Source organism: Myxine glutinosa, chromosome 4 (genome assembly GCF_964187855.1).
Source record: "Myxine glutinosa chromosome 4, kmMyxGlut1.1, whole genome shotgun sequence".
Taxonomy (NCBI): Eukaryota; Metazoa; Chordata; class Myxini; order Myxiniformes; family Myxinidae; genus Myxine; species Myxine glutinosa.
In genome coordinates, this window is record NC_136264.1 from 97,940,102 (window position 1) to 98,012,190 (window position 72,089).

At 42.6% G+C, this 72,089-nt stretch overlaps 1 protein-coding gene across 1 annotated transcript; it reads right to left on the reverse strand.

The window, feature by feature from the left end:
* Window positions 1-15,412: 15,412 nt before the first annotated feature.
* On the reverse strand, window positions 15,413-56,430 carry LOC137425932 (voltage-gated potassium channel subunit beta-3-like). Its single transcript, XM_078775278.1, is given in 10 exon segments — window positions 15,413-15,502; window positions 15,696-15,784; window positions 16,055-16,175; window positions 52,199-52,293; window positions 52,487-52,607; window positions 52,795-52,860; window positions 55,391-55,578; window positions 55,740-55,778; window positions 56,001-56,103; window positions 56,362-56,430. Coding segments are annotated over 10 exon segments (981 nt in total).
* Window positions 56,431-72,089: the final 15,659 nt, after the last annotated feature.

Sequence of the window (72,089 nt, forward strand, 5' to 3'; positions counted from 1 at the left end):
ATATATATATATATATATATATATATATATATATATATGTACACATGTAAACTCAACATCAAAATAAACTTATCAAATCTTTAGAAGGACACTCATTGAAATCCTCCACGCAAAAATGAAAAATATTTGAACACAGAGGTAAGTTCAGCAATCTTTACGAAACACATGTCAATAAGCAAGAGGTTGCCTCAATCACAAAGAAGCAAAAAGCATGAACATCACAAGGGGTGGTGCAACAAAAGTCACAGCACTGCAACACAAAGGCACGCACCTGAATACAGTCAAAACAAAATGACAGAGGAATGGACCAACACTCCTAATAGGCAAGGACAGAATGACAGCAGTCCTCAATATCGTGTGTGTCCTCCCTGAGCTGTGATGCAGGCTGTACACCTCCGACGCATGATCTGTACCAGGCGTCTGATGCGGTCCTGGGGAAGTCTGTCCCACCAGTCCGCAATGTGAAATGTGACTACAAGTCGTCAACTCTCCCCACCCCACCCCCAACCCCCCCACTCCCAAACCTCAAGTCCTCACACTCCCACTCTCAACCATAAGGTGTCCATACCCTCCCCACTCCTAGCCTTCAACCCCCCTCTCACCTCTTCACCATTACTCCTCAACGCACCCCCCCTCCCCCCACTCTCCAACTCCCAAACCTCAAGTCCTCACACTCCCACTCTCAACGATAAGGTGTCAATACCCTCCCCACTCCAAGCCTTCAACCCCCCTCTCACCTCTTCACCATTACTCCTCAATCACCACCCCCCCCCCCCCCCACCACAACTGCAAAGCCTCGACCTCTCCCTCCCAACTCTGTCCTTTCTTCGCCCCCCCCCCCCTCCAACCTCAATACTGTCCTCCGCTCCTCACCCCACTCTTAAAAGCAAACGTGCATTCCCACATCGAAACAGTGGAATATTTAACGACCTCACCTCCACCCCCCACCCCTCCCCCTATTTCATGACATCACTGATGTCACAGAAAGCACGATTGGAATGGCTCATACGTGTTATGGCCCGTCACTGTCGCATGTCTAGTTCTCAATCCCACGAGAAGTGTGGAAACCTCATGGAATTGCAGCGGTCATGTGACAATGAGGCCCGAGACCAGTTATCTTCTTCGTGTTGCATACAGTCGTGGCCAAAAATATTGGCACACTTGCACTTTTTTTCAAATAACTCACAATTTTCTCTAAAAATAAGTTGAAATTGTCTAAAGTATTTGGTCTCCACAATTCTTTATTTCACTGTTAATATTACAGAACCTTTGTTTTTGATTCAGAACTAAATATATCCTTTTAATCAGAAAATAAATAGAAATGGCATTGACAAAATGATTGACACCGTGGACTTAATATTTGGTAGCACATCCTTTGGACAAAATAACTGCAGTCAAGCACTTCCTCTGGCCATGAATGAGCTTTCGACAGCTCTCTACTGGCAGTTTTGCCCTCTGTTCTTGTGCAAACTGCTCCAGTTCTCCCAGATTTGAAGGGAGCCTTCTCCCAACTGCTGTTTTCAGATCTCCCCACATGTGTTCAATGGGTTTAGATCTGGACTCATTTCTGGCCACTTCAGAACAGTCCAACGTTTTGACTTGAACCATTCCTGGGTGATTTTTGAAGTGTGTTTGGGGGTCATTGTCCTGCTGCAAGACTCATGACCTTCGACGGAGACCCAGATGTCTTACACTGGGTTGGTTGAACATTGCACTCCAAAATGCCTTGGTAATCTCCTGATTTCATGATGCCATGCACATATTCAAGGTACCCAGTGCCAGAGGCAGCACAGCAACTCCAAAACATCACTGAGCCTCCTCCATGTTTAACTGTAGGGAAGGTGTTCTTTTATTTGAAGGCTTCACTTTGTTTCCTGTAAACATAGAGATGATGTGCTTCACCAAAAAGCTCTAATTTGGTCTCATCTGTCCACAGGATATTCTCCCAGAAGGATTTTGGCTTGTTTAGGTGTGTTTTGGCAAACTCCAGTTTGGCTTTCTCAGCAGTGGGATCTTCCTGGGTCTCCTACTATAGAACCCCTTTCATTGAGTTGGCGACGGATAGTGTGAGTTGAAACTGTCGTACCTTGTGTCTGAAGGTCAGCTTGAATATGTTTGGCAGTTGATCGAGGTGCTTCCTCCAGCATTCGAACAATCCTTCGCTGCAATCTTCGATCAAGTTTTCTCTTGCGACCACGTCCAGCGAGGTTGGCTACAGTGCCATGGGCCTTAAACTTCCTGATAACATTGCATATGGTGGACACAGGAACATAAAGGTCTCTGGAGATGGACTTGTAGCCTTGCGATTATCCCTTCTTGGCTACAATCTTGTGTCTGACTTCCTCAGACAATTCTCTGGTTTTCTTTCTTTTCTCCATGCCCTTTGCGGTACACACAGTGACACAAAATAGCAGAATGACTCCTTTACTCCATTCAAACTGGTTGAATGAGTGATTTTTATTTTGCAGGCACCTGCAACTCAGCATATGTGTGTTCAATCCCAAAGTAAAGGAGAATCACCTGCTTGAAATCTAATTATTTTTAACAACCTCTAAAAGATGGCAATAATATTGTCCGGGCCATTTTAGGATTCCTGTGCGGAATAAGCTAAGATTTAGTAATTTTTTCAGCTTTTTTGTTTTGTTCCACTGCAAACAAAGAAATACATATGTGGAGACCAAATATTTTTTTATTTCAACAATTTTCTGGAAGAAATGGTGCATTATTTGAAAAAAGTGCAAGGGTGCCAATAGTTTTAGCCACAACTTTATGCTGTGTACACATCTTTCCAAATAAATAACGACGGGTGTTTTCTTTCAAATTGTCGCGATATTCCCAGAATTCGTCAACAAATACCTTTATAATGACATGGGTTTTATAAATACTGATTAAGAAAAAATAGTTGGAAATAATAGCTAGGACCTGCGTAACCTCCACGGTAAAATCTCTGCTTGAAAGAATGCCACATAATTATTTGGGCAGTGTATAAACAACATACTGCTGCATCGATCGATGAGGCCTATCTTCACAAGGCCTGTGATGGTTTCGTCATGTTGTACAGTGCATTTGCGTTGTGCATGAAAATCCATTCTGGTACACTCATGGTGCCAGTTGGGTGAATTTCAGCAATTTCACATAAAATAGAAATTAAAATATTTTCACATGAAACAAAAACAAGTGCAGTATCTTTTTCAGGAGCCTCATCTGTTTATTTTGTATGTAATGACTTATTTAATACAGGCTGTGCGGCGCGTACGCTGCAGCAAAAATACAGTGCTCATGTTGAGTCAACAAAATCTCACAATCAATCTCTTCAATGCATAAATAAGAGTATAAACCATGTGTACAATCTACGTAATTTGTTTTCTCAAACTCCCACTCAAACTATGTCCATGGAGTCATTTTATCCAAAAACAAACAAACGACAAACAAAACTCCCAAACATATTTTCTAACAGAAGAACTACAATAATTCCCCCATGTGCCTGAAAATAAAATAAATAATACAGGTAAAACAACACTGATCAGAAATTATCAGTTGATACTTCTTTTCTCAGATAATAGATTTTGGTCGAAATTGCCCAAGCAGCGGTGAGGTGCTCTCTGTCTGATACTGCTATTCACAGTTGTCAGGGTTTATTATCATACTTTACAAGTACCTAACAACTTATGGCTTTGTCTGACTACATTTCTGATTGTCATTCATCATTTAGTGAAAACACAGACTCACATTACCTGTTGCAACATTGTTACATGATGTGGTCACTTACAATGATCAATCAACAACCTTGTTATTTTCTTAAAGGGCCTTCAATCTCCTAATGAATTAAATACACAAAATTGAACAAAAAAACTTAGAACTTTTAAATTTATAAAAACCAAATCACCTCCTTCTATAAGCACGGAAGGCTTTTGGTAGTCCAGTATCAACTTTTACTCATGTGGTCAAAACCCTATCATTTGGAGGTTCCGCAGTTGGATTCCTGGGTGACAATAAACTATGGACCAATCGGCAGCAACTGTGGAAAATTCCTCTCTATGGCCACAGAGGCATAATAGTCCGGCAGAATAGGTAAAACCGTTGTGGGGTTTTTTAAAGTAGCAAATTTGACACAGTGGTTGACCACCGCATACTGATTAATTTTGGACATGGGGCCACTCAAAAAAATTCAAAATGGCAGCCATTTCCAAGATGGCAGCCATTGGTTTAAATTTCTGATATAGTGACATTATTTTGACAATGCAGCTTGCAGTTTTTCATTATATTTGCTTATTTACACATATTACACACAATTACGCAATTGGGGACATTTTGTAATATCAAAATAACCAATTAAACAAACCAACTTTATATAATTAGGCATGTTTGTTGACATGTAAAAGATATGATCAACAACTTGATTCTTCGAAGTTATTGATGACACTTTTTTATGATATAAATAACATTCCATTTTATCATCAAAATCCCCTGCAATGGTAAGACTGGCCATGAATATCATATGACAAAATGTGAATTTCTCTCAACACAGGTTAAACTCTTGTTATTTCCTTTGACTAACCTCTGTGAATTTTGCAAAAGATGATACAATTTAATTTGCAAAGAGTATAAATTTGTGATCATCTTTGGAGGACTCCATAATTCAAATAAATATGAATTAAGGATAAAGATAATAATAAAGATGAGTGGGTTCATCAAAAATGTAGTGGTCTGAGAGGGTCATTAACCAGTGTGGCAGCTACATTCAAATGTAAGGTGTGCACAGAGGGAGCTGCAGATGGAGGAAATGTTGAGTTGGATCTTGGAGACGGCGTGAAGCTGGAAGGTGTGAAAACATTTTGCTACCTTGGAGACATGCTGAATGGAGAAGGTGGATCAGACTCGGCAACGGTTGCTGGAGTGAGATGTGCATGGAAGAAGTTTCGGGAACTGAGTGGCGTGCTGACGAGGAGGGTAGTGTCGTTGAAGCTGAAGGGAAAGGTGTATGCTGCATGTGTGAGAAGTGTTATGATTTATGGGAGCGAGACATGAGTAATGAACGTAGAGCAGCAACGAAGGCTGGAAGGGGTGGAAATGTGAATGGTTCGGTGGATGTGCGGAGTATCGTTGAGAGAGAGGAAGACAAATGATGAATTGCAAAAGATGATGGGAATAGAGCCTGTGATTGATTATGTGAAGAGGAACAGGTTGAGATGGTTTGGTCATGTGTTGAGGAAGGATGAAAGTGACTGGTTGAGAAGAGTGATGGAAATGAATGTAGAAGGAAGTAGAGGATGGGGAAGACTGAAAAAGACTTGGCTAAAGATGGTGGAAGAAGAAATGCGGGCAAGGGGGTTAACAAGGGGAGATGCAGAAAATAGGGCAAAATGGAGAAGATTGTCATGGGGAACGCATGGCTAACCCCTGCTCTAGCAGGGAAAATGGCCTTAAATGCCTGTTGTAGAGGGGTCAATATATGGTTGAACCCCAAAGAAATTGATACAAAAGGTTTTTCAATGGATTCTGGTACCATTGGGCATGCTAAATAACATACTAAAAATCTAGTAACATCTGACCTCCGGAAAGGGGTCATTTTCAAGATGGCATCCAAGATGGCCGCCCGGAGCTTAAAATGGCCATATCTCAATTATTATTCAACCTACAAAGTTGGTTTTGGTGTCTAATCCTAGGTTTTAGGGCCCAAGGAATTCAATTGAATCAATAAAATTACCATCAGTTAATTATTTATTGACAAGTCCAAGATGGCATCCCAAGGTGACATCCTGATCCACTAAAATGGCTCTGTCGAATAGTAGTCAACCTAGAGAGATTTTTTCAGTGTGTATACCTAGGTTTAAGGCACCCAGGAAATCATCAAAATTACTTAAATAAGCACAAAATAATCAGGTAATCCAGTAAGCCAGGTTTACCAGCCCATTAGGTATTTGTTGTCTTATACAGTTAGTCGCTATTCATCGTCATCCTCCGACTCACCAGCTAATGAACCAAGTGTGTGTTTCAGATTGGAGATAAGAGTGTAATGTGTGGGGGGACTGAAAAATCTGACAAACAATTTATTTTCATCTCAAAAGGAATAAGTATATTATTTGGTACATGTATGCATAAACAAAATCCATATTTTTTAGACATTTCCAAAAGAAATGTACCCAACTTTTCCCAGCTATAGCCTGGGGGGGGGGGGGGGCACTCCATGTGTCCAGTGTAGTAGGACTGTGCCAGTGTGCCACCCAAAAGGGTGGCTTTTTGGCAATTTGAGTATATTCAAGGGTGTGGAAAATTCCATGTGTTGTATATTCAAATTTTGTCACAGTTAACTCTCAGTTAACTGTCAGTGGCATCTTCAGGAAACAAAAAGAATTTGGAAGTCAGAGTTTTGTACTAATTTTGGGGGGTTAGGTGGTTACTTTCCATATATTGACCATTCTAGAGGCTATTTGCATTTCGTTATGATTTTGTAAAGGCACTAATCATACGTGTATTAATTTCTTCTTTTTTTCTTCAAGGTACAAGATGAGTGCATCCTGCAGTGACCAGATCTGTCCCATTTGTCAAGGCAAATTGGAAGATGGAGGTGATGTAGGCAAGATTCGCCGAAAGGGTGCTGATGGGATCAATGAAGCTAGTGTTCGGAGAGGTGACACCATTGCTGTGACTGCTGGCTGTAAAGTGCGTTTGAACTGTCGCAAAATGTACACAAACAGTATTGAAATAGATCTTCATTTAAAGAGGAAACAGAGTGGTGAATCCAGTACCACAAAAAGGAGTACTAGGGTTTCTGAAGGTCCGTTCAATAGCAAAACTGATTGCCTTTTCTGCGGCACTAGTGTTCAGGAAGGAAGTGCAGACTATAGTTATGTGAAAACTGATATCTTTGCAAAGAAAATATTGCTATGCTGTGATAACCGGCAAGATGAGTGGTCTTTCAAGGTCAAAGGTAGAATTGAATACGATCATGGGGATCTACACGCTGCAGACTGCGTGTATCATCAAGATTGTAGCAGCCATTTCAGGTGTGGCCGTCATATACCCCTGCAATTTCAGACAGATCCTGATCCAAAGCGGAGGAAATCTGGAAGGCCAAAATATGAGGACCAAGAACAAGCCATGTTAAAGATGTGTGCATACCTTGCAGCGAATGATGAAGAACAGCTGACTGTTTCTGACCTTAGGTGTAAAATGAAAGAGTATTTGTCTAAGGCCGATTCCCTCCCCTATGGTAATCAATACCTAAAAAGACAGCTGAAGGAACGGTATGGGAACTGCATATATATTGCAGAAGGAGAAGGTTTAGATGACATAGTGACAATGAGAGAGAAAACGTCACACATCCTCAGATCATACTTCAACAGCACAAACCAAGAAGGTGATGAAGAGTCGCAGAAGAGAGCAATACTTGAGACAGCTGCAAGGCTCATAAACAAGTCATAGACAAGTCCAAAGCTGATGGCAGTTTTAAAGTGTATGACATCAACCGTCTAAAAGAAATCCTCGGACATGACATGTGTTCTCAGTTGATATTCATCCATGCCATGACTGGTTGTAACACGACTTCTCGGATTTTTGGTGTTGGCAAAAAGACTGCTTTCCAGAAGCTTGTAAAAGGAGACCCTGTCCTTCGGTCTTGTGCCAACACATTCACCATCCCAAACCAGACCACAGAGGTGATCGATGACCTTGGATGCCGAGTAATGGCTATCCTCTTTGGTGGCAAGTGCAAAGATTCCCTTGCAACAATGCGATATAACACCTTCAGCAAGAAGGTTGTCTCTGCTTCGTCTTTTGTAACACCCGAACGTCTGCCCCCAACTGAATCTGCTACCAAACTTCACTGTCGTATAGCGTACTACCAGATCATGGTGTGGATGGGAAAAGAAGAGGGTATGGATGCCATGAAATGGGGGTGGAGCCTGCAGGATAATCAGTTTGTCCCACTTATGTCAAGAATGAACGCTGCTCCAGACAGTCTCTTGAAGGTCATTCATTGTAACTGCTCCACTGCCTGCAAGACACTCCGCTGCTCTTGTAGACGATATGGACTACCATGAACTACTGCCTGTGGACCGTGCCAACTTGAAGAATGTGACAATCCACATAACAAGTTTCTTCCAGAGGAGTCAGAGGATGACAATGAATAGCGACTAACTGTATAAGACAACAAATGCCTAATGGGCTGGTAAACCTGGCTTACTGGATTACCTGATTACTTTGTGCTTATTTAAGTAATTTTGATGATTTCCTGGGTGCCTTAAATCTAGGTATACACACTGAAAAAATCTCACTAGGTTGACTACTATTCGACAGAGCCATTTTAGTGGATCAGGATGTCACCTTGGGATGTCATCTTGGACTTGTCAATAAATAAATAACTGATGGTAATTTTATTGATTCATTTGGATTCCTTGGGCCCTAAAACCTAGGGTTAGACACCAAAACCACCTTTCTAGGTTGAATAATAGCCGGCGAAGCCGGTGTTGTCAATAAACGCGTACGTATTATGTCGAAAACCAGATTATGCCTTGGCTTGAGAATTCCGAAGCTCAATGGAGGCCGCCATCTTGCGGATGCGGAAGTATGCATAACAAATTGAAAAACGTTCAAAAGGAGTTTCTTTCACCCGTCTTTGTTTGATTCACAATCTTATGCACCTCTAATTTATAATTAAAATACTTTAAGACCAACCTCGGCCCGCACGGGCCTGGTTATCTTCAACGAAAAGCGTCACCAAACACCGGAACCAATGAGATTCGAGCATTTGAAAAATATTTTTCAAAAGCTTATTACGCGTTTCGGACGCTGAAAACAGCGTCAAATATTCTAAAATTGACGAAGAATTATTTTTTAGAAATCTCGCGGCCGTAGGGGATAGTTTTTCACGGCCAGAAATACGGTACAAGCGGTTTACATGAAGAAAGAAAGCTCGGTTTGATTAATGACAGTCACACATTGCCGTTGAAACGGCACAATCGTCTGATCTGTCGGCACTGATCTTACTGCAAGCTAACTTCTTCTGGTTGAGGAAGCCGCTGTGCCCGGAGGGAACCAGCCCTGACAGACTGAAGTTGGAAGACTACACACATACTGTGAAAACGTATGTTAAGCCCAGTTAAAATTTCCTAAAATAGGCCCCAAGCTAGCACATCGTATCGTTACTTCCTTAAGCTTCTTGTGACATTTATTGTATGTAGGTATTGGGGAGGACTGTCTGCTCTTCTCTTTTACCAAGTCTTACCAGGTACGGTACCTACACCGACCTACTATCAACTACCTAACCTACTGATGCCATCGTGATGGGTAAAATAGTGGCAAGAGGCTTTGGCTTCGCCGGCTCATTGCGGCTTTGCAGTCGGGTACTAGTAGCCGGCGCATCCGGTGTTGTCAATAAACGCGTACGTTTTATGTCGAAAACCAGATTATGCTGTATCCCTTAGCTTGAGAATTCCGAAGCGTAATGGAGACCGCCATCTTGCAGATGCGGAAGTATGCATAACAAATTGAAAAACGTTCAATAGGAGTTTCTTTCACCCGTCTTTGTTTGATTCACAATCTTATGCACCTCTAATTTATAATTAAAATACTTTAAGACCAACCTCGGCCCGCACGGGCCTGGTTATCTTCAACGAAAAGCGTCACCAAACACCGGAACCAATGAGATTCGAGCATTTCAAAAAATATTTCTAAAACCAAATCAAGCAATGGAGGCCGCCATCGACCGGATGCGGAAGTTTGCATGAAACAATTGCGAAAAAGTTCAATAGGAGTTTGTTTCACCCGTCTTTCTTTGATTCACAATCTAATGCACCTCTAATTTGTAATTAAAATACGTTAAGACCAACCTCGTTATCTTCAACGAAAATCGTCACCAAACATCACCAATGAGATTCGAACATTTGAAAATTTTTTTTTAAGCTTATTACGCGTTTCGGAGGGTGAAAACGGCGTCAAATAATCTAAAATTGACGAAGAATTATTTTTTAGAAATCTCGCGGCCGTCGGGGATAGTTTTTCACGGCCGGAAATATCAGAAGTTGAGATGGAATTCACCGAATTAATCAAGAAGTAAATTTTATCAATTTTAATCTCATCCAGAATGCAAATGGTACCTACTACACCTACTACACCTACCTACTACCAACTACCTAACCTACTGATGCCATAGTGATGGGTAAATTGTGGCAAGAGGCTTTGGCTTCGCCGGCTCATTGCGGCTTTGCAGTCGGGTACTAGTAATTGAGATATGGCCATTTAAGCTCCCGGCGGCCATCTTGGACGCCATCTTGAAAATGACCCCTTTCCGGAAGTCAGATGTTACTAGATTTTTAGTATGTTATTTAGCATGCCCAATGGTACCAGAATCCATTGAAAAACCTTTTGTATCAATTTTTGTGGGGTTAGGTGAGTTTTTTTCGTATATTGACCCTACTATTGTTGTTGTTGTTGTTGTTGTTTGGAGGACTCCATATAGAGATTACAGTATGAAAGACTATCAGTGACTCGATAGAAGACAGTGTATGGACCACAGCTACAACAGAAGTAGAATTCAACTTACTAGAAACAGGAGTTCGAGTATCCAGCTTCACGAACAAACCAAATCTGCTTATGGTACGTTCAGCGACATTATAACATCACTTTTTATTGTGATAGATAGAATGGGAGACCTTTTCTTGAAATAAAGCATGGACTTAATTGTACCTGTTACCAGAGACATTGCAGATGAAGAGGTGGCAGCAACATAGAAACATTGAAAGAGTAAGAACAGTTTGATGACTTTGTGGAAAGCAGAATAGTCAAGAGAACCGAAACACTCTTTGTCCCCTTAAAGAGAAACAAGTTTCCATTGATTAGTTGTCTTCCACCGAGAGTTGCAAAAAAGGAGAAGCAACAGATTGATTAATCCAGGGAAGAATTGTTCTCTCTTCTCTCATCTGTAGGTATCTCTTGCCAGGTACATGGGTGTGATCTCGCTTGAGTTATTTTGTCATAAGAATCAGTCATACGCACCAGCACTTTCACAATTTGGGACACTTAGATCAGGTGCCAAATAAAGTTTGGTTTCATGTCTGGAAAAGCTGGGTCCTAAGCCAAAAAACTCACCTGATGTTGAGGCCACAATTACAGACGGTGCAGCGATCATAAACATGTTCAAAGCAGGTGTTGCCAAAACATTTTGTGAGTCTGCCCAGACCATGTTCATGAAGGTTTTGGGAAGCAGGTTGCAAAATGTCAACAGAAGAAATATTGTGTGGGATGAATATATCAAAGACAGCCTGAAAGCAGCACCAAAGTGTAAATTAAACAAATGTGTCATGCGCTGTGTCGAGGCAACAACAAAGCTTCCGAGAAACTAGGAATAATTATTGTAGCTTTTTCTTCAGACAATAAATAGACCAAACTGCTCCTGTACCTTGCCTAACAGTCCATCACAATAGAGAGCAAGAATAAAGAAGTTGTACCTGGCTATGGGAACTTCATACTAAGTACCTAGCCACACGTGAATGTAATCTGGACTCCTATCCCCATGCACGCATGAAGAGGCAGATAATAGATTGGTAATTCATGCCGCTGATTGCGTCAGGGAAGGACATACTAGAATCTTGATGAGGATGGTGGACACAGATATAGTTGCCCTAGCCATAGCTATGTTCCAACAACAGAGTTTTGGCTAACATTCAGCATGGGAAAGCACTTCAGGTACATAGCTGTGCATGAAATAGAAACGTCTTTCGACCCTGAGAAATCCAAAGCACGACCATTATTCTACGCCTTGATAAGATGTGACCAAACATCTTTCTTTGTTGGCAGAGGGACGAATAGTGCAAGGGAGACATGGAAGATGTATGACAAAGTCACAACAGCATTTGTGGCACTTCGTGAGGAACTGGAGGCACAAGTCTTGGCTGATAAATCCCATGTGTTTGAACGCTTTGTTGTTCTCATGTATGATCATGCAAGTACCTGTATCAAAAAGGCACACGAAGAACGGTTCACCAAGAAAGCCAGATCCATGGAGGCATTACCTCCAATGTCAGCAGTTCTTATCCAACACACAAAGAGAGTGGCATACCAGGCTGGATACGTTTGGGGACATAACAGCAACTCTAAAACCTCGAGGTCCCAGTGATTTGGGATTGAAAGGGTCACCAACAAGAACATGGGGACCTCTCTGGACAAGTATTTCTGAGGCATAAAAGTCCGATCGACAGCTGATCAGATGTTCGTGTACTCCAGACAGAGGCTGCAGAGGACACTGGAAATATGTCAAAAGTAATTTACGGTATACTGCATACTGCATTATACAAGTGCGGTGCTGACTGTGAAAGAGTGTCATGGAATAGTTGGACTTTTCCACTTCGACTTATGGAGGTCCTTCATAAGCTACTTCAAAAATTATTAAATAACATGTAGTAACCATGAAGACACACTTGAGTACTGTAAAGAGATAAAGGAATAATAACTATAAATTATTTGCAAACAGAATATCCACGTGTTTGTTTAATAAATAGACAAATACCAGTGAGGTATGAAAAAAGATACTGGTATTCAAACAAAAATATGCAAATAAGGCATCAAATTTCTGCTAAACAGGTATTATAAATTTTAAAACCTCAGTATTTTAGTTTTGTTTATGTAATTCATCATACATTGTGGACACAAGTCAGAAATATAAAAATGACAACAAAACAACTCATATCTGTTAAAATTATCATTTTCACTATGTAGCGGCCATCTTGAAAATGGCGGCCATCTTGGATTTTTTTCAAGTGGCCCCAGATCCAAAATTAATTCTCAGATTTTGCTCTATCACATGCCAAGTTATATGCATTTAACACAAAAAGCGCTATTCGGTTGATTTTATGCACCATTCCGCCAGACTATAAATTTCTCACAATCTCTGAAATTTTCGAAACAAAAAAAAGAAAAAGAAAATGCGATTTGCACAGCTTAGTCATGCTCTGCATTGATCTGAACTATCCATACAAAGATTCAAATACCCAATAAACCTTGTTTGGATCAATGGACTTTCACGCACGTCGAATCTCATGGTTTACCCCATGAGACTCAGGTGAACTTTTTTCATTTTTCGAGGACTCGTGGGCTGGAAGCACATTCTCATGGGTCTCACGCAATTGTAACCCCAAGTGATGCTAGCAGACAAATTCAGCCATCATTTAGCTTCTGACCATTCACAAATAGAGAGTTTGAGTGAGGCTTTATCGACCAGAAATCATTCGCGTCAGCAATTACTTCGACGCAAGAGCTCCGATGAGAGGCTTTCATCTCAGAAAGAACCATGAAATGGAAAAATGCATGAGCCTCCAGTGAAGCCTCAGAAATTTTATTTGTGCAAGTTTCTGTCACAGTGGACAAATCAGTTTGTTGCAACGTTCTAAAGCGGGGTTTTCACATTTTAAGTTTTTTCACATCTGAAGGTTTTTAAACGAATTTCAATGAATTGAAATATTTTCTTTTCTTCTGGAGACCACTTGTTTTAACAAGTATCCACAAAATAACTTGATATCATAAGTTCTGCATTATTTACAAATATTTTTTGTAATTCTCTAAGGCTCCTTGATGAGCTTATACCTCTACCATTTGTAGTACAGGTGTAACAAAGACGCGTCACAATGTATTTGTTCACCTTGAATCCAAGCATGCCACGCTTCTCCGCATTGGCCCTCATCCGTGCCTTTTAGGGGTCTTTCAAAAGTTCGTCAAGATAGGAAGCAAACCGTGAAAGATTATTGAGGTTGTTGCTTGCTTGAAAGTTGATAAATTGATTTAGTCCATAAAACCCAGAGATACCAAGAGGGAGAATTGCTTTGCAATACATGTCCCCAACCAATGTGATATTTTAGTTCATTGACAGTCAATATTTGCAAAAAAAATGTATTCCATAAACATTTGGTTTATTGCCAACAACCCAGTGTTAATTTTAGTAATACGCAAACTAATTCATCAAAAAAACAATATTATGAAAACGATATTATTAAGAAACGTAGACTAATAGGTTGTGGCTTGCTAGCAGTTATCAGAAGTGGTTTCTGAAATTATACATCGCTGAATTCTTATTGAGTCATGAATGTCCGCTGAATTTTAGTCACTGCAGTAAAGGCCGAACCAAACCTAACGCTCGACGTAACACCGTAATAATGTCCCAGACATAACACCGTCTTACTAAATCCGTCATACAGAAGGCGAGCTGGTGTCTGGCATTCAGCCCGTCTCCTATGGATATCAGGTAGAGTCACATCTATGGGTTATGTTGTTCAACTGCCATCAACAAAGCAATGGGACGGGTTGAGTGCTGGATGCCGGGATGACGTGCATGTCCGTAGAGGCCTAACCGGGAGCTAAACGTAACACGTGCATGGAAAAGGCCATGGCAGACGGACAGACTGACAAATCTGGCTACTTCACTATATAGATGAAACATATCCGTGTGAAGTACAAAGATAAATAAATGCACAGTATGGTGGGGATACACTATGATTGGCTGAGCCGAGGTGTTATATTTAGGCAAATCAGAATTGAAATCCCCATTGCACCGACCGACTTACTTATTGATACATTTTTTGGGCATTTGCCTTATTGAAATCATCTTATTGAGTATTTGTCCTAATGAAAGAACTGCACAAGCTATATAATCCATGGGCATTTCTTTATTAAGGTTAGAAAGGCTTTAAAAAGTAGGATTAATGATTCCAATTAAATACGTCACGAAAGTCTTCCACAGAGCATTTTAATGCTTTGAAACACCTCGTTTTCACCTCAAGACCGAAGCTCACTCGTAAAAACAAATTCGCTGACTTTGGTGGTGTGTAACAAATGTATGATCAACTTTGCAAGTGATTTTAATTCTGCAACTCCATTCTAGCCAATCAGTGACAAGTATACCACTGAGCCAAACACCTCTGGGCTTATTGGCTCCCGCTTGACCGCTTCAGAAGTAGTAGCTCAGCATGACATGCAAATCATGCTAACGTCACATATGTTCCTCGATGACCAATTACAACGTATTGTCGGAATGGTTCGCCAGCGAATGAGGAAAAGTAATTATTCCATTATCGCTTTGAAAGGAAGTTCATACTCTTTTTGTTGTTATTTTTTTCCTTGTGTATAACTGGAGCCAGGTAAAGCCAGGAAACTGTAGAAAAAGTACTAAAGATAAAAGGTACCTCCATGGTAAGTTTTCCTGGAAAATATGTTCATTTGTAAATATTCCGGGACCACTGTAGGTCACCCTTGACCTTGACTTGATGTTCATTCTTGTACACTTCCATTTTTTTAGCTATTGCTAAATTTCCTTGCCTTTCCCATTGGCTGAACATAATACATTTGGCCAACTTGGGTACCCAAGCCTGAGAGAAAGGGTGATGTGGAGCCAATGTTTCAGGAGACAAAGTCGAGAAAAACTTTCCTAAGGACGGCATTCCTTCCGTCCGGCTGGCTTGTTTCCAAGAATGTTGTCCATCTCCGCCACCAGCGCAGCTGTCAACTTAGGAAGCACCTGTGTAGGTCAATCAACAATTTTCAAGTTAACTTCCTGGAAGAAATTTAAATAATTGTGCATTTCGATATATTGGGGAAAATGTTGAGAGAATTGAACAGGAAATTGAAATTTACATCTTTAAATTTACAAATTGAACAAGCAGAATGAAAACAATACGTCTCAGGACCATAATATTTGGTTGATACGCTACCTGTATAGCTCCGAGGTTCTCGATGAGTTGCTCCACCTTGGTAGCCCTCAGGAGCACCGAACTCACACCTTCATTGTGAAGGCACCATGCTAATAGAACCAGACATTGAGCAGGCACCATGCTAATAGAACCAGACATTGAGCAGGCACCATGCTAATAGAACCAGACATTGAGCAGGCACCATGCCAATAGAACCAGACATTGAGCAGGCACCATGCAAATAGAACCAGACATTGAGCATCAGTTGAGACTTTTGACTTCGTGTAATTGTCGCACAATGTAATGATGGCTCTGCATGACATCTATAAAATGAGAACATCGCTTTACTATGGTAAAAAGTTGAGTCTCTGACATCATGCCCGAGGCCCATCATCACATTGTGCACTCCAGCCTTTCAGTGATGCTTTGTGGTTCCTTGAGACGTCCCTGCTGCCTCTTTCCCTCCTCACTGAGCACCTTTTCCTTGAGCCACTGATATCCCTGCATCGAGTGAAGAGTTTAAACGAACAGGTATGACGTATTCATGTCGAAAACCCAAATTCCCTTCAGCATCCTTTTTGTAAGTAATGGGAGAAGGTATAACCATTTCCTCTTATTTGCTGTACCAGATCAATAATACTTTTAATTGTACTGGATAGTTCATCACCACCATGCACATCAAGAGCGAGGCTCATGGAAGAGTAAGGATGAACTGACAGTTGGGTAGTGGGGGAACAATTGGGCACAAAAAGGAAGGGAATAAACACCCAGAAAAGGAAGAGAGACACAAGATGGGAGGAAACACTGACACGAACAAGTAAGAGGGGACAAATTTGAAAACACACTCTTTCATAGCAATGCTTCAGATAAAGTTTATCATGGTTGTGATTTCAACACCTAAAGGTGGTTATATGGTTGTGATTTCAAACTTTGCTAACAGTTTTCTGCATTCCCACAGTGATTCTCTTTAAAAATATGATATGTGTGAACCATTAAGTAGGTAAAGTGGTGGCTTTGTTGTGAGGACTCTGGGCTGATATCCCAGTGATTGTGGCTTGAACTCTGATTTAAGCAACATATAAAAATACTTTATACGCCTCATACCCATGTTCATGCAAGCCTGTAGTACATGGGCTTATGTTGGGAAACCAAAGTTTGTGGACCGTTTTGCTAGATTCTTTGCAACAAGGCTTAAATCACTCTAAATAGCATATAAAATAAAAAAATTGCTGTTGCCAAATTTTCACGACATCTTCATGGTGGCCATCTTTGATTTCAAGATGGCCACCATTTCGGACCTATTTTGCCTTATATCTCACTTATTAATCAAGGTATCAGCACAAGAATAGTGTCCTTACCCACATTTTCGGGGTCAAGGAAGACAATGGTGATAATCAAATTTCAGCTGGATGGCCAACATCTTTATAATTTCAAGATGGCCGCCATTTTTAATCAAAGTATGAGCAAACATAGCCTAGTGTCTTAGTCTGAGACAATTGATGAAGACTAGTTGTGGTGGCTAGCAACCATCATAGACTTAAGCCTTTTCTGAAAGCAATGCTACAGTTTGTTAATCAGTTTGTTTCATCAAACAACTCCTATCAAAAATCCAAACGACGGGCTCTCTACTGATCAAACACAATGTCATTCCCAATAGGCTGGGCATCAGTGTTGCAGCATTTCTCCAAATCAGCATCACAGTTACACAATTCGGTACAGACTACATTCCTAGCTTTGCATGAACACCTGCGTGAACACAATTTGCTAGGACTCTTTGCAGCTCGTCCACAGCCACAGCTAACAAGTTGGAGAATTGAGGCTGGAGCAATTGCAACCTGCGCCAGGACTGGTCTCAATTCGCCTCCAACAGTTTCCCATCCCAAGGTGTTTGGGTCGATCACAGTTGGATTTAGAGTTAGATCTTGTGCCCACGTGTGTGCTTGCAAATGAGCACGTTGGACATGCTCTTTCCAGGCACCAGCAGTTGGTGTTAGTTTCTCGACTCCCTGATCAGCCTTCAGCTGGCGGAATAGGTGCCATCGTAGTTCAGCAGCACTTCTTATTGTGACACCTTTCGGACATAAGAGGCGACAGAAATACTCTTCACATCCTTCTAGGACAGCATCAGATGGTTTATCACCCTCTCCAAGCTGAGCAATTGCTGACACTACTGTTTGACTACTTTCAGTGAATGCCTTGAAGCAAGTTGTTTTTCTCTTCCCCTGAATGTGGCCAGTGGTGTCACAGCCAGTGAGAGCATGCCAATTAACAAGTGCTTTTGCCCTCTGAGCACCAAGCTGTTCATAGATTGGCCTTAGTAAGATTTTCCGACGGTTTTTTCCAGTGCCCATGATAACTGCAGCATCACTTCCTAGGTCATCACTTCGACGTAGAGCAAGTAACAACACATCTGTGTCTGGGGAATAGATACTCACAATGAATCCTGTTTTCACAAGTTGCACTGCATGCAAAATCATGAGTGTGTCAGCTTCCTCCTGGCTACTGACCTCTTTAGCAATTTCACATTCAAAATTGCTCTGGACACTTCTCCTTGTCACTGTTACAATCTGCATGGAGGATCTACTGTTGATCAATCTATTTGCCAGGAAGAGTGTCAGTGAATCCTTTGTGACATTACTAGCAAGGAATGACTTGGTGTCCTTGATTTTGGTTTGCTCATCAACAATATAGTTTTTCACTGCCTTGGTCTTGCCTCTACGACGTTCCCTTGTTCCTTCCTTCAATGATGCATCAATTGTGTAATTGTCAAACACAACCCGAAGCTGATCATAAGCACGTCCTCTGCATTCGGCTAGCTGTACATACGCTGTGCCTAGCTCCTTGCAGTTCTGAAATTTCTTGACACTCATTAATTCTTGCAATAGCGCCATTCCATCAACAATTAAGCATGTCCTGGGTCTTTCTTGCACATTCTCAGGGTGTTCTGCAAGTTCTTCAGCATGGTCACTTGAGTTTGTGTCATCACTGGATTTCACAAGACCCTCCAGGAGTGATATGATCTTGCTCTTGTCGGTGGTGGGGTGGACCATTCCATTTGGCTGGAGAAGAGTTCTATTGGTATTGGACAGTTCATGTGCCCCTACCACTTCCTCTAGATCCACTGCTTCCCTCGATGACCTTGCAATGACTAGTAGTCGAGCAAACAGGGATGTCGTCACTTTCAGTGCCACTACCTCACTACCAGTTTTCACCAACAGGTCTTTGCCGACCGAATTCCAAGATGGCAATGTCAATTTGGTCATTGTCAACCACAGGTTTTGGTTTCCCTTTATTCTCTTTTCTACAAATGCACTTTAAGCCTCCTGTCCGAATTTCTCTGCATTAAGAATTCCTTCCTCCACAGCTTTAGGAATCACCTCAATTGCAGCATCTATTGCTGTCCTTCTTGCCTTTTTGCCATGAATGACAGAAGGTTTTTGGCCTTGACCATCGGTAATATCACAACAAATGTTCTCACGGATCTTCTTTAACAGCCTGCCCCTGGTGATGCTGTGATTCTGAATACCATAGTCCCTCATCATGTTACTGTAGACCTCATCAGCCTCAGGTGTTGAGACAAACTGTCCATCATCGATGCAATCCTGTAATTCAGCGAAGAACTCAATTTCAGCTGATACAAATCTCTCTCACTGTCCTAAGTCCCAATCACCACTTCGGTCACCTGCACAATTTTTGCGCTGTGGCATTTGCACGTAGCGACTCCAGTTGGAGGTCAAACAGCTCTTAAGGTAGTAGTAAGGGAAACATATGAAAATCTGTTAACTAAATTGTTACCAAAAAATTTCTTCACCAATATGTTTGTAAAGGTGTGTAATAAGATGTGTTAAAATGTTGAAGTTCAACTCCCGTGGGAAACCCAGAAAAAAAGCTGTTGAATTCGGGTACCGAAAAATTATTTTCGAGAATTTTTATTTTTTTAATCGGCCCTTAAGTAACTTATGAGGGGTCAAATAAGGGTTTTTCATGATTCTGAGTTGATTGTTAACATTTATATTTCACCACAGACACTCCTTTGTGGAAAAATAATTTCTAAATATATATCATTTTCTACTTTGCAGGACATGGAGTCTAGCAATATGGATGAAGACGTTACTCCACCTGTGCTCAATTGCTTCATCTGTGCACGCTCGGATACACCAGCTGAAAGGCTCATACAGGCAACTCCAAAGGGATACTCAACTTTATTGAAACAAGCAGAAACTGTCGAAAATGTTACTGTTGTGGAACGTATGAAGGAGGCTCAAAAGGAAGGAAAACTGAGGTACCACCAGAAGTGTAAAAATGATCTGTACAACAACTTTGTTGCAACCACCAAGAAGTCAGCTCAAGCATCAAAGGCAGAGAAAGAGTCATCAAAGTTGAAGCGAAGACGCACTACTTGTGAGTTCAGTTCATCAACTGGCTGCAGTTCTAGAAGATCACAGTCAGTTGACCTCCTGTATAAGGATGTATGCATTCTTTGCAACCAACCAGCCCAGCTCTACAAAAATAATCCAGCACAAGCTAGAAAGAAATACAGAGTGCCAGATAATTTGACTGCAGATACACTGAAGGCAAGCTTGCTGAAGACAGCACGGAGTCGCGGGGATGACTGGGGCACTGAAGTCACTGCACGCCTGGAAGGGATCAACGACTTGGTAGCAGAAGAAACACTGTACCATTTGCGATGCAAACTTATGTTTGCGAGAGGTGACCGTTTGTCCAAGACTGATGAGGAAGGAAAAAGGAAGAGAGGACAGAGGACAGCATGAGGAGCGAGAGGCAGTTTTTATTGAATTCTGCGAATGGTTAGACTCAGAATTAGAGCATGGGGTAATGAACATGGACCAAGTCCATGAAAGGCTGCAGGAGTTTGATCAGTCACCAGAGAAGAGCCTTTCTTATTCAAAGCATTGGCTAAAGATAAAACTTCTAGAGAAATACGAAGACACCTTGTATTTCACACACAGGAAAGAAGGGCAGATGTACTCTGTCTCAAAGATGGCACCGACAATATTCTGCGAGTGCATCATGCTAATCTTGACCATGGAGATGAGAAGACTCAGATCATAAAGACGGCACTCAAGTTCATATCCAATGATATTGCCTTGATTGATTTAGGTCCAAAGTCATACCCCACCACACACAGTATGACTGACATCGATAGTCAGCTGACACTTGTTCCTGCAAGCCTTCAGATGTTCTTGAGACCGATTGTCAAGACAGATGAAAGAGTTGCCGTTTGGGGGCAGAATTTTATTAAGGCCTGTCGACCTCGGTCTGGAGTATTGCCACACCAAATGGGGCTTGCCATACAACTTGATCATAGATTTGGGTCAAAATGGATGCTCAACAAGTTCCACCGGCTGGGATACACTGAGTCTTACACGGAGACACAAAACTACAAATACTGCTTCCTTAATAGTAGGAGTGGAGATGATGTTCCAGATACTTCTGGCACTCTTGACACCATTGTGGAGGAAACCGATGAACAGATCAATGATGAGGTTGCGGTTGATGCTGCGCTTGAGGATCAATCAGTGATGACAGCCAAAGTGCCAGCCAGTGAAAGTGAATTGTCAAGTAATGATCAGGTGGTCTTTATGGAGGTTGGGGAAACAAACAATGCAGTCACTCAGTTTGTTGGAGACAATATAGATTTAAGCATTGTCTCTATTCACGGAAACACTCCCTTTCACTCAATGGGTTGGATCGAAGTCACCTCTCCGGCACCACCCTTGCCAGATCCACAGACAACAGCAGCTTTCCCCCAGGTGAAGTTGAAGGCACTCGACAAAGCTAAGATCCTGAGAGGAACCTGAGAGGAACTTTCTCCCCCATTTCCCCAGATAGTTTTCACTCATTAACCTTCAATGTTTACACTTTCCCCTCAAGTTATGTATTCCGTCATATTTTATAACACCTTTTTCTTCTTCTTCTTTAAAAGGCTGCTTTCGACTTGCTCACCAATTCAATTCATCCCAAAAAAAATATCCATCTCCTATAGTGCCTTTTTTCTACATTCCCTAAACTCTCCTGCACTCCATCCTCCATCCAGCGTCCTTAAACATATTTTTAACTCGAAGGTCACAAGAAACTCATTTTGCAATAAATGTTCGTTTCCCATAAATCGTACACTTTCAAAAATCCAATCTCACCCCTCCCCTCCAAATCTTCCCCATAACCCCTCCCCTCCAAATCTTCCCCATCACCCCTCCCCTCCAAATCTTCCCCATCACCCATCCCTTTCAAATCTCCCCCCTTGCCCCCTCCCTCCTAAACTACCCCCTCACCCCTCCCCGCCAAGACGCCCCCTCGCCCCTCCCCTCCTAGACTCCTGCCTCACCCCTCCCCTCCAAATCTCCCCCATATCCCATCCCTTTCAAATCCCTCCCCTTGTCCCTTCCCTCCCAAACTCCCCCCTCACCCCTCCCCTTCAAATCTCCCCACCCTCATTGCTTTTCAATTTCCCCCCTCTCACTCCCCCTCCTCAAAGCGTCCTCCCCGCTTCTTCCCCCTTCAAACTCTCACCTCCATCTCCCCCAACCTTCTGCCTCGCTCTTCCCCCTCCTCAAATAACACCTCATTGTGGCTCACCCAATCACCATCAAACCTTTTGTCCGCCCCATCCTTCCCTTTCTCCGAGCTATTCTGAAATCTCTGACACACCTTCAACAGCTCTCCCTACCTCTTCCACCTCTTCCACATCTTACCCTACCCCTCCTCCCCCCTGTTCTGTATCTGATGCTCCCCCTTCCTCTTCATTAACGGTATGGACCTCAAACATCCGGGGCCTTCGTTCAAACTTAACTGATCTCTCCTTACAGGTTGCTTCTGTCAAACCAGACGTGATCTGCTTAACAGAAACTTTCCTCCTTTATGATGTCTCTGATTCCATAGTATCTCTCCCGGGCTACTCCCTCCTCCGGTATGATAGACCTGAGCCTCGTCCTGGAGGCGGGGTTGCTAGCTTTATCAAAAACTCTCTTCCTCACTCGCCCTGCACTGCACTCTCTCCACCTCACCCCCAGGAATACCTCTGGCTACGGCTTCCCCTTCGCTCCCACCTCTTGTTCATATGTGTGTTGTACCGTCCACCAAACAGTGATGACTCCATCTACATCTCGCTGTCTGATGATATGGACCAACTTCTATCTACTCATCCCAACTCTCTCTTCCTCATATGTGGTGATTTCAACTGTCATCATGCCAGTTGGCTGGGTGTGGGTACCTATCTCACCAGCCATGGCTCCTCAGCAAAGGACTTCTGCGACTCACTGGGACTGACACAATCTGTCAATTTCCCGACCCGGATCTCAGTCAACGGAACATCTTCTCTTCTGGACTTGGTTATGACTAACTTCCCTGAAAATGTCTGCTGCTCTTCTTCTGCTCCGATCGGATCATCTGATCATGTCCTTGTTAAAGTGGACATCTCTCTGACCATCCTCAGGGAGCCTGCTCAGCGTCGACGAGTCTGGCATTTCACTCAGGCCAACTGGCACGGTCTTCAAGCAGCCATCAATCATCTGGACCGGTCTCCCATCTCTACCACCTCTGACATCAACTCATCCTGGGAATTCTTCCAAAGTAAATTGCTCTCTCTCATGCACAGATTTATCCCATCTCATCTTCAGTTGTCATACCCTTCCTCCCGTCCATGGTACACGGAATCTTGTGGTGAGGCTGTTGCCCAGAAACAACTTGCCTTCATCTCCTGGAAAACAAATCCAATGGAAGGAAATCTCATTTCCTTTCACAAAGCCCGAAACAAGTGTGTGTCCACCCTCAGGAGAGCCAGGAAACAATATCTCTCCGTTCTCAAGACCGAACTCTCTTATCTGTCTCCCTCTTCCAAATCCTGGTGGCGTCTGGTCAAATCCGTTTCTGGTGTTTGTTCCCCCTCCATCCCCTCCCTTACCTCAAACGGCTACACAGCTGACTCCGCACGTGAAAAAGCTGAATGCCTCAACTCTGTGTTTGCCTCTAAATCTTGTGTCCCAAACCCATCCCTCTCTGTACCAACCATACCCAGTCGTACCCTGCTGCTCCTGGACTCCGTGTCCTTTCCTCCTGACAAGGCGGAAAAGTTTCTGTCAACCCTCGACTCTGATTCTGCAACTGGACCCGACGGCATCAGCCCACGGGTCCTAAAATCCTGCTCTGCTGCTCTATCTCACCCTCTCTCTGTTCTCTTCACCCTCTCTTTTGCTCAAGGTCAACTGCCATCTGCTTGGAAATCAGCCAACATCACCGCTTTGCACAAAAAAGGTGCAAAAACAGATCCTAGCAACTACAGACCAATCAGCCTTCTCCCAATTATCAGCAAAGTCATGGAATCCATCATTGCTTCGGATATGAAATCTTTCCTCTTCTCCAATGGCTTGATCTCTGATCATCAATTTGGTTTCAGACCAGGTCACTCTACTCTGGACATGCTGCTTCTGCTGTCTCAACAATGGATGGAGGTCCTCAATGCCAAACAGGAATTTAGAGCTGTCTCCCTCGACATATCACGTGCCTTCGACACGGTCTGGCACCCCGCTCTGCTCACCAAACTCTCCTCCTTTGGTATCCATGGAAATCTCCACGCATGGCTGGCGGAATTCCTCTCTAGTCGTCGTCAACGTGTGGCCCTGAATGGGTTTCTCTCATCTCCTCTTCCTGTTCAGGCTGGAGTTCCCCAAGGCAGTGTTCTGGGCCCCGTGCTTTTTCTGGTCTTCATCAATGATCTCTCTGGCTCTCTCGAAAATCCTCTCTATCTCTTTGCTGATGACTCCACTCTCTGCCGCTCCATTCCTCTTCCCTCAGATCGGCAGTCTGCTGCCTCCTCACTCTCTGAAGACCTGGACAAAATCACAGACTGGTCAAACAAGTGGAACATGTCTTTCAATCCTGACAAATCTCACACTCTTACTATGTCTCTCCGAAAAGATCGACTGGACAACCCTCCCATCTACTTTCTCAACAATCCTCTCCAAGAAGTTCTGTCGCTCAAGATTTTGGGTCTCACTATCTGCCATGATCTTTCTTGGGAAAACCACATTTCCAAGCTGGCCTCCAAAGCCAGTCGCCGACTGGGCATCCTCTGTCGTGCGAAGTCCTTCCTCGGCACACCTGAGCTCCTCACCACATACAAGGCTTTCATCCGCAGCTCAATGGAATACTGTTCTCCCCTATGGGCCGGTGCTCCTGCCTCACACCTAGCTCGGCTACACGCTGTTGAAACCAAAGCTTTCAGAATTATTGGAATCTCCCGCGATGAAGCTATCTCTGAGGGCCTTTCACTCACTCACCGCAGGCAGGTAGGTGGTCTTTCTGTCTTCTACCGACTCCTCTCCGGCCTTGCACCCCCAGCTCTCTCTGTGCTCTGTCCCCCAAATATTCCTACAGGTCGCACAAGATCTGCCAGCAACCCTCTGATGGTTAAACTGCCGAAATCTCGGCTCTCTGCTCACCTTCACTCTTTCATTCCTCTTTTCTCCCGCCTCTGGAACAAACTCCCTCACTCCCTTCAATCCCACTCCTCCCTCCAGGTCTTTAAAACAGCTGTTCACCACCATCTCTTATCTTCCCCCATCCAAAATCTTGATCTTTTCTACCCCCGCTAATTCACCCCAGATCCACCTTGTTTGAAATTCCAACTTCTTTCCTGGAAGTCCTGGCAGTGTCCATATGTTTTATACCTCTCCCACCGCCCCCTTCCCACGCCCCCCCCCCCCAAAGCCCTCGCCCTCTCTCAGATCTCTCGATGTCTCCATGTCTCTCGGTCCCTGCTCTCAAATGTTGTGTTTGTGTCCTTCCCCCTCTCTCCCCATCTTGTCTACCGCTCCCTATGTTATATGTTTTATGTGTCGGTTTGTCTTTCTGTGTGATTAATGTTCGCTCTTTCACGAGCCTCGATCTTGTATACAAAAAAAAAAAAAAAAATAACTGAAGTAAAGATTATTCCATTTACGAACAGGAAACAGATAGGAACGAACGCGATCATGTTTCTCCCCCTCGCTGAGCTTTCCTCCTCCCTGGCTCATGATCAGCCACTCCTCACCCCAGGTGACACACTCTGGGCAGCGGGGTGGGTGATCAAAGCCAACGATCCTGAGTTCCCACACTCCAACTGGAATGGCTGGATGAAGAGAATCCATGCTAATGATGCAAAGCAGAGCACACAGATCGAGTTCCTCCCAGTTATTGAAGGAGACCCTAATGACCTCAACACCATCTTCACCACTCTGAAAGAGGATCCTTCTACAGAGCATGTCTCTGAACCCCAGTGACTATGGATGGACAATAGGTGTGCATGGGTATGAGCCAGTTCCAACACTGGACCCCACGGCTCCTGAGGAGCTATTGCAGTTCACGAGCTGTAATTGTCATGGAGATTGCAGCAACCGGCGATGCAGCTGCAAGAAGAATGGGGTCACGTGCATCTCGGCCTGTGGAGTCTGTAATGGCATTACATGCAGAAACTGCAGTCATGATGTTGTTGAGTCTGAAGAAGACATAGACAATGACTGTTGAAACTTCTGACATTGTGAATGAGAAATAACTCTTGAGTATTATATATGTATGTGAAATAAAAGCTACTTTGTGTGTAAATGTAAAAGTGAAAATATAAATGTTAACAATCAACTCAGAATCATGAAAAACCCTTATTTGACCCCTCATAAGTTACTTAAGGGCCGATTTAAAAAAATAAAAATTCTCGAAAATAATTTTTCGGTACCCGAATTCAACAGCTTTTTTTCTGGGTTTCCCACGGGAGTTGAACTTCAACATTTTAACACATGTTATTACACACCTTTACAAACATATTGGTGAAGAAATTTTTTGGTAACAATTTAGTTAACAGATTTGTGAAATATCTCATAAAATGCCCTTACTATAGGTTATGTCCCTTGCAAGAAAATCTCCCTCAACGAGAAAGTCCACAAGGTTGAGTTTCCAGACACTGTTGTCACTGTTTTCCACAATCTGTTTAACTGACCTACCAATATCTTTGCTTCTACACTCACAGCGTATCTCTTCTGTCCCGGTCTTTTTGTCCTGTTTCACAGTCTGACAGAAAAAGCACATATTCCGGCAGAATGATGGTACTGTCGACCGTGTCTGCCTTTCTGCTGGTGCTGAACAGGAGGCTTCCTCTGGAATAGGAGTTGTTGATGGTCTTCCTCGTTTCTTACCTCCGGTCAGAACACGAGTGTCCATTTGACTTGTGGCTTGTTCATATCGTCCTTTATCACGTTCAATATGCTGTATATGTGTCAGCATACCGTAACAGCTCCGATGCCATAATGCTTTTCTTGACATCAGATCACCAGCGGATAAGCCTTGCAGTCTCTGATTTATGGCCACATATGTCGGATTCCTGTATGTATCTCGTTTGGTGAGATTTCGCAAAAATGTCTCATATGTATCAGTATCTGCCTGTGGTGTGCTTAAAGGCTCAAGCACTTTCCTTTTTATGTATTTCTTCCCTTGGCATAGCAAACAAAGACTGAAGTCAATGGGCTTCTTTTTAGCAGCAGGTTCCTCTGGCGTGGTCATGATGCCGGCAGTCGTTCTTCCTCCACAGTTATCCAAGAATGCAACTTCTCAAGGTCGTCTGCTGCACATCTGAAAAGAATAAAGATTGTTAAAAAGTCATCCAACACAGTTTCAGGAATATTATTTGACTAAAACTAGATGTACGGTAGCTTGATTCTTTAGATAATATTTGGGTGTGGATCTGGCAGAAGAACTCCCCTGTCCCCCCACCTCCTATCCACCCCCTCCCAATCCAATCCTAACCATTATCTAAAAATGTAAGTACCTGTGAGTAAAAGTAAATAGATTCAATACCAGGACATTTATATTTAAACCTGATATACATGAAAACCTTTTAAAGTATGGCTTTGACCTGGAGTTTGGGCAAAACTAGCTTAAAAAATGGTGGCCATCTTGAAATTATAAAGATGTTGGCCATCCAGCTGAAATTTGATTATTACCATTGTCTTCCTTGACCCCGAAAATGTGGGTAAGGACACTATTCTTGTGCTGATACCTTGATTAATAAGTGAGATATAAGGCAAAATAGGTCCGAAATGGTGGCCATCTTGAAATCCAAGATGGCCGCCATGAAGATGTCGTGAAAATTTGGCAACAGCAATTTATTTTATTTTATATGCTATTTAGAGTGATTTAAGCCTAGTTGCCAAGAATCTAGCAAAACGGTCCACAAATATACATAAGCCCATGTACTACTGGTGTTGGCTTAGCGGTTAAGGTGCCGGCTTGGAGATCCTGGGCTCAAATCCCGGTCAGATCGCTGAGTTAATGCCAGGGGGGTTGACTCAGCCTATCATCTTTCCAAGGTTGACAAATTGAGTACCAGCTCACTGGTAATTCACTGTGTGTTGCAAGAAGTGAGTAACAGAGTTGGTGGCAGGAAGGGACTGATTTTTGCCTCTTATTTGCAATTGATAATAATATTTATTCATATAATATATGTTTATTATTTATTTATTTATAATTATTATTTATTATTTATATAATAATATTTTATTATTATTATAATACTTATATAATATATTATTATTATTATTATTATTATTATTATTTATTTATAATAATATTATTGTATTATTATTATTTATAATTATTGTTTATTTATTATTATATTGTTTATAATTATTATTTTATATTGTTTTATATTGTTATTTTATATTGTTTATAATTATTATTGTTTATTATTTATATAATATTTATTTATAATATATTATTGAGATAATAATATTGATAATAATATTTGCAATTTGCAATTTGCCTAATAGCGTACAGCAGGATATGCCTCCCAATGGTTTATGCCAGATGGCTGTAAAACATTGCTTCAAAAAGGGGACCATGGTGCCCAAAAAGGCCAGCCTGCTCTGTGGGGGGAAAATGGCCTCTAAAGACGGTTCCTATACGCATGTTCATTCAGGACAAGTATGAGGCAATCAAGGTGGTCAAAAAGAGAAAATGACCTTTCAAGCTCAGGCTCATTTATAAGCAGTTTGAGTAAGAGGAGGTGTAGACATGTAGACATGTGGACATCAATCTCACAGCACAAAAGCACCTCTGAAAGCATGCTTTTTAAGAATATCATGTAACATACGGAGGGGTCACAGATGACCCCCTCCCAAGACCACAAGCAACATTGTGTGGGAATCATGGTCACAGATGACCCCCTCCCAAGACCGCAAGCAACGTTGTGTCGGAATTGTGGTCACAGATGACCCCCTCCAAAGACCGCAAGCAATGTTGTGTGGGAATCATGGTCACAGACGACCCCCTCCCAAGACCGCAAGCAACGTTGTGTGGGAATCATGGTCACAGATGACCCCCTCCCAAGACCGCAAGCAATGTTGTGTGGGAATCGTGGTCAGAGATGACCCCCTCCCAAGACCGCAAGCAATGTTGTGTGGGAATCGTGGTCACAGATGACCCCCTCCCAAGACAGTGTGGAAGTGTAACTCAGTGTAACTTATTGATTAAAGACTGGTAACGATTTCGTAAATGGATGCCAAGAATGTGCACGCACATGGTAATCTCTTGTCCACCTGGTCACAGCCCCTGGCTGGAGCACCCCCTATCGTTTGGTAAACGGAACTCACAGCAGGAGGGGAGCGAGCTGATGCCAGGACTTGGTGCATGCATGACCTCGGGGCATTAGCGGAGAAAGGATTAACATTCAGCGGACAGGGGATTAACTCCAGTTTGTCCATATAAATCCGAGCAAACGTTGAGTCAAGGAGACTTGTGACCCCAAGCTCTGACCGACGGAACGGACGAGCACTCATCATCAGACCCTCTGCCCGACGGGAGTGGCGGAGGAACATCGGCCGAACGAGAAGGACCATGCGAAAAGAGTTAACCTGGTCCATTGAATTAAGCGGTATTATTTGGTAATGGAATGAAGTGAATAACCAGTTAATAAACCAGACCTTTTGTAAAACCTGTGTCCGGTCATTGGAGTCTTGAGTCTCAGCAACCAATTCCCTGACAATTTGGAGGCACCGCTGACATCAATTGTACACAAACAAGTCTTTAAAAGGTGAGTGTGTCTTGTTTTTGTCCAATATGATTTACGAACTTGGAAATAATTTTGTACATACATGGGGGAGGAGGTGGTCTGGGGCTTCCTTGCGCACCGATGCCGCGACATAGGATAAAGAATGGTACTTCGATAAACGATTGTAGCTATTATTCGTGTTTTTCTAAATGATTTCTGTAAATACGTATTTTTTGCGCTGTCTAAATAAAATGCACCAGGTCGGCGCTGGCCATTAAGGGCCTTGCTGTGACCTGGGAGCAAACGGAGCATGTGTGCACCATGCGACCGTTTGCTTCCAAGTCGTGTAAGGCCGGTACACTCGTTTACACACCCGTACACGTGTAAAGTAGTTTTTTTTTTTTGCACTTGTTCAAAGCACGCGACTTGCTCGGCGTGCGACAGGGAGCCGGGAAATGGAATTATATTTATATATATATATTTTTACCTCATTCCAATTTATGGTATTGCGACAAAACGGCTTATATCTTTGGAACGACTGGTCGGATTTAGACAAATTAAACGGAATTGTGTAGGACGAAAGCCGTGGGTCCAAAGTTAAAAAAAAAAAAAAAAAAAAAAAAAAAAAAAGGGGTGGAGGAGAGAAAAATTTTTTTTTCAGTTTTCCCGCCATGTCTAAAACTCGTTCGATCAACAAATAAATTCATGACAGACAACCCCACCTCATGCCGGTCCAGAATTATTGTGAAAGATGGCGATTGGATGAAAATTGCATACCAACACTCCCTCACTGTCCCTCATTGTCCCTCATGTCCATTCCGGCACCCTGTCTCTTGCTCCCGCTCCTTCTCCCTCCCCTCCCTCTAGTTCCCATAGGCAGACGTTTTGCGAGAAGCAAAGCGTTTTGCAGGAAGCTTCCAGGAAGCTTCCAGGAAGCAAAGCCAGGGCTGTTGCTTTTTGTGTATTTTCTCTGCGCCCCATACTCGCAGATTTGGTTGGTACAAATATTTTATTGAAAGGTGAAAGATGCTTTTGTGGAAGAGCAATGGCAGACCACCCATTGTCACCACTTTCATGAGCTCAGAGAAATAAAAAATTCCAAATTCCACTCTGATGGCTCAGTGGAAATCGGCAGCAGAGTGGGAATCGGCAGACAATGGAACAGCTAGCGACGAGTGTTTGTGAGTAACAACCACCCTCTGGTCGAGGCTCATAGGAGGGGTGATGCTTACTGATTCGGCACGCTTACAATAGATATTAATGGCGAAGGTTGTGGTTGGTTCGATTTTGCGAAATGGACGTTCTTTGAACGGGTTAAATGAGAATTTTCATATTGGATGATAAAGCAACGAAGAGTTTTGTGGGATTATGGGGTCATATCGCGACATCATGGGAAAGCTGGTGTAAATGGTGGGATGTCAGAGGTAATGGTGTGGTTTAATGTTCACACTGTTTTGGAAAATAATGCTCGATGCAACATGATCCTAAAAAGAACCCATCCCTACATCTAAGGATCAGGAAGGGAAGGAATGGAAAATTTGAAGTATTAAAGTTACGGAACTCAAAATGTCTGGGTTTGGATGTAGTCATTAAAGGATTGAGTCATTCATTGGTTTGATGATGGTCCTAATATTTTGATAAATGTTTGATAATGGTCCTGGTAATTTTAGTCCTAGGAATAATATTGCTAGTGGTTTGTCTGAAGATTTTAATGGGATTTTAATAGGATTTTAATGGGATTTTAATGGGATTTAATGGGATTTTAATGGGATAAATTGGGAACATTCAAATGTTGGGTTGTGCTAACGTTTCCACAACGTCGCTACAACGTTTCACTTTCGTTGTTGCAACGTTTTGCTCCAACGTTTTGGGAACATTCAAATGTTGTGTTTTGCTAACGTTTCCACAACGTCGCTACAACGTTTCACTTTCGTTGTTGCAACGTTTTGCTCCAACGTTTTGGGAACATTCAAATGTTGTGTTTTGCTGACGTTTCCACAACGTCGCTACAACGTTTCACTTTCGTTGTTGCAACGTTTTGCTCCAACGTTTTGGGAACATTCAAATGTTGTGTTTTGCTGACGTTTCCACAACGTCGCTACAACGTTTCACTTTCGTTGTTGCAACGTTTTGCTCCAACGTTTTGGGAACATTCAAATGGTGTGTTTTGCTGACGTTTCCACAACGTCGCTACAACGTTTCACTTTCGTTGTTGCAACGTTTTGCTCCAACGTTTTGGGAACATTCAAATGGTGTGTTTTGCTGACGTTTCCACAACGTCGCTACAACGTTTCACTTTCGTTGTTGCAACGTTTTGCTCCAACGTTTTGGGAACATTCAAATGTTGTGTTTTGCTGACGTTTCCACAACGTCGCTACAACGTTTCACTTTCGTTGTTGCAACGTTTTGCTCCAACGTTTTGGGAACATTCAAATGTTGTGTTGTGCTAACGTTTCCACAACGTCGCTACAACGTTTCACTTTCGTTGTTGCAACGTTTTGCTCCAACGTTTTGGGAACATTCAAATGTTGTGTTTTGCTAACGTTTCCACAACGTCGCTACAACGTTTCACTTTCGTTGTTGCAACGTTTTGCTCCAACGTTTTGGGAACATTCAAATGTTGTGTTTTGCTGACGTTTCCACAACGTCGCTACAACGTTTCACTTTCGTTGTTGCAACGTTTTGCTCCAACGTTTTGGGAACATTCAAATGTTGTGTTTTGCTGACGTTTCCACAACGTCGCTACAACGTTTCACTTTCGTTGTTGCAACGTTTTGCTCCAACGTTTTGGGGACACTCAAATGTTAAGTAAATCGGATAAGAATTCACGAGTTATTTAATTATTAGCGATTAATGAAGTACTTATTTAATTAATTACATTTCTTATTAAATTACAGTAATTACATTACAGTAATTACCTGAGGTAATTACAGTAATTACAGTTCCGGTAATTACAGTAATTACAGTAATCATTACAGTAATTGCAGTAATCTTATTACAGTAATTACATTACATTAACTCAGGCACCTTTTGAGTAAGGAAGCTGATATTTGGACATGACACTGACCAAGTGATGTGGCTGTCAAGGAAAATTTTGATTTATTGATTAATCATTTAATAAATTAACTCGTTGATTTATAAATGACTTATTTAATTAAAAGTCCTCAGAGATACATCTTCGGATGAAATACTTGCAGATTGGTTATGCTATGAGCCAATTGATTAAGGAAAATATTTTGTGATGGCCATATTGGCAATTTCGTGGCCATATTCGTGGCAACTCAGTTAGTGCCACTGCACCTTTAAAATGCATCCCTGCGTTCATTTTTCGATTGATTGAGTTGAAATTTTGAACAATCGGATCTGGACTGTCGTTGTTAACGACTCTAGCACGCACTCGTCCAATCAGGATGGAGCGGTATGGTCCCCGGATCATCACTGCCCGCAGTTTTTAATTAATTTTACTTTTTCTCTTGGTCATATAATTTTGAAGACATGCATGTCATGATAGAGGAAATGTTTGTTCTGTAAAACGGAATAAATGTTGTTTATTTGTGTGGGTGTGTATTTTTGTGTATTTTGGATATATTTTCACGACTAATTCCAGTTATCGTCCTGCAAAATGTCTGCTCGTTCTTTTTCCTTTGAGTCGTAAATTCCTGTTGAATTCTCATTAAAATGCGGAATTAAGTACGCTGTGTGATGATGGAGATCCTTGATGACGAATCAGGAATAGTGAATGAGCAAACAAATATCACGGATGGTACACCGGATAAGGAAAATGTAGATGAAACCCCTTTTGCTCATGTGCTGTGCAGCGCTGCACAAAGATCCATATGAGTGGGGCCTGGGTGCTGTGTAATTAGTACACAAAGAACCAATTACTAGGGTGCTAAATAAACACAAAGATCCATTTTTTGAGCTGGTTCGCCCGGTGCTGTGATTTATTCAAAGAACCAAATTTTGTAAGAATTAAGATATGATTTTTCGACATTATAAATACTTTAATATATGTAACGATTTTTGTAACGATCGTCCTGCAAAAGGTCTGCTCGTTCTTTTTCCTTTGAGTCGTAAAATCCTGTTGAATTCTCATTAAAATGCGGAATTAAGTACGCTGTCTGATGATGGAGATCCTTGATGCGAATCAGGAAAAGTGAATGAGCGGACAAAATTTGGGAGAGGTCTTACACACGGGTTTATCTATTATTCGTGTTTTTTTTTTGTTTTTTTTCTCTAGCGATCTGTAAATAATGCATGTGTATGGAAGAAGTTGAATGATATGATTGGATATTCTTCACACTTATGGAAGAAGTTGAATGATATGATTGGATATTCTTGACAATCATGGAAGAAGTTGAATGATATGATTGGATATTCTTCACACTTATGGAAGAAGTTGAATGATATGATTGGATATTCTTCACACTTATGGAAGAAGTTGAATGATATGATTGGATATTCTTGACAATCATGGAAGAAGTTGAATGATATGATTGGATATTCTTCACACTTATGGAAGAAGTTGAATGATATGATTGGATATTCTTCACACTTATGGAAGAAGTTGAATAATATGATTGGATATTCTTGACAATCATGGAAGAAGTTGAATGATATGATTGGATATTCTTCACACTTATGGAAGAAGTTGAATGATATGATTGGATATTCTTCACACTTATGGAAGAAGTTGAATGATATGATTGGATATTCTTGACAATCATGGAAGAAGTTGAATGATATGATTGGATATTCTTCACACTTATGGAAGAAGTTGAATGATATTGTTACAGACACGACTTTGATGTTATGGTGGGCCGAGCGGAATGGCCGCCGTGTCCGCACAAGTTACCCGATTATACTCGAACCTTGGCCGAGCCGCGCTACGCTAGATCAATGAAGGAAAAGGACACAACGGCTGGGATTAAAATGACACGACACCAGGGATACGGTTCTCAAGACCTCCGGAGGAGGTTATAATATGGCGGAAGGTTAGATTACAGGAATGAGAGGGACAGCATAGAAAGATAGGCACTTAGACACACTTATCTTATTCCCGACAGACCACAGATAAACAGGACAAAACTGACTCACACGGGGATTGATGGCAAGGAAAGCGGGCAGTCGATGGCTCAAGGTGCACTCTTGGCTCAAGGACAGAATCGACCCGGTCCGGTCCAAAGATGCGGGGAGGTATCGTCGCGCTGGGGGTGGCGTCCTTTGCTCTCCGTAGTTCAGGCGCATCTGACCTCACATCCGGTTAGTCGTCGCGTATATCCGGCGGGGAGTGACACGCCCTCGGCTCGTTAGCTCCGCCCCAGATGGAATCGGCCCGTTGCTTCTCATTGGGTGCGGGGGGGTTACCGGCTCCGCCCTTGACGAGGGGCCGACAGGCAGCCCCTTCGTGGTAACCCCGTCGGCGCACATGGGTAATGGCGGCTAACCGAGCCGGAGTGAGGACGCACACTCCCCGCGCGCGCCGCCCCCCTCTGTTGTTGTAGTTGTTGTTGTAGTTGTTGTTGTTGTTGTTGTTGCATGGGGAAGATGGGAGGAGGTATGGGGAGGTCCTAAACTCACTATTGGTGCCATACAATCACATTCTGGTGCAACGAAGAGTCAGAATTAATGGAAACGAGTCCTTAACTGACATAGACTAAGAATAACTAGCAAGATGTCCGAAAGTTGTCTACGTGAGATGCGGTGGACCTGGGCACGACATTTAATGGGGGAAAAAGGGGAAGGTCGGTTCTACAGAGTGTTATTTACAGGCAATGGGACTAGGGAATGGGGGATTGGGGATAGTTGGGGAGTATTGGGGAAATAGGGGAATATTTACAAGCGGATATGGAGGCCAAATGCCATATCCGCAACATTGAACCCTTCTCTACCCTCGGGGCATCCCGACCCGATAAATTTTTACCTACTTTAGTGTGGCACTCAGATGTAGTTCCCTCTACTATTAACTCTACCCTGAGTGCGACAGTTTTACAGATGTTCACAAATGAGTAAATATGTCCCCCTGCGACGTTGCACCCTTCTCCTCACAGAAACACACCCACAGGATAACCGAATCACGGAAAGAATTCGCAAACTAAACATACAGCCGGTAGGGAGCATTATTTACAAGACTACGCTGATATTTACACTACGATCCAGGACCTGTTTTTGGAGGAACACATGCAGATGTTATGCATAGAGAGAGCACGCATGCCAGCATCGATACACCAACCCACGAGTGCTCTGTGGCCTTACGGCCTTTAATAATGTGCAGAGCACCCCTTCCAAGCACCAAAAGCACCACCCCATCACACAGTCAGCACCATCCGGTGCACCAATAAAGTGTCTATAAATCACGGTGTGGTGTCGCAGCCGGCCGATGGTCTGCCGCTGGTCTTGCCTTCGTGTGGTGCACTTGGCCTTCTTGCCTCTTTCAAAAAATAAAGAAAGGCGCCAACCGCGTCCATTTCTTTATTGTGGCCGTCAGGGGGCCAACTATAAGTGGTTCACCTGTATGGCATAGGTGCCACGTTGACCCATAGGTCCATCCACGGGTGGTGCTTGGCCGCATAAGAACTGCGGTCCATGGTGGGTGGCCACAAACATTGCGGTCCATATGGTGTATCGATCCAGGCAGCAAGCAGCGAAAGTGCAGGCCCACAACTGCGAAGCCAGCACCTCTCTCTCCTCTCTCTCTGCCCCAAAGCCAGATCCTCGGAGGTGGGAGACAAAAGAAGAAGACAAGTGAGTAAGGTGGTAAGGGCGCAAAAGTGCACGCAACACAAGGTAATGCACACTAGGGGCACATGGGAACCAGGTGAGACAGGTACGTTACTACCGTACGCTCCCCCCCCCCCCACCAGGTAACCTACATGGCCCCTCCCTTACCCCTTACTGTATCCACAAAACACAACACTACCCATAAACATCTATTTTACTAATCAACAAACGTCCCTACTGTCTTCCCCGTTCCTCCCATAAACCAAATTCGTCTTCTCTCCCTCCTAACCAATCAAATTTGCTATTTCCAACTCTCATCAAAATTTGCCATCTTCAACTGAACATCAAAATTTGCCATTACCAATTCATCATCAGTCCCTCCTAAGGAGGGAGAGATGGAATCACCCCAATGTCTCATCCACGTCGTGATGCGTCTCACAAATCCACAGCAATCTCATTTCCTGCAACAAAACAAAGAAAACACAGGTGTGGAGTCATCATCACCACAGGTAAGTGGCTGCGTATGGTGCGACAGGTTCATCAATCCTAACTATTTCCTAAATGACTTTAACAACTTTACATTACCCGGGGTCTTTCTCCTGCCAAACCATTGGCCCTCTTACACTATGGGTTCTAAAAACCAATTCCCATTGGCCAAACTGTGGTGCTTTTCAATTTGGGGTCTCACTCCCCCGATTCATCTCCCGGTGCCCTCGCACAATTTCCGGGCTGTGACGTGTACCTCTCCCAGCGGGTCTACCCACTTGCACACCTCCACCACTGCAGTTGCCTCCGAGCTTACCTGCTCCTTACCCTAACCTAACTACCTGGGGAAGGCCCTCTGGCGCTCTCCCCACTCGGTGCCCTCTCTGGCACTGGGCTGCCCGATCCACACCCGGGATCCTCAAGCACCCACTCACAACTACCGGCTCCCAGAGCCCACCTGCGGCCTCACCTGGCCGACATCCTCACAGTGGTGGAGTGCCCAACCAACTACACACACTAACAGGCTACACGCCCAGCCATTTCCACAACACTAATGCACCCATCCACAATACCATTCTGTCACCCGCACCACAAATGCCAATATCCAACCACAATTTACCTATACCCTCTACCTAACACTTACACTACCCGCCCCGGGTACTCGTGAAAGGGGTCCACTCTTCCCCCATCCACACCTTCGCACCATGCACACCACTCCGTACCACTTACTCCAACTCTCTCCACACACCTGTACCTGCACACCTGTGCTCTCACACCTGGTGCCACCTGCACCCTTCTCTCCCCAAGCGCATTCGCGCTGATCCACAACACTCACTACTCATACACTGCTCCACACACCTGTCCAGCTCTCACACCTGTTCAATTCTCAACCACACGGCATCATCTCAGCTAACTACTCCCTTCTGAAACTTGCGCTTCCCAGTCGCCCCTTTAAACTATTGCGCTCCCTCGTCATTATCATCCATACTAATCTACCTGCGTCCCCACTACAGGTATCAGTCACTAACTAACCTTAACGTTACCTAATGTCATCTTCTAGGGCCCTATCAATATAACCTAACCCACCCGGGCTAGTTTTCACTGCCATCAACCCCATAAGCTATTGCTCCTTTGCCCCCACATGGGAAGGGCGGCAGGGATGCCAGCCTTACCCACCGGGCCCATCGCTCACTACCAATTTTGCACATCAAATTTCCACAAATCAAAAATTTGCCAATCACTACTCATCATCTGCCAATCACTACTGCCAATCCTTTGCCAATCATCAAATTTTGTTTTTCTCTAATTTTGGGGCCAAAACACTAACCTCATCACACAGTCTACTCACTAATGCCTCTCGGTGCGCCAATTCACTTCTAAAGCTCGGCTTTGTAAAGCCAAGCCATGAATGCGGGTTGTTCTGTGCCAGCGGCTGGATACGTCCCGCACTCGGGGCAGGGACGGGGGCTTACCCGGGCCGAGATCCCACGCACCATCTCGGCACGGAGCCATCCCATGGCTCGATCTCGACCTGCCGGAATGCCGCAACAAAAAGTGGTCGCCATGACGACCCTTCCTATCCAGCCGCCCGCTCCGCCTAGTGGAGCACGGACGCGGCCGTTCAAAGCGAGGCCCAGCACGCACCGAGGGCCCGATTCGGCTAAAAGTCGACCTAACCGCTGCTCCGTTTAACGTCGATGCTTCACCTGCATGCTTACACCCCGCAGCCCGTTCCTTGCTCACACATCCAGCCGTCTCCATGCTCCTCGTACCTCTCCTTACACACCTCGGTACCCTCATTCCACTCACAGCCTTGGTCACACACCTGACCACCGAACACTTTGGCACACATTCGTTGGTAGCACACCTCACCAACACACCTCTTCGCACCCCCTCCTCGGTCACCTCCTCTGTGACAATCACAGGTGTGCTCTCATTCGCACACCCAACCACGTGCCTCACTACCAATTCCAGCGTGCATTCCCACTCACGCTCTACCATTCCAGGTGTGCATCCTTTCTCACCTGTCACAACCAACTCACGCTCCTTGTCACTCTCACTACTCTCACCACCACTCTTGACAGCGCACTCACCCTTACTCTCGACAGCGCACTCTTTCCTCATGCACCTGTCCGTCACACACCTTTCTCGCGCACACTCTCCCGTTACACCCTCTGTAACACTCACCACAGGTGTGCATTCTTCCTTGCCTTTGACAGCGCACTCTTTCCCCATGCACCTGTCCGTCACACACCTTTCTCGCGCACACTCTCCCGTTACACCCTCCGCAACACTCACCACACCGCGCTTCCATGTGCTCCCTCGCACACGCGCTACGACCGACTCACTCTCGGCAGCACCCTCACTCCTTGGCACGCACTTTTTCCTCACACACCCCAAAGTCGGACTTTCTCGCACACCTCCTTTTTCGCACACCAGACCTGTCGCACTCTTCACCAACGGCCTCTCACGAACACCCGGGTCCATCTCGACCCCCAAGCTTCTTAAATCCCCTGGCGCATCATACGCACGACCATATTGGTCACCACTTACACCGGGTCCTCTTCCTCTTCGCTTCTCCTCCATCACCTGCGAATCCCTCATCCGGTTAATGAGCACATCCTCACGATCCGAACACAGACTTTGGACCAATTATTTTACTTCCTCCTTTATCTCTTTCTTATCCTCTCTCCGTCGCTTCTTAATTTCGCTCACCCCTTCTTCCACTTCTTCTAATTTCTGCTTCACCTCCTTCATCTCTTCGTGCGCCCCTTTAAGTTCTTCCTCTAACTCCACTTTATTTTTTTCTATGTGCTCCCGCACCTCCCGCTCTTTAACCTCCATCACTTCTACCACCTTGTCCATTTTCCTCGTCAGGGCCTCATGTACCGTCTGACACTCTTTTTTAATTACCCCTACGTCCTTTTTCATCTCCTTCTGTGTCGATTTTAAACCCTCTATTACCGCTGTGTTCTTCTTTACCTGGTCCCCCAACTCCTTTTGTCCCACTGTCAGTTGTTCTACTCCCAGCGTCAACTCCTCTATACCCCCTTGCAATTTTACAGTCCCCTTTCTCACCTCCTTCTCCATGCGCTCCTTACAGTGCCTCACCTCCTCGCGCACTCCTCCGACCTCCTCACTCACTCCTCTTCTGATCTCCTCTCCCATCACTTGCATCTCCTGCCCAGATGCCACCCTCATCTGCTCCATTTCCTCCCTGTGAGCATCCAGTTTGGTTTCTACCCCCATTCTGACCCCCTCTATCTGCTGCCCCATTTGTTTAACTTCCCTTTCCGCTTGGTCCCTCATGTCCCTCAATTTGCCTTCCATACTGTTTTCTAACCCCTCTAACCCCTTTTTCATCCCTTCCATTTGATTCTCCTAAACGGCCATTCTGTTTTCTACCCCCATTAACCCCTCCTGTATTTCCCCTAATCTATTGTCTAATCCCTCTATTCTACTCCCTAACCCATGTTTCACCCCTTCTATCCCATTGTCTAACCCCTCTAATTTCTTGTCTAATCCCTCACCGGTACCCCTCGCTTCGTCCCTCATTACCCCCATTTGGTTTCCCATTACCCCCAATTGGCCCTCCAATCGCTCACTCTGAGCCCTCATTTCCTCCCTCATTTGCTCGCTATTCTGGGCCATAAGGGCCTTCATTTGTATGAAAAAAAGGTCCAAATTTACCAGCGGCGCTACCACGGTCGCGGGCGTGGGCGCCGTGGCCATGTGCGAGGCGCTATTTCGCGCGTCTGCTACCCTCGCTGCTTCGCTCTCCTCACGTCCCTCAATTTGGTCCTGGATCGACCCTGCCTCACTCCCTACTACCGGAACCCAGCCGTCTTGGTCTGCCATAGCGCGACTTTCAAAATTCGGGTTTTTATATTTTGTAAAACACAATCAAATTTCGCTGTTATAATTTCGAGCGCGTAAAACGCGCTCCGGATCGAATTCTACTTCCCAACACCAAAATGTTACCCTAATGGTACACTTGGTGTTCCAAAATTTGGGCTAAATGAATTTAGTCCCAGGTCCGAATCCGACACTCCTGACACCAATTGTTACAGACACGACTTTGATGTTATGGTGGGCCGAGCGGAATGGCCGCCGTGTCCGCACAAGTTACCCGATTATACTCGAACCTTGGCCGAGCCGCGCTACGCTAGATCAATGAAGGAAAATGACACAACGGCTGGGATTAAAATGACACGACACCAGGGATACGGTTCTCAAGACCTCCGGAGGAGGTTATAATATGGCGGAAGGTTAGATTACAGGAATGAGAGGGACAGCATAGAAAGATAGGCACTTAGACACACTTATCTTATTCCCGACAGACCACAGATAAACAGGACAAAACTGACTCACACGGGGATTGATGGCAAGGAAAGCGGGCAGTCGATGGCTCAAGGTGCACTCTTGGCTCAAGGACAGAATCGACCCGGTCCGGTCCAAAGATGCGGGGAGGTATCGTCGCGCTGGGGGTGGCGTCCTTTGCTCTCCGTAGTTCAGGCGCATCTGACCTCACATCCGGTTAGTCGTCGCGTATATCCGGCGGGGAGTGACACGCCCTCGGCTCGTTAGCTCCGCCCCAGATGGAATCGGCCCGTTGCTTCTCATTGGGTGCGGGGGGGTTACCGGCTCCGCCCTTGACGAGGGGCCGACAGGCAGCCCCTTCGTGGTAACCCCGTCGGCGCACATGGGTAATGGCGGCTAACCGAGCCGGAGTGAGGACGCACACTCCCCGCGCGCGCCGCCCCCCTCTGTTGTTGTAGTTGTTGTTGTAGTTGTTGTTGTTGTTGTTGTTGTTGTTGCATGGGGAAGATGGGAGGAGGTATGGGGAGGTCCTAAACTCACTATTGGTGCCATACAATCACATTCTGGTGCAACGAAGAGTCAGAATTAATGGAAACGAGTCCTTAACTGACATAGACTAAGAATAACTAGCAAGATGTCCGAAAGTTGTCTACGTGAGATGCGGTGGACCTGGGCACGACATTTAATGGGGGAAAAAGGGGAAGGTCGGTTCTACAGAGTGTTATTTACAGGCAATGGGACTAGGGAATGGGGGATTGGGGATAGTTGGGGAGTATTGGGGAAATAGGGGAATATTTACAAGCGGATATGGAGGCCAAATGCCATATCCGCAACAATATGATTGGATATTCTTGACAATTATGGAAGAAGTTGAATGATATGATTGGATATTCTTCACACTTATGGAAGAAGTTGAATGATATGATTGGATATTCTTGACAATCATGGAAGAAGTTGAATGATATGATTGGGTATTCTTCACACTTATGGAAGAAGTTGAATGATATGATTGGATATTCTTCACACTTATGGAAGAAGTTGAATAAGATGATTGGATATTCTTGACAATCATGGAAGAAGTTGAATGATATGATTGGATATTCTTCACACTTATGGAAGAAGTTGAATGATATGATTGGATATTCTTCACACTTATGGAAGAAGTTGAATGATATGATTGGATATTCTTGACAATCATGGAAGAAGTTGAATGATATGATTGGATATTCTTCACACTTATGGAAGAAGTTGAATGATATGATTGGATATTCTTCACACTTATGGAAGAAGTTGAATAATATGATTGGATATTCTTGACAATCATGGAAGAAGTTGAATGATATGATTGGATATTCTTCACACTTATGGAAGAAGTTGAATGATATGATTGGATATTCTTCACACTTATGGAAGAAGTTGAATGATATGATTGGATATTCTTGACAATCATGGAAGAAGTTGAATGATATGATTGGATATTCTTCACACTTATGGAAGAAGTTGAATGATATGATTGGATATTCTTGACAATTATGGAAGAAGTTGAATGATATGATTGGATATTCTTCACACTTATGGAAGAAGTTGAATGATATGATTGGATATTCTTGACAATCATGGAAGAAGTTGAATGATATGATTGGATATTCTTCACACTTATGGAAGAAGTTGAATGATATGATTGGATATTCTTCACACTTATGGAAGAAGTTGAATAATATGATTGGATATTCTTGACAATCATGGAAGAAGTTGAATGATATGAATGGATATTCTTCACACTTATGGAAGAAGTTGAATGATATGTTTGGATATTCTTGACAATCATGGAAGAAGTTGAATGATATGATTGGATATTCTTCACACTTATGGAAGAAGTTGAATGATATGATTGGATATTCTTCACACTTATGGAAGAAGTTGAATAATATGATTGGATATTCTTGACAATCATGGAAGAAGTTGAATGATATGATTGGATATTCTTCACACTTATGGAAGAAGTTGAATGATATGATTGGATATTCTTCACACTTATGGAAGAAGTTGAATGATATGATTGGATATTCTTGACAATCATGGAAGAAGTTGAATGATATGATTGGATATTCTTCACACTTATGGAAGAAGTTGAATGATATGATTGGATATTCTTCACACTTATGGAAGAAGTTGAATAATATGATTGGATATTCTTGACAATCATGGAAGAAGTTGAATGATATGATTGGATATTCTTCACACTTATGGAAGAAGTTGAATGATATGATTGGATATTCTTGATTGATTGAATCTAATTGATTGAATTTAATTGAATAAATTTAACTGAATAAATTGAACTGAATAAATTGAATTGAATATATTGATTGTTTGACTGATGAAAATGCGGTCTCAAGAAAGAAGCTTTGATATCTTTGCGAGATATTATCAATGTGGAGACAACCTGGGAAAATTGAGCAAGGTGGTGAGTTTATATACAGATATATATGTGCGGTTACCATTGTGTGATTTCCCCGTCAACAGAGCGGACACCTGAGGATTCACCCATTTCATACTGACCCTCCGGCTCATCTGCAAATACTGATCTGTGAGATTGGATTGTGCAAAAGCCACAGCTGAGGGAGACTCTCTGGAAATCACCGTGTGAACAGGTGGAGAGATCCTTCCTGGAGGTACGAGTGAAGCTTTAGAAGAACCTGGAACAAGCTACAACACATCCAACGCTACTTTGATAAAAGGCAGAATGGGAAATGGAGCCTGCAAGAATACACAAGGACAACCAGAGATTCCACAAAAAGGTACTTGTACACATCATATGTACGACCGCTATGGTGCCGAAGCTATAAGGCAGGTCGAGAATTGGTATTTGTGGACAAAGGGACATGATGAGGAGTTTCCAAGAGATGGTACATTTGAGCGAAGTCGATTGGAAAGATTGGAACAAAGATTGAAAGCCAGGAAGAGACAGAATCTAACGGTAGACTGGCTTGCATTCCATCTTTGGGATGGTGAATCCAGACAACGGGAACAGCAAGAACGGATAACGGATCTAGAACTTAAAATAAAAAGGATACAGGATACAGTGGAGGAGACAAATGCACAACTGCCCTCGAAATTAGGAATGAAAGTGACAGTTGTCCCATCTGATTTCCAGTTGTCTCCCCAAAAAGGACGGTACAGAGAATTTTTTTGTGTTTCAGGAGATAACGAGAGATTGCAGTGGCAACTCAGGGATGTAGAGATGCAGCCCAGCAATACAAGTGCACAGGTGCACAGATCAGACAACGACAGAAACCGGTGTTTCAAGTGTGGAAAGATGGGACATTGGAGAAGAAGATGTCCGTATGTCAACAGGAAGACAAGTTAATAGGGTAAACCAAGATCAAGGGTACCAGTGCTGACCGATACCTCAGACAATGATTAGGCCTTCATTGCGACAAATCCCAAATGACGATTGGCCTCAACAAATTAGATTACTGGACAAACATGAATAACTGTCGATGATTCTTGGGTCTGAAAAGTTTTCGGAGCAAGAATTATTCATTTTTTTCTTTTGCTTGTAAGCAAATTAGTAATTCATTGATCACATGCCGAAATTGGATCTTTTATGTTGGGCACACAATTTTAAATTTACAAAGTTGGAACAATTGCTTTGCAAATTTTTGAAACCAAGTGACAAGGGTCACATGATGATCAGGTGGGAATTTTGGACTATTGTTTCGCATGATTGATAAGTCAGTGGTCGACTGACATGTAAATGGGTGTGTAGTCAAATTTGGATAAATTATTGTGGGAACTGAAAGGGTAATTTCAATGTGACATCATAGGGGTTTTCTAAGAATAAACTTTTTGGTCCATTTGTGTATTAGCATTTCTAAAATTGAAGGACAAATTTTATGAAATTGAAATAAAATTGACACCCATCTTGATCTGTAAATAATAGTTCCAACGCAAACAAATACGCATAATGCATGTGTGTGTGTATTTTTGTGTGTCAATGTTAGTGTTTTTTATTGTTTTGTGTATCAATCTTACAAGATTGTTGACACCGACAGTGTGCCTGTCTGGAAATGGATAGTTTTATGTGGATGGGATTGAATATGCAGAGAATCCATAAAATAAAATAGAAATATAATTTGATTATGAACATTATCTCTTTTGTCAAGGGAGATGGAATATAAAGATTTGATGTGCTGGGTTATGAGCAGCCATTAATTAATAGTAAAATTGTGAGTAATTTGGGGATTCCATTTTTGATAGAATTTATATGAGAATAACAGCTATTTATGGATATGAGCTTCATAAAAAGAAATGAGGGAGTACAAAATTAGCCAAATTTGGGAGAGGTCTTACACTGACTTCCCAGAATACCCTGCTCACGGATTTTTATATATATATATATATATATATATATATATATATATATATATATATATATATATATATCTATAATTCCAGCAATCTCTGTGTGTATGTTTGTATGTTTGTATGTTTGTATGTTTGTATGTTTGTATGTTTGTATGTATGTTTGTCTGTGACCGCTGTTTCTCGACAACTACCGGTCCGATATACTTGAAACTTGCCAGGTATATTGCTGGGGACCCGAGGATGTGCCTTCTCAAGGTTTGAAATTAATCGGACAAGCAGTTACCGAGCTATGTCCAAAAAACGATTCAACCAATCAGAGAGCAGCGAGCTATCACGTGTGCCGAACGTGGCGAACAGACTCTGCCTCGGACGGCACATTTGAGAGCGTATTCATTTATTTCACGTTTGCAAACTATGTTGGCGCTATGTTGGCGTTAAACTATGTTTTAAAACTAATAAAAACTAATTTGCGATTCATCGTAACTGCGATATACGACCTTCCGGAGCTCCCGTGAGAGCGTGCGCCATTACGGATAGTAATTCAATTAAAAACATAAAAACATTGTCCCAATTCAGTCAGAGCGAAGGGCGTTGTTTTAAGCGAAGAGCGTTTTATTTTTCCCCTTAAATTCAGTCGCCGGACGGTGAAAGCTTTTTTTGGGGGGCAGCTACTGGCAGCGACGTACGGCCAATCACAGGACACGTTGTTGTGTCGACGTGCCGTGTTGTTTTCCCTCGCGGTTTGGAATGTTTTTCCTTTTCATTTCTTTTCTCTTCCTTACGGAAGTACGGGCATTTCCTTAAATTTGCGATTCTTTCGCTTTCCTGCGCGTTTGGGCACGCTATGGCGATTTCTTTACCAAACTCCGAAGCCGTTCGCTTTGGACCAAACCATTTCATGTAAATAGAGGGGGGGGGATTGTCACCGTACTCGCAAGCCGTTCGCTTTGGACCAAACCATTTCATGTAAATAGAGGGGGGGGATATAATTTTAGATATAGATATAGTACGGGCATGCCCTAGTATATATAAACTTGAATTTTATCAGCATATAAATTGTGCTGTATGTATGGATGTGTATTAGGCATAGATGATATGGGAAAATAGTAAAGAAAATCTTGCTGATTTGAACTATTGTGAGTTTTAAAACGGAATGCATTGTGAATCTTAAACCAAGGGGCAGACATGAACGCGCTGTTACGTTATTTATACTCAGAACGCGATGTCACATGTACCTGCAACATATTTGTTAAACTCGCACACCTATATTGGCATACTGGTGTCAGTAGTACTCACTGGGTGCATAGAAATGGATGAGCAACAGTTAAGGGGGTTTAAAATAAAAACACTTACTTGGATATTTTCTACAAAAGTATGGGTTTCAATAAGTGGTAGCTGTACACATGGGATTCATCAAATTAAGTTTTGGAGTTCAAACAAAGTCACTGGTTAACAGATGGGAATGGATAGTAAATAAATTCTTCGATGCTGGGTAAATGAAGTGAGATATTACAAAGATTTATTAGAGCTATTGTTCTTCCTTGCAGCAGTGGGAGAAAATTTAGATCCAACATAATGAATCTATAAATGAATGTGATAGGGATAATATCCTCAATTTGTACTAATTATTTGATTGTGGGTAAAGGAATTAATTTATCGTAGTGGATTGTTAACAAGCAGCCTGAAATGTCCTGAGAGTGTGCATCCATGTAATCAGAAATCCCAGATTTGTTTTTTACAAACAACATTTTGGTAGAGGTCTTATGTGGATGAATACTTGCTTGGTAGATAAAAACGGTACTGCATGTTGGCAGCCACTTCGGTGGCCATTTAGGCCGAACAAATAGGGAGAAACTGTAATTGAATATGTAATTTACAGATGAGTATTTGGGAAGTAAAAAGGGAATTTATTGATTTGGGAGACATTTTTCGAAGGTTTATTAAAGTGTTGCAATATGACATTTGGCAAGGAAAATTATTGGATGGGAAAATTAGATCTGTTTATAAAATGAGTTTGTTGACCCATTGAAGTTAATTCTTTGAATTGTTGTTTAATTAGCATTTTGAGTTCAAATTGGAAATAGTTTGGTAGAGCTTTGGTTAAAACCTTTGGTTGCAGTGTTTTGGAACAAATTGATAAACCGTAGGAGGTTGATAAGAATAGAAACAAATATGGACCTAAAATAGAAAGATTGTTATGATGATATGAATAATACCGAGATTAAAAGAATGAATCAAGTGATGTTGCAAATGAATAGTGAATACAGTAGAATTTAGATAATGGCATAACGACAATGTTATGAGTTGTGTCAATTACAATATCAGTGAACTCATATCACCACGAGTGACACACTGTTAGGGGAAATAAAAAGAGGGAAAAGAAAAAGTGGAGAGGAATTATGGTAATAATACGTTATGCTTAATTTGTTGGTTTGGGAAAATTGTTGTTGGGAATTAGGTATTCCCGTTTGTGATTGTAATCATATACAATTTATTTTCTTAGAGTAGTGCTAAAATACCTGCATGAGTTAATTTTTGAACTATATTAACCTGAAAGCAATTGTGGATGCTATTCTTAGTTTAGTAATAAAATACATACCTGATTGAATATTATTTGTGTGACGCATATAAATGAATATAACTTTTTGAATGTGTTAAGGAAAAACAACAAATTGTTGAATGTGAAACTGTCGGAAGATATACATGATTATGCTGATTTCATGGTAAGATGTACCCTATCTGATTCAGTGTGTGCGGAAAGCAGATTCAGATGTGACTGAGCATAAGGATAAGATGAGATCACATTTTGAAGGGAGTGCTAACGGAATTGGGAAGAAGTTCGAGAAAGAAAATTTGTGGCTAAAAATGAAGTTAATCATGGCATACACCCTCTTTCTCAAAGAATGATGAAGACATTCTCCCGTGTAACTTGGAGATGAATGCTTACCTTCACCAAGGAAATTTATGTGACCATTTGCCTGGATCACACTGCAACATATGAAAGAAAGGCGATCACTTACTCTTGTTCGAAGGCTTCGAACATTCATCACATCAGAAGTTGCAGGACAACGACATTTTACCTGCAACCTCTGTGAAATGCGGGGACATATGTTATTACTTCACCAACGTCCGGGGAACCAGCATGGAGCTGCAAACCAATGGCTGTGCCTTTTCACAACAGCTGTGCGCGATTCTGCGGGCCACTCCTGGTATGGACCATGGATGACCTGAACACCATGGTCCCAACATCATTGTGGATGCATCCGGCATCCCTGTTCCACATCTTGCTGGCCAATCAACGTCACACCAATACTTGCTGCCCACTCACAATGAGGGAGGAGGCAAGTCGACTACAACTGGGTGAAGGCCTTGTTCAGGAATTACAATGGTTTACAAAAAAAAGTGGCAAGAATGCTACAAGGAGAGCAGGGTCAGTCTATGACTCCACAATGTTACCACAACAGCGAAATCCTACACGAAGTAGTGCAGGAGCTATGAAGACATTAGGAGAAAATGTTTTATACCTGAATTCAAACACAAGTGATCAGCCCTTCCTTTCAAACAAAATCAACATTTGTGTGGAGGCAAACGTTTTTGCCAGATGGTGCAGATGCTTTACAAAACTTGAAAATGAAGTGAAATTGTTGTATCTTGGTGATGGTGAAGTGTTGTTTTGAAAATATATTTGTGATGCAAATGCAATAGATTGAACAATATGGAAGGAGTCAATGACCAACGAAATGTTTTGTGATTCTTGCAGGATGACGGTGTATGCCTAAGGGAATTTGATTACCAAAGTTATGATTATTTACTTATACTCGTAATGATGTTTACTTGCAGTGATTGATTATTTACTTATACTTGTAATGATGTTTACTTGTAGTGATTGACTGTTTACTTATATTGATGTTTAGATTAATGGTTAATATAAACAAAAACAAAAAGATGAGGGAATTGTGGAAGTGTAACTCAGTGTAACTTATTGATTAAAGACTGGTAACGATTTCGTAAATGGATGCCAAGAATGTGCACGCACATGGTAATCTCTTGTCCACCTGGTCACAGCCCCTGGCTGGAGCACCCCCCTATCGTTTGGTAAACGGAACTCACAGCAGGAGGGGAGCGAGCTGATGCCAGGACTTGGTGCATGCATGACCTCGGGGCATTAGCGGAGAAAGGATTAACATTCAGCGGACAGGGGATTAACTCCAGTTTGTCCATATAAATCCGAGCAAACGTTGAGTCAAGGAGACTTGTGACCAGAAGTTCTGACCGACGGAACGGACGAGCACTCATCATCAGACCCTCTGCCCGACGGGAGTGGCGGAGGAACATCGGCCGAACGAGAAGGACCATGCGAAAAGAGTTAACCTGGTCCATTGAATTAAGCGGTATTATTTGGTAATGGAATGAAGTGAATAACCAGTTAATAAACCAGACCTTTTGTAAAACCTGTGTCCGGTCATTGGAGTCTTGAGTCTCAGCAACCAATTCCCTGACAACAGCAAGCAATGTTGTGTGGGAATCGTGGTCACAGAAGACCCCCTCCCAAGAACGCAAGCAACGTTGTGTGGGAATCGTGGTCAGAGATGATCCCCTCCCAAGACCGCAAGCAATGTTGTGTGGGAATCATGGTCACAGACGACCCCCTCCCAAGACCGCAAGCAACGTTGTGTGGGAATCATGGTCACAGATGACCCCCTCCCAAGACCGCAAGCAATGTTGTGTGGGAATCGTGGTCACAGATGACCCCCTCCCAAGAACGCAAGCAACGTTGTGTGGGAATCGTGGTCAGAGATGACCCCCTCCCAAGACCGCAAGCAATGTTGTGTGGCAATCGTACATGCCGAGGTCATTCTCCTCGAACATGGCCGTCGAAGGCTGATTTTGACATGTAACACCGCAAGTCGAGTTTGTGCATGATGTAGCAAGCGTGTCTACCCATGTTCGTTATCAGGATTACAATGAACCCAATTTAATCCTCCAGGGACTACCAATCACCGAAACATTTTCGCAGGATGGATAGCAGGCAGATACACACAGGACTTAGGGGGGAAATAAAAACTTAGCACAAGACAGCACAAACGAAAATTGCGGACACAATGAACGAGACTCTAGAGAGTTCATGCGACACATTAACCCATGCAGTCTTGAGAAACTGAGAAACAAGGACATGTATGAGTTCTGCAAGCGGCAAATTTGATTGGTTGTGATGTGATGACCTAAAAAGCAGTAATATTTTCTCAAAATACTGCTGAACAGTACTTAGACAAATGAACAGCTTTTCACTTCATGGGGTGATAAATAGCTACACTTTACAGACAGTGAAACTCAAACCCCCGAAGGGACCATGTACACTAAAACCGGACGAGATAGAAAATGATTAGGCAGGCATGAAACTGCCACATCTCCAAAGTAGCAGCGGTGAGCGAACAGCAGGATATGCCTTGAGTTTTGCCAGCCACGCATACGACAGGAGAGCATCTCTCCTTCAGACTGTCTCACTCTGTGCTTCTCAGACTCAGCAGCGAGAGAGCACGCCACCTCATGCACCTCTTGCACCCCTGAAGGGATCCACGACATCCCTCCTTCCCGATCATGGGCTGCCTCACACCTCGTGACAGCATCGCGATCCAATCAGTGGAGTCGATCCTGACCCTATTGGTGCCGTGGACATTGAGTAGTGCAGTCCAATTGTGTGCCTCCTTTCTCGTTGCTAATCAAGAGTACTGAAGGTTAAAAACCGTCTTGCAGTGGCAGACAAAAAACAGGACGACTGTCCCTATCCACATGTCCTTAATACAAGGAGAAAAGTCCTATACTCTATGGGAATAAAAACGGTGGTCTATATCTCAATTCAAATAATGACCCGACCTTCCACACTATATGCGCAAGGTGTGTGAAGGGAATAAATTGGGGAGAAAATATTGCAGAAAAATAATGGAAGAGGGATGGACAAGGAAAAAAGATGCAGGATGTTAGGAGAAGATAGCTGTAAAAGGCAAGGTGGGAAGGTGGAGGTGTGGAAGCATGCGAGATGGGGGAAGGAGGGCAAGGCGGGGGAGACTAAAATCACGCCGTTGGCAATAATGTTGTGTATTTGCTCCTGTGTGAAATAAATTGAGATATTTCTCAAATAAATATTATTAATACAATGGATTAATATTTAATAAGGATTCCCCTTTTGGGAAAAGTAGGTGAAAGATACTCTCTGTTCCCTCCAGAACACCCCCCCCCCCCCCCCAACCACCCTGTATGACCTCATTGGTCCTGATCACATGTTCCTGAATGTCTGCAGCAAAAGTCCCTCTGATTGATGGTTGTTAGCACTGTACATTCAATGAAATGAAAGAGGAGGATATATATATATATATATATATATATATATATAGAAGGGTGACAGCTCGTCCCACCTTTCATGCCAGGGGCATTTGCCCCACCTTACTCTGAGCAAGAAAGAGCAGGAATACAAAGCCCTCTTTATCATTCATTTGTGCTTTTGGGTGGAATGGATATATTCATGGGGTTCCAAAGATGATTGCTCTCTTAAGGTTTTGGGTAAAGCAAAATAAAAACCAAAGGTTGTCCTCGGACGCACCTTGAGAGAAGCCCGGGAGTCTTCCGGTATGCGATGATCATATTTCCCTGTCAATAACCCACAGGCTAGTGGGGACCACGTGATGGCCCCGATGCCTGCACCAGGAAGTAAACAACCCTTTTCTCATTACCCAGGCAAGACTCGGTTCAAAAGGTACAATAAAGATTTAAATCAGTGCCATGAATACAAAAGAATCCCTTCATCAAGTTTACATTTTCAGTGTGCTTCTTTCCCTGATATCGTTTCTATTTTTCTTTCAACATGGCAGTCAGGCAAGTGTGACCTCACCGATTTTGTGGTAAAGTTCAGGCAGCTGCAACTCGACTTTGTCTCGATGGAATAGGTTGTACTCTGTTTGCTCGCACACAGGCGGGATCAGGCTGAACTGCTGTGCAACTGAGTAGGCCTCCTGCAAACAGCCAAGAAATCAAATCTGGGCACGTACGCACCACCTTGTGTGGCACACATCTGAGGAGGGAAGCGTTGCCGAGGACGGGACCTGCATTATGGAGTACAATTGAGGAAGTTATTTACAAAAAGAAAAAGTTGATGTGTGACAAACAAGTGTAAATATTTAACAATTTTTATCTAAGTACATCTGATGTGTTTTCTTCTCTCCTTCCCTTTGCCTCAGATGGATTGGCTCTAACAGAAGGCACGGCCTATAAACTCAACCTTTCCATCAACAAATGTAATAAAAGCAAATTATGGTCCGAAGCATGAAACCAAGAAGCTCCTCTGTATCCACCATGTCTTCCAAGAAAGACTGAATTATAAATCCACAACTAACGCAAAACAAGTCAGACTCTCCAGGGATGACTTTTCAACTTGAATGCAGCCGGTTCTGTCGGATCTCGGAAGTATAAGGAGAATCGAACTCGGCTATGACTGAGATGGGAGGCCCGGGTGTTGTCGTCAAATGCAGGATAGCTCAATTCGTAACCTGCTTATGTTGAGCTGTCTGATCTTGATTTTGAGGTTTGTGTGTTTGTGTGTGTGTGTGTGTGTGTGTGTGTGTGTATGTGTGTGTGTGTGTGTGTATATGTTTATATATTTCATATATATATATATATATATATATATATATATATATATATACATATATATATATATATATATATATATATATATATATATATATATATATATATATATATATATATATACTGTATATATATATATATATATATATATATATATATATATATATATATATATATATATATATATATATATATATATATATATATATATATATATATATATATATATATATATATATATATATATATATATATATATATATATATATATATATACAGACTTGGCATTTAATATGGAATTTTTTTTTCTTCTTGACTTGGGTTTAATTTCTGAACTCAGTATATCAATCTGGTGAGTTTCTTTTACGCTTCGGTGGTTTCTTTGTTGAAAGAACCATGTCACTGATTGTCTTTCGCAGCAAGAAGTCAATACAGGATTATATCACAGGTGGCGTGACAAAATGTACGGACAGGTACATTTGACGATTGGCTTCACAATCGGGTAAAAAAGGGTTGTTGTGTTCTGTATTAACGGAAAACAACTGCTGCACGTCTACAAAAGTTATTGCCGTTTCCCCTGGAGATGGTCCGTCAACTCAACAATGCTGTTTGTCATGGAGTGGTGGCTTTACGAAATTACGGCATGAAACAGTGTGCTATTGCTTGGGAGTATGGCATCAATCAAGGTCAGGTGTCAAAGATCCTGAAACGAAATGCTCAGAGGGGTGTCCCTACTCCAATACCGAGGCCAGGACGTCCCCGCAGAAGCACAAGGAGGGATGATCGCCATCTGCACCGGTTAGTCCGCAATGGCCGTACCAAGTCAGCTAATCGGCTTGGGGCTGAGTGGCAGCAACTGACAAATGTGCCTGTATCCAGAAGGCTAGTCAACCAACGACTGGTTCAAGCAGGCTATCGTGCCAGGCGTCGCCTGAGAAGCCACGTCTGACCAGACAACACCGCCAGCGCCGATTGCAGTGGGCCAGAGAGCACCGTCAATGGCAGCCAGGACACTGGAATCACGTGATCTTCAGCGACGAGTCTAGATTTCTGGTCTATCGTCAAGATGGCCGCGTCCGAGTGCGCAGACAAGTGCATGAAGCCTACAACGAAGATTGTATAGTGCCAAGAGTCAAAGCTGGAGGTGGTGGGGTGACCGTTGGGCTGCTTTTCATGCAGGGGGCAAAACTGACCTGGTTGTTCTGAATGGAAACCTGAACCAGTTCAAGTACAGGGCCATTCTGGACGAAACATTGCTTCCATTTGCTCGTGCAGCCTTTCGAGGAAACTTTGTCTTCCAAGATGACAATGCACGGCCTCATCGTGCTCGCATGATCCAACACTTTCTTGCTGACCGTGGTGTAGAGCATATGGAGTGGCCTGCCATGTCCCCGGATATGAATCCGATAGAGAACTTGTGGGCAGAATTAACGCGTCAAATCGACAACTTGGACCAGCAGCCTGCTTCTGTGCGTGAATTGCAGCAGGCTATTGTAACTGCATGGCAAGCGATTACTGTCCAAACCTTGGCAAATCTCGTGAACAGCATGCCTCAACGTGTACGTGCCCTCCTGAATGCTCGTGGGGGTTACACGAAGTACTGAACTGTAATTTTACTGTCCGTAATCCCAGTCGTAATTTAACTTTTGTTTTTGTTAAAAAAAATTTGGGCTAATGTGCAAAATAAAGAGATACTTCTGGAAAACGCAGAGAAGTTTAACACAGTACTGTCCGTGAATTGAGTTCGATATCAGTTTACATCACTTTCAAGGATCAATTTATTTGCTTCGAAATGTCAAATGTGGTTTTTGTTTCTTTGAAAGGTCACATGAACAAAATCTAGAATAATTTCAAGATAATTCCAATGAACTTTTGGTTCTAAGTCATCTTGAAAAAAGTAAGTTCACCCCCACAAAAAAAATATTCCATATTAAATGCCAAGTCTGTATATATATATTTGATATCGATATATATATTTGATATCGATATATATATATATATATATATGTACATATATGGGTAAGTACACGATGTGTTCAAACCTCTTGTTTTATTTTACCTCTTTTTTCCCAAAGATTTTAAAATGTTACGCGCTGCTTCCTTGCTTGACGTTCACTATTTATTAAAGGATAGAGCACTGACAAATAACCATAGGTTGGTAATGACAACGCAGGCTTTCTTCTCCCGATGGTCTCCTTCTGCGTCGAGGGTCCTTCATGTTCCTTGTTAGTCCCAGGATTAGAGTGAAGGAAGAGTGTTTCCAGGTCTCCACGACCTCCATCTCCACGACATCCATAAAGTTACGACATTCGACATGGATACCGTAGGGAAGGTGTTCTTTCAATTATACAGAAATTCATAATGTTTCATACATACTCCATCAATACACTTCAATATGAGCTCTGATTGTCGCTCGCAGGACCCCAACGCGGTGCACAACTCGGTGTCGGGAGAGATATACAAACGGACAAACAGATAGACGGGGCTGAAAACATAACCTCCATCCACCTTTTGTGGCAGGGCAACAATTCGGTGAACTGCAACGTATTTTGAATGTTTACAAAATGTTTAATTACGACAACGTGATTGAAAACAAATGCAGATCTACCTGTAAATCTGAAAACAAAAGGTTGACGTCTTGACGTTCCTGAGCTATTGTAGACGTTTCGTGGACCTTTTTTGTCGCTCAATTGATAAGAATATCTGAAAACAATCATTGATGCAAACGATCACGTGTAACCTTCGTGTTTAATCTGAACCGTTCAAAATACGTCGCAAGCGCCCTGAGGCCATTGGTGAACAAAGACCGTCACAGGTGGAACCGGTAAAAATAGACGCGAATCGATTAATTGACGGAAACACCTATTGATGACGTCACAAGGTGATTTCAGGCACAGGAGGCCACGTCAAATGGTCGATCACGAAGTAAGACTACTTTAACCATCAAATATTCACGACTTTAACAATAGTTCTGTAATTCAAGGCCACAGGTGTATTTTTTAATCAGATTTGTTTGCATTGGTAACCTGCATTCGTGTACAGGTAAACAGGTTATGGGCACTCATTCACAATTGTTGACAATTCATTAATTCCACTTTAACAATGTCAGGTGCACGATACCAGGTCCAAATGTTGAGAGTTCATGCAAAACTCTTTAATCGATACTTGATGTAACTGCTCAGTGAGCATCGCATTTGGTATTCGAACGAATTAAAAAAAATGAATGAAGAATTACATAAAGTGAGAGATAAGTCGGATATTATTAAATACTTTGTGGAAGAATAATGAAATTCCGCCCATTCACGTCCTCGATCAGATCGGTTGCTTTATGTGTTTGTTGGGATCAGTGAAACTAGAGGGAGAGGGAGAGGGGAGAGGGGAGGGGGAAGGGGGAAGGTGGGTGAGGGGAGGGGGAGGAGGGAGGGAGGAGAGGCGGTGGGAAGAGATGTGGTTATTCCAGAAAAGAATCAAAAATTCTGGGTTGTTTATCCGCATTTATATCAACACCAGCACACCAGGATGGCCTCCATCCATTGAAGTCTGAGTAGAATCAGAATGTCAGATCAACTTGTGGTGCGGGAGTTATCGACCATTTGTCAGACAGACACACGAGCCCCGACCCTCGTGCTGCCCACACAGTCAATATTCAGGAATGCAGATGGATGTGCAGAGATTCAAACCCACGATAATCCAGATATCAATCTCACCATAATCCAGATATCAAACTCACCATAATCCAGATATCAAACCCACGATAATCCAGATATCAAACTCACCATAATCCAGATATCAAACTCAACATAGTCCAGAGACGATAAAATATTTGAAAAGCGTTCACCTTTATTGGGCTCCACGTTGTCATTATCCCGTTTTGAGTCCGTACATTGTGGACCCGCCTCTCCCCATATGATTAACACTTATAATGATCATATAAATCGAAACATCAACTCCCTTCGCTAATAACTTCCACAATCAGGTATACACAACGTCGCATTGTATTATTTCCAGGCTGTGGATTTATTGATCACCGCTCGTTTTTAATTATTTCAATTCACAGCTCGACTTGATCATCATCTCACACTTAGATGATTACGTCACAACTTCATCAACGTATCATAACGGGAGGGGTTCATTGGTTCCCTATTTGGGGGAATTACCCCTCCCAATGCACTTTGGGAAATGAAAACCTATTTAGGTGTCTACCTGTGATCATTCCACTTTATTGAAAGCCGGTATTCGGTACGAGCTGATCCAAGTGAACCCGTCTTCATGGAGAACCGAAGACCCGGTGGTGTCCCGAGATCCAGTGCCGGCGGACGCTTTCCATTCTATGACGATGACGGGGAATCCCCATCGGTCCTTCCTGACCCAGACGGCAGCGCGAGGTCATCCCATGTCCACCCTTGCCTTGCGACCATCCGGGAAGTTCCGGAGAAACGCACATGGTACGCGGACCCTGGAGGCGTCAACAATTTGGAGATCGAACGGACTCCTCAGCTCGGACTCAGAAATCGATCGAACTCAGAAAGACCTTCTGTGATAAGTGGATTCGGACCTTTCAGTGATTCTCCTTTTTACACACATTTTCTTGACGAAATGAGGTCGTTTTGGAGCGAGGTCATGACCCCGTCGGGTGCACTCGGGTCAGAGGTGGCAGATTCAGAGGCAGCGCACACTCGTGGCAGATTCCCGATGGGATCAAACTCCTCGTCGCTTGTCAGAGCGGAGTCCCGTGGACCTCAAGCCGTCCCTTTCAACGCCGTGGACCCGAGAGGTCACCTGGAAACGTCGAGCTCCTCGGACCATCGGAGGTTCCACGCAAGCTACAGCAGGTCGTTGGAGAGGACCCCTCAACACAGCAGACCTCCGTGCGTCCTCTGTTTAAAGAACGGATCTGCGTACGAAACGTGCGAGGAGCACGCGCTCAAGGATGTGTACGGCCGCGTCACGTGTCCCATCCTGCGTGCGTACACGTGTCCCACCTGTAACGCCACTGGGGACAACGCGCATACCGAGCATTACTGTCCGGCGCTCATGCAGATGGGAAGGTCCTCCAAACCGTTCCAGTGGTGCACCTCGTCGCGACGGTCCTCCAAACCGTTCCATGGTGCACCTCGTCGGGACGGTCCTCCAAACTGTTCCAGTGGTGCACCTCGACGTGATGGTCCTCCAAACCGTTCCAGTGGTACACATCGTCGGGAGGGTCCTCCAAACCGTTCCAGTGGTGCACCTCGTCGCGACGGTCCTCCAAACTGTTCCAGTGGTACACCTCGCTCGTCGGGACGGTCCTCCAAACCGTTCTAGTGGTACACCTCGTCGGGACATCCCCAATGAGTTTGCCATTCGTGGCAGCAGGTGTGCGATCACCTGTGTTTGCAAAAAATAACTTTGTTTTACCTCTAAACGTGTTTGTTGTACCGTTTTCTATTTTACAAAAACTTTGATGAAAATGTTCTAATCGCAATTCCCCAAAATTACATTTGACTTTTCATATGTTGAAATGAACATGTTGTGATAATAAATTGTGAGAATCAATTTTTTTGGTGTTTTCAATATCGCAATCCAACTTGTAGTAACTCTTTGGGAGGTATCACGGATCGGAAAGGTGAACCAGGTACTCTCGGGATCCAAAGTATCCGTCATCATCTTACTATAATCCACCAAATGTCCGTCTGTCCGTTCGAAGGTACCGCAAAATCGGCTCAACCGATCGCGATATTTTCGGTGGATATTCCTGGGACCCCTGGGAGTAAAATAGGCTATATCGTATATTGTTTTTCCAATTTGACAGAAACTTCTCCCCCTTGTCGGGAGAGACGGACACAGAGTCCAGGAGCAGCTGGGTATGACTGGGTAAGGTGGGGTTGGGAGAGACAGGGAGAGATGGGGTTGGGACACAAGATTTTGAGGCAAACACAGAGTTGAGGCATTCGGCTTTTTCACATGCAGTATCAGCTGTGTAGCCATTTTAGACCATGGGCCAAGACTCAAAAATCCACTTTTCCGTAGTCCCCACTTGGGGGTACTGGATATTTGCAAGAGCAATAGATATTAGGTCATTAATTACTATTTTTAATGTTCCCATCACTAAAAACTGAGCATTTTTGAGAAATTTGCACGCAAAAATATACACTTCCCCAGCCAGAATCTAGCATGATGATGTCATACTGAATGCCTTGACAGACCAATCACAGATGCTGTATCTGCAAGTGTCACAGAATTGGCCAATCACAGCCCTTGACCCATGCAGGTAAGCTACCTGGGCATAGCAACGGCATGTTGCATGCACATTATTACTGGTGCAAGAGAAAAGATTACTTTGTTTTCGGAAGTTAGTTGGCAAAAATTCATCACAAGTGTTCATCAGTGGAAATCTACAGATACCAGAGAAGTTGAAATTCCACAAAATGCAATCAATGCTTTTGGATTGGAGCTGGTTAGAGCACCAGAAATACTCGATGCCGTTCCCTGTCAAGCCGGGTATCATCGCAAGTGCTACATGCGATACACTGACAAGTGCAAGATCGAGAGAGCGAGGAAGAAGCCTGCACTCGTGCCTCAAAGTAGTGACCAATGTAAGTAAATATATTCTGATATGTGATTGTGTTATATTTTCAATAAAATGAGCTTATCCAGCATTATATCACCACATTTTGCGTGTTGGTTTGTTTGGTCTACAAAATGCAAAAGCACAATCCACCCACATGCCCCATGTACTGAGATCTGTGTAGTGTTTATTTTGATCGTACAGTTCATATCAGTGCTACTGCTAGCCTAGATTATTTGGTTTTGCTGCCCCACTTACTTCTGTGCTAGTTTTTAAAATTCTCTTTCAGAAATATTTTGGTTCCTACCAAGATTTATGGGATATACCCTGGAGATTTTAATTTTAGTTCCTGTTACGTTTAAATTTCATGGCTAACTAGGTACGGCATAAGTTAAGCTAGAGAATAGAGTTTACAGTTACCAGCCACCGTATCGTGAACATTCTATGGGTTACCAGCCACCTGAAAATTTGTTCAGCTTGTTCTCTTATTCCTCCATGTATGAAGTCAACAATAGTCATATCAATTTGTATTTATAGAGAAGTTTATATCACATATTGTTGACATCATACATGCAGGAATAAAAGAACAAGCTGAACAAATTTTCAGGTGGCTGGTAACCCATAGAATGTTTACGGAGGCTGGTAACTGTCACCTCTATGTCTGACTGCAATGAAATATGAATTTTGTCACGAGTCATGTTAGGTAGCTCCACGGACCATCCTGTACACCTCATTATTCATACTGACAATATTATCTGGATACAGGACGCTTGTTTGCCTTAGATAATCTAGACCTGTAGATGTCAGAATTTCCTATCATACAACTAAAAATGATTTAATTATTTTTGAAGGGTGTGTAAAGTTGTAAACTGTGTATTTCTTTTTGTTTCTCATTCCTCATATTTTTCTTGTTTTCCCACTGCTCTCCCTACTGGTCCCCTTTCTTTAATGCAGCTGATGCATCTGCTGAACATGACCAAGGACAAGACGAAGTGGCTCCCAAGATCAGACTTCTGCGGTCAAAGACATCCCATTCCAGGGCGGCGGGCTCAAGATCCTCCCATCTACTGCCAGTATGCTGTCTCATTTGCAAGAAAGACAAGAACATTGTAGAACCACACAGCAGAAAAAGAAGAAAGGAACAGTTGGTTCATTGTGAGACTATAACAGCTGGTAAGCTGGTCACTGCAGCTGAGATGAGGAAAGATGAGGCCCTCCTCATTAACATCAGAGGGAAAGGCCTAGTAGCCATAGAAGCTAGGTATCATAAGAGCTGGTTTAAGTCTTACACTAGATGCAAAAACAATGTGAAAAACCCCTAAGAGGTTTTTTTGTATGACAAGGGGTATAAATGTTTTTGCCAAAGAGTTGTTGAAGAGAGAATTGTCAAAAATAGAGGAATTTTGAGGTTAACAAAGTTAAATTACTTGTTCAAGAAGTGTGTAGAAGAAGAGGAGGGCATGAAAATCCCATCCTACAAGACATACAGCCTTAAAGGAAGATTACTACAGTCATATCCATTCCTCAAATTTGTCAAGTCATCAAAAAGTAATGAAAGTGATCTTGTGTTTGTTGAGGATCCTTCCACAGCAGAGATTGTAGGGGAAGCAGTGAACGACTCACCGGAAAGTGCTGACGATACAGACACTGACACTGATGTCAGAATGGGTGCTACAACCAGCAGGATTACAACTCAGATGAAATGTAGACCCCATGTACCACGCTGCTCTGGCACTGAAGAATTCCATTAAAGACAAATGTGATACCATCCCCCTCCACTGAAGTGGCCACCACATTCCAAGGAATTGACTCTACAGGCAGCACACAACATAGTTCCAGATGAGCTGTTCAATTTCCTGGCATGGACTACAGGCATCACAAGTGATTTCCCCCCACACGATTCACATGTAAATGTAGATGATTCCAGCAGTAAAAAAATTGTATCTGTGTGTCAGGATATCATCAATCTTGGAATGAAAGGAAAGCAATTAATGCCAAAACATTCAGCTTTGGCAATGTCTGTGCGTCATCTTACCGGTTCAGCTCAGTTAGATGGGCTGTTGAATGGCCTGGGACATTGTACCTCAAATTCAGCAGTCATAGAACACGATACAGCCCTTGCTGTGTTGCAGCTCAAACAAGGAGAGGAGTACATCCCACCGAAAATCAAACCCCACATACATACTACATTCGTTTGGGACAATAACGATTTTGGGGAGGAGACTTTGTCGGGAAAGGGCACTACTCATAATACCAATGGAATAATTATTCAGCATGGAAACCAGCCTGCTGCAGAAGAACCAGAACAGCATTCTCTAGCAAGATCGAGAAAGAGATCCCTTCAGCCACCCACTCCAAATATTGAATTGTACACTGGAGGACAGAGGGCAGGTCCAGAGCCGTATGGTGAGGGTGTATTGGTAGAGCTCACACATTATGTGCAGATGCAGGAAGATGCACGAACATTGGATGATGCCTACTTTCTTTGCAAGGTACCAGATTCCAATATTGACACCCTACCTGGATGGACAGGCTTTAATACCATTCTACAGAGAGATACTATCCCATCAATATCAAGCATTGGATTTCTTCCAGTAATCGATGCTAGTCCTACTAACCTCAGCACAGTGAATACAATTCTGCAACGAAGTATTAGCATCGCGAACAAGTTTGGCTTAGAGCAGATTGTCGTAGTCATGGACCAGGCAATTTACGCTAAAGCTCAGGAGATCCGTTGGCAAAATCCTGTCTTCCTGCAAAGACTTGTACTTCGAATGGGAGAGTTTCATACAGCCATGACATTCATGGCCTGTATTGGGAAATGATTTTAACGATGCTGGTCTACAGGACATCCTCATTGAATCTGAGCTAGTTGCAGCAGGTTCTGTTAATGGAGTGTGCAGTGGCCATCACTACAATCGCAGTGTGAGGAGTCACAAGATCATTTGCGAGGCATTGTACAGATTACGATGGCAAGCTTTCATCGAAATTCTGCCAGATGAAGAGCAAGACCTTGTGTTTTGCAATGCTACAGAGCTGCAAGCTGCATTTCCGAGGGAGTTTGACACCGTTGTGAAGTCTGAAGGAATCAGTTGTCTCCTCCAGAGGTATGCAGATTTTGTGGAGAAGAACAGCAAACAGAACCTGACATTCCAGTACTGGAGTAGATACATTGACATGGTGCAACAACTACTACTGTTCATCAGAGCAACCAGAGTTGCTAGTTGGAATCTTCACCTATCGAGTGTTCGCTCTATGATGCCATGGTTTTTCTCCTATGACCGCGTCAAATATGCACGGTATCTTTCTGCATATTGGCTTGAAATGAATAGCCTATGCGACGATCATCCAGACATTCATGGTGAGTTGCAGAATGGAAAGTTTGTGGTTCAGAGGCAACAGGAATATGGCTTTGCTCAGGTTGCCTGCTACCAGGTGATAGAATAGACAGCCAACCGTGATTCCAAAACCAAAGAAGGTCTGACTGGATTTACTGTCAACAAGGGTGCCGCTCAAAGATGGACTTTGACCCAACATGAGAGAGCTGGAATTAGCAGGCAGTGTACAGAGATGGACTTAATTAAATATAAATCAACCTAGAGACTTAATTAAATATGCTAATCCTATGTTTTCTGGGTCAAGGAATCCAATAAAGGCCTCAAAATAGTGCTCATGATTATAGAAAAGCAACAAACAAAGGTAATTGAAAACCATTGTCTTTATATTTGTGATATAACTGTATTACATTATACATGATATTGCAAGTCCTTTGAAGTTAGGTTGTTATAGGAAGTTATAGGTAGTATCAGATTGAACTATAAGTCCTATACACAGGATCTACGAGGTCTATACCGTTCAGGAATATGCTTTTACAGATCTTCATCACTGTCCTGAGTGTCATTTTCGCAAAGGTGTCTACGCAAATGTAAACATTAATTTTTGTATTCCTCATGCTCTGAATATTCCAAAAATGTATAGTTTTGCTAATCTACCAAAATTTTGAACGAAAAAACATCGTGAACCTGACTATGGATGAAACAAGGAAAATACGAGATGAGAAAGATGTAAGAAGTGTCATGGATACTATTATTAACATAGTAAATCCCTTTGATACTTCTCTGGAATCTGATCAGCTATATCATATTACCTCGGGGAAGGTTGCATCAACCCAGGTGGTGAAAGATCTCCAAAAAGCCTATGAGAAAGGAGAAGAAGCATTTCAGACCTATTGTGAGAAACGACTTCAAGCCTCAGACATCAGCTTTCACGATCCCGTCAAGAAGATGAAATTGAAGACATTCAAAGACACAGGCAAGCCTAGAGTATAAAACGTGAAGGGGAAGGAGATTGCTCTTAAGGCTGACAGGAATCTTTTTGCTAGGTTAATCGTGATTGATACTGTTAGGAAGCTTGATATTGAGGAGATGCTAACTCATTCACTGGGCCCATTACCATTGCCTCTTGCGAACTATGATGGATCGCTCATCAAGACCAACAAAGCAAAGCTCTTACACTTCATGGAGAAAGCAGTAGACCCACTTCCTACCATCAATGCTATCCCAAGTGGTTCAACATGGGTTTGGGATGCCATGGCACTGATTCAAGTTCTCAAGCCACCATCAACATTTGGCCAGTTTGCTGTTCAGGTACTTTCATGCCTCGTGAGACAAGCCAAAGTGTATAAGTCAAAAGTGGTGCACTTTGTCCCTGACAGATACCATACCAAAAGTATCAAATGTGGTGAGAGAAGTAGACGGTCAGTAGGAGGAACGCAAGTCATGAAAATTTTCTCTCCTGAACAGAAGATACCAAAACAATGGTCAAAGTTTTTGTCATGCGGTCAGAATAAGGAGAATCTGTTACAGTTCCTCTTTGAATACTGGTGCAAGAATGCAATGGAAGTCATCGATGATGTAAGACTCATTGTAGGACACGGGGGTGAATGCCACGCTCTTCGTCAGAATAAAAAGAAAACAGACCTCGAAGTTGTCGCCATTCAATTTCTCTTCACAAATCAAAAAGAAGCGGACACGCGACTTTTATTGCATAGTGCATTTGCAGCCAGATCAAGTGATCATGTGATCATCAACATCCCAGAAACAGATGTGTTTGTGTTGTGCGTTGCATTCTGCCAAGATATTGATGCTAAGCTATATTTCCACACTGGAAAAGGAAAGAGCAAACGTACCATTGACATCCAGCAAATCTTCCATCACTTCCCCTTCTCTCCCCATCTTGTTTTCCGCTCCCTCTTTTTGTATATTTTGTTTGTCTGGTTGATTTGTTTGTGAAGTAAATGTTAGCTCTTTCACGAGCCTCGATTCAGTATACAAAAAAAAGAAAAAAAAGAAAAAAGGAGGTGTGCTCTGCTCTTGTGGGATTTCACTGCTTTTCTGGATGCGACTCAGTGAGTGCCCTGTATGGTATGGGGAAAGTGAAGGCTGCCAAAATCTTAATAGCAAGTAAAGAGCACTGTTCCACATTTGAGAAGTTGGGAACAGCTTTTGAGATTCCTGAAACTCTCTATGCAGGACTTGAGATGTTCACTTGTGCACTCTATGGCCAGACTAACTGCAAAGATGTGAATCAGGCCAGGTGTCAGATGTTCAAGCCAGAAGGATGTGTAGAGAAATGTTTGCCACCTAATAAGGATTCATTGCACAAACATATACAACGTGCAAACTATCAGGCAGCAATCCATAAGCAATGTCTTGAGACCATGCCAAACATTCCATCTCCAAAAAATCATGAATGGAAAGCAGATGGTGATGAGCTAGTGGTCGATTGGATGGGGCTTCCCCCTGCACCTGCAAGTGTTATGGAGTTGTCACACTGCTCATGCAAGAAGATGCAGTGTTCACAACGGCGATGTTCTTGTTTGGCCAACAAGCTTCCTTGCACAGACCTTTGTTCTTGTGTAGGATGTGAAAATGTTTCAGTTTCAGCAGAGGAACTTGAACACTATGAAACTGACACCCCTGACTCAGAGGATGAGATATAGTTTGTTTGATTTGTCTTCATCATCCTTCACCGTGCAATGACTGCTTTTGTTATTTTGTTTCGTTTTGTCTGAGGGAAAAGAAATAAGGGAGGAAGGTGATTTAGCATAGCCCCATGTAGGTGTTTCCTTTTTGCTATTTTTAATAGAATATCAAAGTTAATACATCCTGGTTGTTCCACACAAAATATGAATTATGCACATCATTTTTTTCTCAGTTATTATTCATCATTTGATTTTGTACTATTCTATTTAAAACCTTGAAAAATGATATTCCTAGCAGTATATGATTTGTAACACTTTGTTCTGTGACCAACTTTGTACGCAATGTTTTTGTGGAAACATCTAAGCGACATGTACTATGTTAATGATTGGTAGAAACAAAAATAATAGACTTGTGTGATTGATTACCTCGTAATAGTGTTAAATAGTGTATGTTAAATAAATGTGTATGTTATAGTGTTAAGTGTATGTTAACAAGTGTATGTTAAAATAGACCAATAGTGTTAAAAATTGTTTTAAGGGGTAAGACTTGAAGATCATTTCATCATTACTGGATTCATTTCATCATGACTTAATGAAATTGACAAAGATTGCTTCATTGCGTAAATGATGACCAGTTACAACCTAAACCTTGCTTTTAAATGTTCTGAGAAATATATAATGCCACATCATTATAAATACTTTGCAGGTTTTAACATAATATTATGATGTATGCTTCTTTTCAGTGATTGACATTATCACGAATTGATGATTTTTATAATGTCTTCAGCTTGTATTAAAGACACCAACCAAGACACAAGTTACTCATTGCACTGCACGCAGTTCGTTTGTAACATTACATGTACGAATACTTAGATGTGAGAGGAGAGTTACGGAGAGAAAGGACAAAAGGAAAAGGAAGAGAAAGAGGGGGGGGCGGGGGGGGGGGGAGGGAGTGGAAGGGAAAAGAAAGTGCCTGTGTACGAGGTATGAAATAGGAGAAACAAAATTTAGTAATTGAAAACTGTAAAAAGAGGGAAATATTTTGTAATGAAGTATGAGCACAAGCGAGGATGGTACTGGGTGTAAGTTTTTCAAGCAAACATTAAACTGGATGAACAGAGATATAAAATAAATAAGGGGTATGTTTTTTCTTCATTTAAACACGTGGTTGTGAGATGTTTGCATTTTAAACTATTCTGTTTGGTGAAAAGATGATGGCAGTGGTGTTCCAAGTTAGTTTACTACCTGCTATGAACTGTACTAATTTAGCCATTGATGTCTCCCGTAATTCATTGTGTAAGACACGACAAAGACCCTCTCATCAACATTTAACATAATGTTATGGATGTGTTTATATAAATGGAGTCTTTTACAAGTATTTCTTCTGCCCATTTGTAACATTTCTGTGCTCTAAACCCACAGAAAATGCCTATGTGTCACCGTTGCTAGGGTAAAATTACCTTAGCAACCATTTCTATGTATTTCTTTGTTTTTTTGTGAAATTCTCAGTAACACTCAATTTTCAAGCTTGGGAACATTTGATTTTGGGTTCAGGCACATATGAGGAATATATTAAGGAAGGTTTCAAGTAGTCCCCAGGAGGAGACTATGAAACTCAAAAACTAAGCAGAAAAATTAGGTTCGGCCCATGGTCTATTTGAGGTAAAGGAGAAGATGGAAGGGGAATAAACTCCAGAAACAGATTTGATCAGACGCCACCAGGATTTGCAGGAGGGAGACAGATTTGAGAGTTCAGTCTTGAGAGTGGAAAGACATTGTTTCCTGGCTCTCCTGAGGGTAGACACACTTGCTCTGAGCTTTGTGAAAGGAACTGAGATTACCTTCATTTGGATTTGCCTTCCATGAGTTGAAGGGAAGTTGTTTCAGGGCAACTGCCTCACCACAAGATTCAGTGTACCATGGATGGTAGGACAGGAATGAAAACTGAAGACATGATGGGATAAATCTGTGCATGAGAGAGAGAGCAATTTACTTTGGAAAAATTCCCAGGATGAGTTGATGTCAGAGGCAGGAGAGATGGGAGACTAGTCCAGATATTTGAGGGCTGCTTGAAGACCATGCCAGTCCGCCTGAGTGATATACCAGACTCGTCGACACTTAGGAGGCTCTCTGAAAATGGCCAGAAAATTGTCCACTTTAACAAGCAAATGATCAAATTAACCGATTGGAGCAGATGAAGAACAGCAGACATTTGCAGGGATATATTTAATAATAAAAGGCAGTGTCCATCCGTCCATCTGTCAGTCTCCTCCGTAACTCCAAATCCATGAAACCTAGTGGCCCCAAACTTTGCGTGCATCCACCTGTACCTCCGACAGATTGCAATGATGAAACCTGGGTGTTTGGGTGTATTACAACACCCTTTTCGAAGATGATTAACAAGGTGCTCATAAGAAAAAACCTCAAAAAGCCTTACCAATATGGCGGCCCATCATCTTGGTCAGCCCACTGTCACTCACTGGGTTCTTAAGCCACCATTTTCTCGGCTTATTCAAACGTGCCTTGCCTTGGAAACACGATCGATTTACGATTACATATTTGAAGGTTATCATCAAAATCTGGAATGCGGATATGAGGATTGGATCTTGTAAACTAAATAAATGTCCAAATCTGCAGTGAAATCTGACAAAATTTACCATATCTAGAGATTTTTTATAACTAAGTGTATATATTGTTGTGTGACTACCCTGTGGTGAAAACCGCAGGGTGACATGGATGACTAAACGAGCTTTACTCCCAGGCATTCAATCCAAAATGACAGTATTTGTAACACGCGAGGGAAAGGAGGATGACGAGCTTACCTTCATGAGTCCACACGACGTCCTCGACCATGCAATAAATCAACTCAAACCAACACGGAATTAAAATTTACAAAAATACCGGATTTATTAAAGAAAATGCTGGTCACAAAATAATGCACGATAAAACTATCCGACTATAATTCACCAAATGTCCGTCTGTCTGTCCGTTCGAAGGTACCGCAAAAACGGCTGAACCGATCGCAGCGATATTTTGGGTGGGTAATGCTGGGATCTCCTGCAGTAAAATAGGGTATATTGTTTTTCCAATTTCAGCTTTGGCCCCCAGCATTTTCAGGTTTGGACTCCCACATAACATTATTTTCCCGGGTGCTGCACAAACGGCTGCACCGATCGGCTGCACCGATATAAACATCATTAAAAGTAAATAATGACCTCGGCCAAAAGTTCAAACGACGTGAGTTTAATCTCTACATGAGAGAATTCCACATAGCTATTTGGGCGGTGTATACGCTAACAGATCGCTGTCTCCATCGATCTTGCCAAGGCCGGAACAACCTATCGGCTCAAAATCCTTTTAACTGTTGACTTGGTAGTTTTTACAATGAAGGAAACATTAACAATGTTGTGAAAAGTTTAATTTGTGACTGGAGTTGTGTTGTTTGGAATGAAAAAAGAGATATCGAGTTCAAGTAAATGACGACATGCCATGATGGTTTCTACTTTCTAAACGTGAACTTCGCGGATCGCCATATGCAGATTCGCCACCGAACCACGATCGATGTTTCTATACGTGAACGTACCCGTTTGTTTGCGAACGGGTACGTTTTTCATGGAAGTCCTTCACGAACTTGCTGTCCATGTCTGACGTGCGACTGAGGGTGCTTCAGGAATGTGGAATTTATTGGTTTCATGCTTTAGCATTCGCCGTATCTGCATTGCCTGTTTGCTTGTGGCCTCCCACCCATGCGTAGCATGGGTATCTCACTAGTATTTCTAATTGGAGTGCCCCCAGACAGACCTGAATACAGACAAAGGTAACTATAACTGGAAAATAATTATGTGTGATTTGTGGCACTTAGCTCTCAGCTGCTCTTGAACCTCGTCGGAAATCATCAAAACCCCTCGCGTCCTTGGTGGCAAAACCACAGGCTGCACTGCCATGGGGGCGAACTAAGCCTCGCGCACCCTCGTTCGCCCAGCCGAGCTAGTCTTCATCGTCCATGCACAGGAAACCGCAGTTCTCCATCCGCAGTTCCACCTCCTCATGATCACGTGGAAGATGTCGGAACATGACTGTTCACCACCGGATTCAGCAACTGAGAGATACAAAATCGTGGCTGCTCCCAATGAATGTCCCTCGCTCAAGAGCACACTGTATATGTCCCCACTCTTTAAGAATGTCCCTCACTCCGGAGCTCCCCAGCACATGAGAGAAAGCCACGAGGAAAGCGAGAGAAGAAGAAAGACAAAATGTCGGGACACGACTGTTCGTGATGAATCTCCCTTGTGCAAGAGGAGAAAATGTCAGCCGAGTGTTCCTTTATAGTCAAGTCTCTGATGTCATCTCATGACGTCTCCGTGCCTGCTCCTATCAGCGAGTTCCATCTTACCAGTCCTTGCACCAATCAAATCCCGGACCAACCACCGCTCCTCGAGGCGTGGCCCCACGGACCCTGCCTGATTGAGGTGGTGATGTAGCGGCTGCGGCACCAGCGGTAGTGTTCGATGCCTGGTTTCCAGTTGGTTTTTATTTAACCTAATAATAATTTAGTTATTAGTACCGCAATTTGCGGTTTAGTACCGCAAAAATGGCTGAACCGATCGCAACGAAATTTTGGGTGGGTAATCCTGGGACCCCCTGGAGTAAAATTGGCTCTATTGTTTTTCCAATTTTACCTATTTCCAATTTGTCCAATTTTCCAGTTTTTCCAAACATGATGGAATAATATTTACCGATATGAACAGTGATGTGGCTTTTATTGAAATTCTACAAATAGTTTAAATTTTGATGATTTGCATGTGATATTATTTAACGGATGTTATATAAATCGTTTAAAATAAAAAAAACCTTCAATTTCTGATATTTTGCCTTTTCATTTGGGCCTCCCAATTGAAGACCCGCCCATAGGACGGGTACCGTTGCTAGTTATTATAATTGTTTAACTTTAAAGAAAGAAGAGTTTAGAAAAATGAATACGATAAGGAGTTAAAACATCAATTATATTCAGAAGAGGTAAATAAGAAAGCTCTTGGAGCTTTTGATAATAAGAGGTTTATTTTAGAAAATGGAATTCATAGCCTCCCTTATGGTTATAAGTGTTAAGATAAATATAAGTGATAACCATAAGTGTTAAGATAAAAAGGGGGGGGGGGGGGTTAGGAATTTTAACGGGCTACCGCCACCTTTTTTTACTGATATATAAATGATAGAACCAAGCATTAACCAAACCAAAGAGTGGAGAAAACAACAACCTTGGTATTAAAATGGAGAACATCATGAATGTGAAAAATATCACATTCATGTTATTTCTTATAAGAAATAACGGGGGTAAAGGTAAATAAAACAAATAAGTGAAAAAATTTAAATACGAATAAGTTAGAGGCTCTTAGAGGCAACATCCTTGAGTAGACTGAAAACTTTAATGGTGCCAAGAAATCTATGGGAAAATAATTTACTATAATCTCAAAATGATATGTGGTTCGGGAAGGGGTTAGATGAGGTCGTTAAGAGAGGTTTATCGTTTCATATTATCTGAACAGCGACATCTAGAAGCAAATTCTAACATAATATTTATCAATATTTTAGATGGTGATTCTGCTTTTAAGAAAATTAAGCTATTACCTAAAAATTAAACACAAATATTCGTTGGGCCTCTGTACGAGTATAATGAAAAATGGGGAGAGTTAATAAGTTAAAAGAGGGAGAAAAAGGGTGTAATTTTTCAGGAGAGGGGGTTTGAGTCCATAAGTTTCCATAATGTTCCCCATTGACTTCAATGTTAAATTTAATGTGTCCTAGAACCCCGATTCTTCCTCTGCTAATGGATGGCATTAAGTGGGTGCCGGATGGTAAGATATATTGATGGAAGGCACCTCAATACTTTATCTTAGCAAGATGGTCATCAATGTATGATATATAAAAAAAACACTTTGGATTATACTCTGAGACAATGTCAGATGACTGAACTTAATATAGTATTTATAATTCGAAAAGTCTCTGTGTATTTGTTTGTGTGTCTGACTTTTATGCACTCCTGAACTGCTGGCTGGAATGGGTTTAAAAATGGTGGCTGTACTCAGTGCCTGAAAAGTTTTTAAGAGGAAACAAAAAAAATCATCGTCTGGCAGTTCAGGACCGCAATTCTCACGATGCAAATGTGTATTGTATAGCACCGCTCCTGGTGAAAGGTGGTATTACAAGTCATACAAAAATACGCTGATTCTCCATCTGAAAAACAAATTTATCTACATTTATTATCGTCTGGAAGTTTTTGCTGATATTCATCACAATTCATAATCAAGTTTACATGTTAAA